The 60,274-nt window shown below is 36.2% G+C and overlaps 1 protein-coding gene across 4 annotated transcripts; it reads left to right on the forward strand.

Annotated features, from left to right (window-relative positions):
- Positions 1-8,660: 8,660 nt before the first annotated feature.
- On the forward strand, positions 8,661-44,086 carry RIPK2 (receptor interacting serine/threonine kinase 2). Of its 4 annotated transcripts, XM_017538049.2 has the most exons (12): positions 9,068-9,152; positions 13,958-14,055; positions 14,224-14,377; positions 16,735-16,890; positions 23,700-23,857; positions 25,673-25,722; positions 26,560-26,721; positions 33,886-33,971; positions 37,854-37,943; positions 40,346-40,439; positions 42,465-42,626; positions 43,185-44,086. In XM_017538049.2, exons 2-12 carry the CDS (start codon positions 14,042-14,044, stop codon positions 43,520-43,522), a joined length of 1,464 nt encoding a protein of 487 aa, XP_017393538.1. In that variant the 5' UTR covers positions 9,068-9,152; positions 13,958-14,041; the 3' UTR covers positions 43,523-44,086. The 4 variants fall into 4 exon arrangements, with proteins under 4 accessions (XP_017393535.1, XP_017393536.1, XP_017393538.1 ...); XM_017538046.2 differs by lacking the exon at positions 13,958-14,055 and having other exon boundaries at positions 8,661-9,152; positions 43,185-44,085; XM_017538047.2 differs by lacking the exons at positions 13,958-14,055; positions 37,854-37,943 and having other exon boundaries at positions 8,661-9,152; positions 43,185-44,085.
- The last annotated feature ends 16,188 nt before the right edge of the window (positions 44,087-60,274 follow it).

Below are 60,274 nucleotides of genomic sequence, written 5' to 3' on the forward strand. Positions count from 1 at the left end.
TTTTTTTTTTGGTCTCTGTTTCATTTAGTTCTACTATAATCTTTCTTATTTTTTTTATTCCACTAATTATGGGTTGGTTTGTTGATATATACATATTCACCTTGAGGTGTGATGGTAGGCTGTTAATTTGAGATCTTCCTCTTTTTTTTTATTATACAGGCATTTAACACTGTAAACTTTACTCCATTTTCATTAACTTCAAAAAAAATTAATTTCCATTTTCATTTCATCATTGACCCAAAGGTTGATCAGGAGCATGTTGTTTAATTTCAATATAGGTCACAAAGTTCCACCTGGTATTGATTTATGGTTTTATTCTGCTGTGATCTGAGAAGATCCTTAATATGATTCCAATTTTTTTTAATTTATTAAGACTTGTATTGTGGCCTAACATACAGTCTATCTTGGACAACGTTCGATGTGCTGATGAGAAGAATGTATATACTGCATTTGTTGAGCAGAATGTTCTGTATGTTTGGTGGGTTCATTTGTTCTAGAGTATAGTTTAAGTCTAATGTTTCTTTGTTGATTTTCTGTCCAGATGATTTGTCTAATGCTGTGAGTGGGGTGTTAAAATCTCCCACTATTACTGCACTGCTGTCACTCAGAACAGCACAACTACATGGAAACTAAACAAGCTGCTCCTGAATGACTACTGGATAAATGATTAAATGAAAGCAGAAATAAAGATGTTCTTCAAAACCAATGAAAATGAAGACACAATGTACCAGAATCTTTGGGACACATTTAAAGCAGTATCCAGAGGAAAATTTATAGCACTAAATGCCCACCAGAGAAGTGAGAAAAGATATAAAATCGACACCCTAATGTTAAGATTAAAAGAACTGGAGAAGCAGCAACAAACAAATTCAAAAGCTAGCAGAAGGCAAGAAATAACTAAGATCAAAGCAGAACTGAAGGAGATAGAGATACAAAAAATCCTTCAAAAAATCAATAAATCCAGGAGCTGCTTTTTGAAAAGATGAACAAAATAGATAGACTGCTAGCCAGCCAAACAAAAAAGAAAAGAGAGAAGATTCAAATAGATGAAATGAAAAATGATAAAGGAGATATCCCCACCGATCCCACAGAAATACAAACTTGCCTCGAGATTACTACAAACACCTCAATACAAATAAACCAGTAAATCTAGAAGAAATGGATAAGTTCCTGGACACTTAAACCCTCCCGAGACTAAACCAGGAAGAAGTTGAATTCCTGAATAGACCAATAACAAGGTCTGAAGTTGAGGCAGCAATTAACAGCCTGCCAACCAAAAAAGTCCAGGACCTGACGGGTTCACTGCCAAATTCTACCAGAGGGACAAAGAGGAGCTGCTACCATTCCTTCTGAAACTGTTTCAAACAATACAGAAAGAGGAAAACCTCCCTAACTCATTTTATGAGACCAACATCTTCCTGATACCAAAACCTAGCAGAGATGCAACTAAAAAAGAAAATTTCAGGTCAATATCCATGATCAACATTGATGCAAAAATCTTCAATAAAATATTGGCAAACCAAATCCAACAGCACATCAAAAAGTTTATCCATAACAATCAAGTCAGCTTCATCCCAGGTATGTAAGGCTGGTTCAACATCTGCAAATCTATAAACATAATCCATCACATAAGCAAAACCAAAGACAAAAACCACATGATTATCTCAATAGATGCAGAGAAGGCCTTCAAAAAAATTCAACAGCACTTTATGCTGGAAACTCTCAATAAACTAGGTATCAATGGATTGTACCTAAAAATAACAAGAGCTATTTATGACAGACCCACAGCCAATATCATACTGAATAGCCAAAACCTGGAAGCATTCCCTTTGAAAACTGGCACAAGACAAGGATGCCCTCTGTCACCACTCCTGTTCAACATAGTATTGAAGTTCTGGCTAGGGCCATCAGGCAAGAGAAAGAAATAAAGGGTATTAGACTAAGAAGAGAGGATGTCAAATTTTCCCTGTTTGCAGATGACATGATTGTATATTTAGAAAGCCCCATCATCTCAGCCCAAAATCTCCTTAAGCTAATAAGCAACTTCAGCAAAGTCTCAGGATACAAAATCAATGTGTAAAAATCACAAGCAATCCTATATACCAATAATAGAGAGCCAAATCATGAGTGAACTCTCACTAACAATTGCTACAAAGAGAATAAAATACCTAGGACTACAACTAATAAGGGATGTGAAGGACCTCTTCAAGGAGAACTACAAACCACTGCTCAAGGAAATATGAGAGGACACAAACAGATGGAAAAACATTCCATGCTCACGGTTAGGAAGTATCAATAACATGAAAATGGCCATACTGCCCAAAGTAATTTATGGATTAAATGCTAACCCCATCAAGCTACCATTGACTTTCTTCAGAAAATTGAAAAAAACCACCTTAAACTTCATATGGAACCAAAAAAAGAGCCCGAATAGCCAAGACAATCCTAAGCAAAAAAAAAAAACAAAAAACAAAAAACAAAGCTAGAAGCATCACATTACCTGACTTCAAACTATATTACAAGGCTACAGTAACCAAAACAGCCTGGTACTGATACCAAACAGAGATACAGACCAATGGAACAGAACAGAGGCCTCAGAAAGAATGCCACACAACTACAACTATCTGATCTTTGACAGACCTGGCAGAAACAAGAAATAGGGAAAGGATTCCCTGTTTAATAAATAATGTTAGGAAAACTGGCTAGCCATATGTAGAAAGCTGAAACTGGATCCCTTCCTTATACCTTATATAAAAATTAGATGGATTAAAGATTTAAACATGAGGCCTAACACTATAAAAAACTCTAGAAGAAAGCCTAGGCAATATCATTCAGGACATAGGCACAGGCAATGACTTCATGACTAAAACACTGAAAGCAATGGCAACAAAAGCCAAAATAGACAAATGGTTTCTAATTAAACTTATGAGCTTCTGTATGGCAAAAGAAGCTATCAATAGAGTCAACCGGCAACCAATAGAATGGGAAAAAAATTTTTGCAACCTACCCATCTGACAAAGGGCTAATATCAAGAATCTACAGAGAACTTAAATTTACAAGAAAAAAAAAAACAAACAACCCCATCAAAAAGTGGGCAAAGGATATGAACAGACACTTTTCAAAAGAAGACATTTATGCAGCCAACAAATATATGAAAAAAAGCTAATCACTGGTCATTAGAGAAATGCACATCAAAACCACACTGAAATATCATCTCACACCAGTTAGAATGGCGATCATTTAAAAATCAGGAGAGGATAGACGCTGAAGAGGATGTGGAGAAGTAGGAACACTTTGACACTGTTGGTGGGAGTGTAAATTAGTTCAACCATTGTGGAAGACAGTGTGGCGATTCCTCAAGGATCTAGAAATAGAAAAAACATTTGACCCAGCAATCCCATTACTGGATCTATACCCAAAGGATTATAAGTCATTCTATTATAAAGACACATACACATGTATGTTTATTGCAGCACTGTTCACAATAGCAAAGACTTGGAACCAACTTAAATACCCATCAAGGATAGACTAGATAAAGAAAATGTGACACAAATACACCATGGAATACTATGCAGCCGTGAAAAGGGATGAGTTCATGTCCTTTGCAGGGACATGGATGAAGCTGCAAAATCATCATTCTCAGCAAATTGACACAAGAACAGAAAAAGAAACACTGCATATTCTCACGCATAAGTGGGTGTTGAAAACACATGGACACAGGGAGGGGAACATCACACATTGGGACCTGGGGGGGGCGGTACGGGAGGAATAGCAGAGAGTGGAGGGATTGGGGAAGAATAACATTAGAAGAAATACCTAATGTAGATGACGGAGTGATGGATGCAGCAAACCACCACCATGGCACGTGTATATCTATGTAACAAACCTGCATGATCTGCACATGCACCCCAGAACTTAAAGTATAATAAATAATTTTTTTAAAAAAAGAAGAAAACAGAGCTCAATAAAGTCAATAACCTTTGTGAAAAAATAAATAAAACATTAGATTGGGAGAGGCAAAATAATTATTTTCAGAATTCTCTTTAGAGCTCTAAAAAGAACTATTGGTAAGAACAATTAATACACATGTCAACATTGTCATCATAAATTGTTACTAAAAGATTTTGTGTCTCCTCTAAATGAACTGTTGCTAAACTCCAAATACAAACTAAAAATATAAGCCAATATAAATATTTTTTTAAAAAAAGGAAGGAAAGTAAGTGTGTGGAAAAACAGCTATTCTCATCATCTACAGGAAAAGAAAACTAGTATAACTTCAATGAAGAACAATTCAATGATATCAACCAAAGTTACAAATGAACATACTCTTTTATCTAGCAATTTGGCTTCTGAAATATGTAGATATATATGTATGTAATAGCATAAGCAAAAATTAACTATTGCAGCATTATCTGTAATACCATACGTGTGAAAACAAAGTATATGCCCGTCAATGGGGGATAAATTGTGGTATATCCAACAGCCTTTTGAAAATAAAAAAGGATGAGGGAGGTTTTTATGCATTTATATGGAAACATATCCAAAATATACCAAGTAAAAAACAAGCAAAGTGAACAGGTATACAGTGTTATAATAATTACATAAAACTGACAGATATTTGATATATTTTATATATATAATTAAATATAAACATGCATATGTAATATATACATATTTATATATCTTTATATATATATTTATGTATACATATTTATATATAAATATATATTTAAATTCATATTTATATATATTTAAATTTATATTTATATATTATATAGAGACATTTATATTTATATATTTATATACATATATTTATATATACATTATTTGTATACATATTTATATACATATATGTATATACATATCATATATTTATATACACATATAAATTTATATATAAATATATATTGATATATAAATAGGTATTTATATATCTATATATATTTATGTATTTATATATACAAATACATATATGTATTGATATATATTTTTATATATATAATTAAATATAAATATGCACATGTAATATATAAATACATATATATAAATATGTATTTATATATATATTTATGTATTTATATATAAATATATGTATATGTACTTATACATTTATAAATACATATTTATACATTTATAAGATACAATATACATAAATATATATGTATTTATATATATTTATTACAAATATGTATTTATATAGAAATATGACAATATAGAAATATGAAAATACAATATATGTAATATATAAATCTATATTTAACATGCATATATAATATATGCATGTTTACACATGTGCATGTTTTTTATATTTAAGCCAATTAACTTTTTATTGAAGGATACTATATATTCAGAAAAATGTTTGTGAGTATAATCTCCAAGAATTTTCATAAACTGAATACACTTATGCAACTTGGACCTAGATCCTAGGTCCTGAATAAAAAAATAGAACATTACCATCATCTCAAATGCCTCATCATTCCCTTCTAATCAATGCTTCTCCCCTACTAGAGAGATTTCTATAAGCACAAGTTAGTTTTATTTTTGTACTTTATACAAATGGGCCCATGCAATATGTACTCTTCTGTATCTGGCTTTTTTTCATCCAACATTATATTTGTACAGTTTAATTTAATTGCCATTTAGCATTATATTGCATAAATGTGCCAAAATTCATTTATCTATTCTACTATTTACCAATGTTTGGGTAATTTCCAGTTTGAGACTATTATAAATAACACTGCTATGAACATTCTAGTAGATGCATATACATGTCCACATACTTAAGCAAGGAATTACTGCATCACAGGGTCTGCATATCTGCAATTTTAATAGATACTGACATACAATTTACAAAATTGATTATACCAGTCAACACTCCCATGAGCAGTGTGTGAGAGTTCCTGTTCCTCCAAATCCTCACTCACACTTGGTATATTCTGTCTTTTTAATTTTATTCATTCTACTATTTGGATAGCAGTGTTGCACTGTAGCTAAAAATCATGGTTCCCTGATAATTAATGATGTTGAGCAGCTTTCACCTCTTTTTCAAGGGATCTAAGTCCTTTACTCGATTTTTCTATTGCATTATGTGTCCTTATTGTTTTAAATTTTAAACCATGTGAATATGGTTTTTAAAAATAAATTTAAAAGTAATGTAATTAACAATACAAATAAATTCCATGCAGTTCTACGTTTCATGCTCTCTCCTTCTTAGAGATGTATTTTAGCATTTCAAAAGCTCTGAAAAGTTCCACATTTTTCACCACCACAAAACAGTTTAGAGAAATGTTGTTTCCCTTCTAAAATAATTTTCATAGAATTAACAATTGCTTCCTTTTTTTCCTTGGATTTTTTTACAGTTCATTCTCCAACTTTATCCTGTATTTCATTGGATCTATCAAACATCTTTCAATATAAAAAATTCTCAAATACTCAAAATTAGATAATCTATCATTTCAATTACTGTAACTACTGTTTTCTCTTGAAGTCTGCCACCTCCCTGTTCAGTGAAAATGGGTTGCTCTCCAATTCTCCCACATTTCTCTCATCCTGGAGTTTCCCTTCTTAATTTCCTGGTCTTGTTTTCTGGATCCCACCTTTCTTTTTCTTGGCCTACTCCCATGTTTTGTTGGAACACATTCTCTAGGAGCTTTTTTTTTTTTTTTTTTTTTTTTTTTTTTTTTTTTTTTTTTTTTTTTTTTTTTTTTTTTTCCTAAAAAGTAAATGGAAAGTATTTCATCCTTGTATATGTGAAAATGTTTTTATTCTGCCCTTATATTTGACAGATAGTTTGACTATAGAATTCTAAGTTGGAAGTTACTGTCCTTTGGAATATTGAAAAAATTACACTTCATTGTACGTTAGGATAACAATGACTTAATAACATTGTTAAGAAATCCAATGGCATTCTAAATCCCATACTCTTTATTTTTGTCCTCTGAAAACGTTTAGAATCTTCCCTTTAGTCTTAGTGTTCTCACCTTTTTAATGAAGTGTTTTAATGTGGGTCTTTTTACTCAGTGGGTCCTTTAAATATGAAGACCCCTGCCCTTCAGTCCCGACAAAATTTTTAAAATTATTATTTGGATCATTTCTTCCCTGTTTATTTTTTGTTGTTGTTCTCTTTTTTAGGACTCAGGTTTTTAATTAACTGACTTGATGAATGAATGAATGAATGAATGAATGAATGAATGAATGAATGAATGGAAAAGTTTTCTGAGTAGTTTTTAAGAAAAAAAGCTTACTGGCTGGGCGCGGTGGCTGACGCCCCTAATCCCAGCACTTTGGGAGGTCGAGGTGGGCGGATCGCTAGGTCAGGAGTTGGAGACCAACTTGGCCAACATGGTGAAACCCGGTCTCTACTAAAAAATACAAAAATTCGCCAGGTATGGTGGTGGGCGTCTGTAATCCCAGCTACTAGGGAGGCTGAGGCAGGAGAATTGCTTGAACCCGGGAGGTGGAGGTTGCAGTAAGCAGAGTGCCACTGCACTCCAGACTGGGTGACAGAGCAAGAATCCATCTCAGGGGAAAACAACAACAACAACAAAAATTATTAAGCAGTAAAGCACAGAGTATCAAACCAATATTTAGTGCTGAACATTTTATTATAAATGATAATTTGAAACACACTGTTGTTTACAACCTCCCACTATTGTAAAACGTAACATTGATACTCTCATTTCAGGTAATGCAAAACTACTACTAAAGCATTAACTCTCTGTAGGCAGAAATCTATTCAAGTCATTCCTTATTACTGAAGCTCTAGAATTCCTTAAACACCTAGCATAGACTTGGTATTGTATATAACATTTGCACTCATACCTTACAAAATAGTCATCTAAGCAGAAAGGTGTTTAAGGCAGAAAGATGGAAAAATGTTTGCAGTCTTTTTTGGCTGGCATGAAACACTGCATTCCTCCCAGGTTTATAAGAAAGAATTATTTGCAGTCTTACCTGGAGTTAGAGGGATAGACTCTTTCAAGGTTATTTTTCAATTTCTGTACATATAAACTTATGGAAGTAAGAAAAGAGGGAGAAAGGCAGATCCCATGTAACAGGTGTTAAACACCTGAACTTGCTCTACTATGACAGGGTTGTCATCCACCTCTCAGTCCTGAAGTGGCTGGAAATAAGAGAAGATTGGAGTCCAGGTAGACAGGTGAGTGTAGAACCTCTCAAGTGTGGAGCCCTCGGAATTCACCACACGCCCCAAATCGCTTCCTGCGCAGGCGCAGAGTCGGGAAAGCCTTGAAGATTAGAATCCCCCGCCCCCTAATAAAGCCCCCACCCGGACGCGGCTACCATCCGGGTTTGGCAACTTCCGGAAGACCTGCGGACCGTAGTAGAATCCTCCCGGGAATGGGGGACTGGGACTGATAACCAATCCGACACCGCCAGCGGGCCGAAGAGAGGGGCTTTCCCAAAAAGAAAACTTTCCCAAACCTGGGGGATGGGAAGAGAAGACAAAAGGAGTGCCTCTGGCTCTCTTTCCCACTTCCCGGCCGCCCGCCCCAGCCCCTCGGCCTCGGCGTCGGCCTCGGCTGCGCCAACGGACGGAGGATCCCGGCAGCAGGCCGAAGCGAGAGCCAGGAGGGAGGGCCGCGAGCGGGCGGCCCCTCTTCCCGCCTCGCTGTCCGCCGCTGACGTCGTCTGCGAAGTTTGGGGAGGGAGGAGCTCGGACTGCCGGACCGAGCGGCGGCGCGCGCCTGGGAAGGCCGGGACTGCGAGAGAGGAAGCTCCTCCGCGGCGCCACGGCTTGTCCCCAGTCTTCAGAAAAGAAGTCCGCTCTGCTTCGGAGAAACAGCGGCTGACGTGGGCCGCCCGGGGAATGGGAGGCCTCGTGACCTAGTGTCGCGGGGCAGTAAGGATCTTGCCGGCTTCGCTTGTGCACAGGCGGATCTGGGCCCCCGAGCGTGGCGGGAGAGCCCTGGAAGCCGCCGAAGCAGGCGGCACACCGGAACCGGCTGAGCGCCCGCAACCATGAACGGGGAGGCCATCTGCAGTGCCCTGCCCACCATACCTTACCACAAGCTCGCCGACCTGCGCTACCTGAGCCGCGGCGCCTCGGGCACTGTGTCGTCCGCCCGTCACGCAGACTGGCGCGTCCAGGTGGCCGTGAAGCACCTGCACATCCACACCCCGCTGCTCGACAGGTAGGCAGCTGCTGAGGTTTCCGGGAACAGCCCCCAACTCTCCTGCACCCCCTCAAGCCCCCGAACAAACGGGTTCTAGAGCCCAAATGGCAGTGACCGCTTGGGGCCGGCCCCACCCGGTCACCTCTAGGCAGCCCTTCAAGCTTGGAAGGTAGGGAGCACTGACCCTTCCAGCTCTGGCACGGTAGGGAGCACCGACTTCTCTGGAGATGCAGCAGTTGCGTTCCTCCAGGCATCTCTCCGTTGCCCTTCCTCTCCTTCCCTCTTGCTCCTAGGCATCCTCTCTCCATACTCCGAAAATCAGCAATCACTGCCTAACTCTAAACGCCGTGTTTATTGAAATTGATGTGTTTATATATAGTGGGTGTGGGTTTTGTTTTGTTTTTTCCTTATTTTCGAAATCGGGCTGTAGAGCTGCACTGTCCAAGAGGTAGCTCTTAGCCACAGGTGGCTGGCTGTTGAGCACTAGAAATGTGCCCATCCGAATTGAAATGTGACCTAAGTGTAAAATGCATACCAGAGTGTGAATGCTTAGTATTTATATAAAAAAAAGAACTTATAATATTTTTATTAATAGTTGTTTGTTGATTATATGGTGAAATAATATTTTTGGTATCTTGTGTTAAATATAAGATGTTGAAATTTATTTCATGTGTTTCTTTTTACTTTATGTGGCCATGAGAAAATTTTAAATTGTATGTGGTGTTCACATTATATGTTTATTGAACAGCGCTGCTTTAGAATCTGGGATGTTTTGCTTTTTATTGTTTTTGTTTTGTTTGTGGTGTATTATGTATATTCAGGAACGTGTAGTCAGGAGCGTTTTATGTCAGACTCAATACTAGCAGTTCAGTTTCTCCTACTCTGAGTTTCTCTAATAGGGAAGATTGTAATAGAGGAAATGCGTGCTATTTTTGCCACAATAAATTGAATCAAAAGACTGTTAAATGGCCAGAAATTGTAGATGGCTTTCACTTATTAGTTTGTCCGGGTTTTAAGGGGCAGTTAACATTAGTTTCTGTTTTCAGAGAAACATTACAGCCGCATGCCATAGACCTGTGACTGTGTATTAATCAATGGTCTGGTCACTAGTCTTGTGTATTTTACTTCCTACAGGGATTTTACTAGGCCCAGAATTCAGCTCTTAGGGAGTTAACATCCGTGATTGCAACATTCTCTTCTCCTCCTATATCTAATGTGAAAATACATCACCACAGATGCCTGATGGGCCAGAAGCTGTGAGTATGCCGTATCAGATAAATTCCTCAGCTTCTGCCTTACCAGTTACTGGATTTTCACCTGCCTGTGGCTTTTCTTCATTGTCTCTCACTGTCAGGCTTGGATGGCCTAAATGGCACAGATTTGGGACACCTCTAGAGCTTGTTCAGATTAAGAGATATACAAGGTGTGGTGTCTGTTTACTCTGGGCCTTACATTCTGTGGAGCAAGTGCTGGGCAAGTGTGTATGTGTGTCTGTAGTCAACTTTTAAAGGTGGTGGTTAGTTAGAGAGGACAGATATATTGTTAGAACCAGTTATGTAAATACTACATGGAAATGTAGCACTGATGAACCCATTAGGTATTGAAAAGCCAACTGATCCTCCCATTTGGGGTGCTGCTTCTCAAGATTTATTTAACTTTGTGTGGTTTGGGGACCAAGAAGTGAAGAGGGAGTTTCCTTCCCATACTCATGAACAATTTTCATAGTCTAAAATTCTTCACTGAATTGGGTAGGAAATTAATTCTGTCTTCTGTCTTCGAGGAAGCCATAAGACAAGTGAAACACTCTGGCATTACTGTATCACATTCTTTTCTCCAATTTGTTACCTCAGATCTTATCATTGCAGTATTTATGTAGTCTGAGTGTTAGACGATACTGTGCAGTTGACTCACTGGTGTCTCTTTCCTCACTTATACAATTGGAATAATAAATGCATGTGTTTCTCGGGCTATGGAGAACAATGTTTGCATTGTTTTTTTGGATGACCTGAAAGAAAAATAAGTTTATGCAGTGTTACATATTCTTATTTTAATGTTTGGTGAATCAGTCTCTATAACCTGACTTCTATCCAATGAGTGGACCTTCCCTAACAATCTTCCCACCCCTTATGAGTAATGAATCCAACTGGTTGTTCAAATACCCTGTACATGACATAACTTTTTTATTGAATTTTTGAGTTAATTTTGGTGATGTGACTATACAATCTGTACTTTACACCTTTGTTTTCAAAATGTAAAAATCAATTTTTAAAATATTTTGGCTTTTAAAAAAATTTCCCACTCACTCAGTCTTGCCAAAAATCTGTCTTCAAGAACTTTCATACTATGATGTTCTTTGATCAAGCAACAGGGTAGAAAAAAATGCAGGCTTTAAGGTCCCATGATTGTAATTCAAATCTGATGCCAACCCTGCCATTTATTAGTGTGACCATCAGAAAAGTATTAATTTTTCTGAGCCTCAGTGCTCTCATTTATAAACTGGAGATAATGAAACTATGTTTAGAGGTTGATTGTAGAATGCTAGTGCATATAAAGTGACTGACATGTAAAAGGATCACAGTGGAAAGAAGAATGCCTCATACTCTTAATGGGAGGAGGAAAGAGTGTGTAAAGTATCACTGAGACTTCTGCAGCATCCACTCTCCATTGTTCTTAGTATCTAGGAATCTTCAGGGTCATCCTCTTTGTCTTGTTGGCCCAAATCTCTTGGGGCAAATACAGACCTATTTCCATTTAGGGAATAGACATTTAATTAAAATGGGCCTCACAAACTGATATAATTGGTTTTCTTTCAGTTGGAGTATTAAGTGATTGAAGGACAGAGAGAATGAGAGAAGCTTTTCACTTTATGCGTTCTTGTTAACTCTTGAATTTTAAGAAATATAAATATATGACCTATTCAAAAAATAAATGACTAAGATTTTTTTTGGATTTTTTTTTGTTTGTTTTTAGAGTAGTCCTCTTAGTCTAGTCCTGAATGTCTATTGCTGTTCATATTTCAACAACCATTCATTCAGAGCTTGGGAGGTGTAAGAATTAATTTATCATCATTACTTACCTAATAGGCGTCTCCTGGAAGCATTTCTATTTCTGTCATTGCTGCAACCCACATCCAGTCATCCAGGGTAAAAAAATAATGACATCTCTAATTCCCTTTCATTTTTTTTTTAATCCCCTATAGTCAGTCACCACAGCACGGGCATTCTATTCACCTAGTGTTTGTCTTTCCATTTTCACGGCTACCTTTGTAGTTTTATGTTTAGGTTTTAGGTTTACATCTTAACTGGTATTAAAATCTCCTAACACCTGAATTTCAAACTCTCCCACTTTCTCCTGATCCTACATCTTGTTGCCAAGTTAATCATCTTAAAATTTTATTCTACTGTCATTCCCTGACTCAAAAGCTTTCAGTCATACCAGGCACAGTGGCACACCCCTGTAGTCCCAGCTACTCAGGAGGCAATGTAGGGAGGGCCAGTCTGGGCAACATAGCAAGACCTGGTGTGTCACAAAAATAAATAAGTTTCCAGTGTGTATTTTGTATGTTAAAAAAACAAAAACAAAAACAAAAAACGCCATTAGTCACAATTTAATGACTACTAAATTAAGTTTTACCCCCCTAACCTGGCTTTAAGACTAAGATATGGCCCTAACCTGTCTTCTTCACCTTTCCTCCTTTCATGTTACATATCCTGATCTGCATTAAACAATTCACAATTTCCCAAACGTAGCCCCCCCTTTAACATCCTTGAATTCATTTGATACCTACCTATTGGACATCTCCTGTATTACTATGTACAGGACACTGTTCCAAGTGGTAGGCATATATAGGTTAAAAAGAAAGACACATCCCCTCCTCAAGGGAGGCTTCATTTGTCTTAGGTACCTTCTCTCCAATGTTTAAATTCTGTCCATTCTTAAGGTATAGCTGGGATCAAAATCCTACTTTTCTGTAAATGACTCCCCTAACCTCAAATGTACTCTCTTTTTTCTGAACTCCTCATAGTTTCCTTTTCTCTTTTAGTGGCACATTTTACATTCTGACTTATATTTTTATTTTACTTAAAAGATTTCTGAGCAACTTGAAGGCAAAGACTGTATCTTTTTAATCTATATATTCTCCATAATGCTGACCATAGTTCTTTATTCATAATAAAAGTTAAATGTGGCCAGGCAAGGTGGCTCACACTTGTAATCCCAGCACTTTGGGAGGCTGAAACTAGAGAATCACTTGAGCCCAGGAGTTTGAGACCAGCCTGAGCAACATCATAGTGAGAACTTGTCTCTACAAAAAAAAAAAAAACTAGGCACGGTAGCATGCCTGTAGGGCTAGCTACTGGGAACGCTAAGGTGGGAGGATTGCTTGAACCCAGAAGTTCCAGGCTGTAATAAGCTGTGATCACACCACTGGACTCTAGCCTAAGTGGCAAAGAAAAGTAGGAAAAAAAAAGTTAAATATGTATTTGTTTTACATGTGAATAAGCAAATGAACCTAGGAGCCAGAGTTACCCCAGCAATTTATTAATATTATTAAGCATTTACCTGTTCTCAGTGTTCTTTTCCTGAGTTCTGGCATATAATTTATAAATATTACTGACTTTTATGCAGCTATTAAATCTATAACATTTAAATATTTTATATATTCAAGATATTTGGAAGATGTTTACATGGTATGCAACCATAAAATTTAATATTCTAATAAAATATGTTCATTTGAATACAACATAATCCTGTAATTCGTTCAAGCACCAGTTATTCTAACATAGACTTTATGAAGTTAATACTGTGTTCTTTCCCTTTCTTAGGAAAAGTACAATAATAATAACCTGTGTATAGCACTTTTACCTATCGGTGGCTTATAGAAGTTATTTTGGTCTCTAAACAGACCTATGAAATATATAGGGTAGGTATTATTTCTCTTTTAAATATGATGAAACTAAGGTGCAGAGAAGTTGCATAATTTACATGAGGTTACATAGCTAATTAATGAAAAAATCCAGGCTTAATCTTACAGGCATGATAATTGTGTATTTTGTATTACTTGAAGTAATTATGCATTTTCTTTTCTTAGTGAAAGAAAGGATGTCTTAAGAGAAGCCGAAATTTTACACAAAGCTAGATTTAGTTATATTCTTCCAATTTTGGGAATTTGCAATGAGCCTGAATTTTTGGGAATAGTTACTGAATACATGCCAAATGGATCATTAAATGAACTCCTACATAGGGTAAGTATTACACATTTTCAGTGGCCATAATTGCCATTTCTATTACTCAAACTATATTTTAATTTGATTTTGTATTTGATTAGATTATTTAGGGATATATAGATGAATCGAAGAAAAATGAAAAACTATTACAGGGATAAAAGTTTACCTTTTGTGACATTTTTGTGTTGATTAAAACACTGTGGATTCAGGCCCTGTACTCTAGATCCTGACATTTATAACAAATTCTAGTATTTATATGCATACTACATGGATAGAAATGGAAAAGATAAACTTTGTACACTGTAAAATCCACTGTTAAGTGATATTTTATTTTATAATAATAGCACTTTCAAATTCAAATTTAATGTTACTAATACCAGTTCATAAAGTTCTGAATTAGCAGGCCAAATATTAATAAATTATCTCTGAATGCCAGATACATTAGCTTTTCTAATAATAGGCAGTGGTATGAGCCATTTACCTTTTTTCCCAAGGTACCATTCACTCTTTCTTTGACTGTGGATTTCATGAGTAAACAAATCCAGGAATCCTCATTCTCAAAATACATGTATTCAATTAAGGGTGTTTGCTTGAGCTTACATTATTAATATTATGAGTCTGTAGTTTCAATAAATCTTTTTAAATCACTTGGTCCATTTTGTGAGGATTAACTTAATTAAAATTGTAATAATCTACAAAATTCAATCAGTGGATACTCCTAAATTATAGTGTAACACAATGTGCTGTAAGTGACCAAGGAAAAGTGGTGCCATTGTCAGTCAGTCATAGAGTACCTTCTCTTTGTTTCAGAATACATCACATTCTACTCATGACTTGTGACCATTTGAAACAAGGATGGAATAAGTAACTGGTGTCAGTCTGTAAGATTTGTGTAACTACCACAGCAACCAATATACAAATATTAATATATCACAATTTCTCTTTTATTTTTGTTGAGAAATGAGTATAAGTAGAAATCTAATATTTTCTTCTCACACTCCAGTAGATACCCTGGCACCCAAATTTGCAGCTCATTGGAAATTCTACAGCCTCCTCTAGGGGGATTGTTAACTCCTGAAAAAAATTATAAAATAAAGGGTGAGCACTTTCCTCCCTTGTCTCCATGATCACAAGCCTCCATATTACACTATGCTGCAGAGAGGCCTGGTTACTGAAAATAAAATAATTTTCAGAAAAAGTTACCTTTTTTACAGATTAAAAGTTTCAGTTTCTCTAGGGGACAGGTCTCTGTGTATACCAGAGAAAGTAATATTCTGCATTAGTCTTTTGTGTTTCTTTTGGTTTCCTATATTGCATTATTTAGGGTGGAATTTATCTTGAAGAACCCTCCCCAGCGTCACAAAATTCATTGAAAAAACTCAAAATGAATCTTAAACTATCTAAAATATTTTGAGCTACTCCCCACCCTGCTAGATTGATCACTGAACTATAAGCTGACGCATTTGCAGAAAAACTTGTCAAGAACGGTTTTGTACTTTCGGTAGAAACAGTCTTTTTCATAGCATTTAGAAAAATGTGGCATGGTGGCTGGTGATTCATTGTCAATCTTCCCAAATCGCCTGATCATCCGGAGTATATTCATTCTCCTGGGAAGCTACATTAACTTTTATGTTCAGAAAACATTTATTTTAAGAAAGCTCAGATGGATATTATTTGAGTACCATGAAAAATAAAACATTACATTTTAAGCGTTTCTGTACTATATAGGTTTAGAAACAAAAATGACTGTCCTTTCCACAAAAACAAAACAAAGGCTTATTTAAGCTGGAATGCAGGTATATTAATTATATAATTAAATGTATGATAAATTAATGCTTAGTCAATATTGTCATAATTTGTTACTTATGCAGTGATTATTATAATAAAGTACGGTTTTATATTAATAGAAAAATTAAAATATAATTTTTTAATGAATGGCTTGGTATTTCCTAAAAACAAATTGTGTGTAATTTTGTATGTATTTGTGTGCACTCAAATTACCTGATTAAGACATAGAATGGGGTGGTGGATGTGGGTGTAAGCATATGACTCTGGCTATGTACAGACACAAAATAATTGAGATCTGTGTTAGCTGAAGAAAGAAGACCCAAAGCCATGTACTGTAGTTGCATGACCAATATAAACTAAAAGTAAGTATTGGTGCTATAAAGTTATTGCGATTTTCTCTATAAAGTGAGGAAAGTAAGACATGAAAATGTTAAACCCTATCAAATTGATGCTGTTTTATAAAAATAAGTGTATGGTTTTACCTTAGTTTATACGGTATTTCCTCATGGAATATTTAACTTTCTAAGTGTGAAACCTAGTGAAATTTGGACTAATTTCATTTTATTTCTTTTCACATATATATGAAGAAAATTGAATATCCTGATGTTGCTTGGCCACTGAGGTTTCGCATCCTGCATGAAATTGCGCTTGGTGTAAATTACCTGCACAATATGACTCCTCCTTTACTTCATCATGACTTGAAAACTCAGAATATCTTATTGGACAGTGAATTTCATGTTAAGGTAATTACTTTTTAAAAAGTTTATCTGTTTCCTTGTCCTTCATAGTTTTAAAAATACTTTTTAGTTATTTCTTCGGCCTAGCTGATTTCATATCTCTCCTTAAAGATAGGGACTGATGAATAATAATTTCCATAGCCCCTAATTTCTATCTTCTATTCTTCTTCCTACTGCAATTAGGAAGTTATTCCTAGACAGAGATAGAATTATGATACGAAATACAAAGCCGTTATGTTTCTTAATTGAATTGTCAAGATTACCTTTTTTTACTTTTTATTTTAAATTATTATATATTTATAGGAAGTTGCAAAGGTAATAAGAGGTTTTATGTCTCCTTCATCTAGTTTCCCACATTGTTATGTCACACATAATAACAGTATAATTTCAAGACCAGGAATTTGACATTAATACACTGTGTGTACATAGTACTATTACTTTATCACATGTATAGATTTGTGTAACCACAACAATCAAGGTACAGCACTACTCATAACATCACCACAAAGATACCACTCATGCTACCTCACCCACTTCCTCCCTACCACAATCTGTACCCCTAACAGGCACTAATGTGCTTTCCATCTCTTTCATTTTGTCATTTTGAAAATGCTATATAAGTGGAATCATAGTATGTGATATTTTGAGATTAGCTTTGTTCACTTCACATAATGTGCTCTTGAGAGCTATCTAAGTTGTTCTTGTATCATAGTTGTTTTTTATTGATAAATAGTATTCCATAGTATAAAAGTGTCACAGTTAACCATTTGAGGAACATTTTGGTTTTTTCCAGTTTGGACTAATTATTATAAAGCTGCTTTGAATAAAGATGTACAGGTTTATGACTGAACATAAGTCTTCATTACTGTGTGATAAATGAGCTCAAGAATGCAAATGCTGGGTCATATGGTAAGGGTGTGTTTAGTTTTTAAAGAAAGTATCCAACTATTTTCCAGAGTGGCTGTACCATTTTACATTCCACCAGCAATGTGTGAGAGATCCAGCTATTCCACATCCTCACCAGTATTTGGTATTGTCACTCTTTTCTGTTTAGCTGTTCTAATAGATGCATAGTGATATTTCTTCTTAATATTAATATGCATTTTCCTAACTGCTAATGATATTGAACACCTTTTTATATGCTAATTTGCCACCCATATATAGTTTTCAGTGAAATGTCTCTTCCTGTCTTAAGCCCATTTTCTAAAGGGATTCTTTGGTTTTCTCACTGTTGAGTTTTGAGAGTTCTGTATTTGTTGTACTAGTACTTCTTCATCAGATATGTAGTTTGCAAATATTCCCTCCCCGTTATAGTTTATCTTTTCATCCATTTAACAAGGACTTTCAGAGAGCAAAAATTTTAGTTATAATGAAGTTAATCTTTTTTATTTTATGGATCATGCTTTTGCTGTCATTTCTAAGCACTTTTCACCAAGTTCTACTTACTGAAGATCTTTTTTGTTATCTTCTAAAAGTTTTATAGTTTCATGTAATACATGTAATCTGTGATGCATCTTCAATTCATTTTTGTTTTAAGATGCAAGACTTAAGTGCTGAAGACACTGGCTATTGTGATTTCACAGCTATTCTACATCTAACTGAAAGTAAATTAAAAGTTTTTGAGTAATTAATACTAAATGTAACACCATATTTTTATATATAATTTTGCTAAACTTCTTATAATAACATAGGTAATCAGAAAATTATGGTAAATATAAACAATTTTCAAATAAATTAGTAATAGAGAATTTGAAACAACAGGAAAATTAAAACCAAAAAATGTGAGAAAAAAGTAAGTAGGAAAAAAATTTTTATTGAAGACACTCCTCTCTCTGCAATAAAATGGTAGGGGAAGGGAGAGAGAAGCAAGCTGCTGCCTCAGTATTACTAAGAAAAAGTGAAACTAATCTATCAATTATAGAACCATCAAGTAGAAGTACCTTCTTGGTCACCTAGTACTCTGAGCCCTCACTACAACAATCCATCTCCAAAGTAGTTATCCTGTAACAGGGAGTCTTAACATCCTTAATTGAATAATTGTGACATTTTCTTAAATGATCAACTAAAACTCCTTCCTGGTTGCTTCCATCCATTGATCCTACTTCAACTTTTTGTGATGAATAAAATAAATTCAATTTAGTTACTTCCATAGGACAGCCCTTTCAATACTTGAATATTGCAATGAGCTGTCTCCCAACCCCTCACATACAGGTGCATTTTGTCCATCTCTCTGATAAATACCCTCAGTTCCTTCAGGTCACTTCTTATTACATGGATTTTAATCCTTGGTGCTATATAGATGCATCTGTTTGTTTAAATCTCTCTTAAATTTTGATCCTCAGAATGGAGCACAGTACTATTTTTGGTGTGCTTTGATGAATGCAGAATTTAGTGAAAGTGTCACTTGAAAGTGTCACTTCCTTGGCCCTAAATACTTAATAGTTCCTTAATAATTCATCTGCTTTCCAGGGGTAGTCATATCACATGGTTCAAATTGGGCTTAGTGTCAACAAAAAACCCTCAGAGGTTCTTTTTCCCACATATTATTGCTTAAGCCACCTCTCCTTATCGTTTACTTTATAGAATATTTTCTAGATATGATCAGATGTTATCTTCTTAGATTGGAGCAATTGCTTCAGTCTCTTAAGACCGTTTGAATGTTATTTCTGTAATCCAAAGGTTTTAAGTTTCTCTTCAAGTTTTGTGTGATCCTCAAATTTAATTAGCTAGTTTTTTGTATCTTTAAGTGATGGTTAAATATGAGCCAGTACAGAGCTTGAATCAGAGCTGTACCACATGGCCCTAAGAACCTTCCTCTGGGTCAATATCAGTTCTTTTGTTAATCCAGGCTTTTGGAGAATACTTACTCAGTTTGTTTGGAATACTCCTAAAAGTGCTTTATATAGCCCATATTTCTTTGTTCTGTCCTTAAAAATTTTATGAAAGTCCTTGCTTAACTCCTCTTAGCGACTTAGTCATCTTCTTCATCCTCATTTTCAGAGTGGCTTTCTCTTACTACCCACCTAGTCCCTCTCTATTCTTCTTACCTTGATTTATGCTTTCTCCGTCATATTTTTCACCATCTGACATAATATATCTTATTAATATATTTATTGACTATCTTCCATAATTAGAATGTATGCTCCATGAAGACAGAAATTTAGTCTACTTCATTACCTGACACATAGCCAGCACATGCCATATAGAAATATTCAATAATTATTTGCTGAACGAACAAATGTGCGATTTCCTGCTCTTCTGTGTACACCAGATAGGCCTACTAACTTAGAAATCTAATATATTTTTATTAAAGTACATTAAAATATTTTATAATATATAAACCATTTATACATTTACTCTTTGACAGTATTATTAGTGTCAAAAAAGGAAATGAAATTGGTCATTACTTAATAAATGTTTATGAAGCAACTACTGTGTGCTAGGCATTGTGGTAGGAACTTGGGATATATCACACAAGGTCAGAAATTGACCACTGTTCCAATAATTTCTTTTTTCAGAATTTTTGCCAGCTTTTTCGTTTTCTACATACTTATAAAATACCCCTTTTTGTAAATGTTTTTAAATTTTTTAAGCCAGCTGCTATGGTTTGAACGTGCCCCCTCCAAAATTCAGGTGTTGTCAATGTGATAGTATAAGAGGTGGGGCCTTTAAGGGGTAATTAGGCCACGAGGGCTTTTCCCTTCCTCCTGAATGAGATTGAGACCCTTAAAAAAAAAGGCTTCATCCAGTTTTCAGGTAGCTTACCCTTCTGCCTTCTACTGCATGAGGAGGCCACAAGCAGGCGCTTACCAGACCAAATGTCAGTGGCTTGATCTTGAATCTTCCAGCCCCCAGAGCTGTGAGAAACAAATTTCTCTTCTTTGAAAATTACCCAGTCTGCAGTATTCTGCTATAGCAGCACAAATGGACTAAGACAGAAATTGGTACCAGAAAAGTAAGGAGTTTCTATAACAACCATCTAAAAATGTGGAAGTAGCTTTAGAACTGCATAATGGCATATAGGCTGAAATAGTTTTTGAAGTGAATGCCAGAGAAAGCCTAGACTGCCATGAAGAGAGCATTAAGGGCAATTCTATGAGGGCTCAGAAGTGAAGAGAGGGTCTGTAGAGAAACCTTCCTTCTTTTAGAGATTACTTGAGTGGTTATGAAGAGAATCTTCCTGGACATATGGATGATAAAGACTATTCTGACGAAAAGTCTCAGATGGAAAGGAATTGGAATGTAAAAATTTGGAAATTTCTCAGACTGACCATGTAAAGAATAAAAAATCCTTTTTCAGAGAGTAAACAAGAGCATGGCCAAGTAACTGTTTGATGAAGAAATTAGCATGGATGGAAGGAAGATAGGCGCTAGTCATCAAGACAGTGGGAGAATGACCCCCAAAGGCATTTCAAAAATATTCAAGGCTGCCATGCTTATTATCACAGGCCCAGCGTGTGTTGCTTGGCAATTCCAATTGTGATTCAAATGGGCCCAGATGTGGCTCATGCCACTGTTCCAGAGAGCAGTAAGCTTTGAATGGCAACCATGTGGTGCTAATTATGCAGGCGTACAAAGGGCAAAAGCTGTGGAGGCATGGCTTTTTCCACCTAAATTTTAAAAAGTGCCTTGGAAAAGCTCGGGGCCCAGGCAGAGATCTGCTTTGGGGTGGATCCTTTACGGCAATGGTTAGTGGATCTGTGGGCGCAGGGCTGTCCCTAGAACCTCAGACCTGTAGAGCCACCAGCATGCAGCACCAGCCTGGGAATACCAAAACATGTGACTTCAATACATAAGAAATGAAGTGTGGGCTATATCCAGCAAAGCCATAGGGGCAGGGCTGCCCAAGGCCTTGGGGTTCAACCCCACCCCAGTGTGTCCAGACGGTAGTACCTGGAGTCAAAGGTTATCCTCAAGCCTTAAGACTTAATGTTGTTTGCTCTGTTCAGTTTTAGACTGACTTAGGACCTGTTACTCCTTTTTTCTTTCCTGTTTCTTCCTTTCGGAATGGGTTATTTTGTAAGCACTTAACTTATTTAATTTCACAGACTCACAACTAGAAAGGAATTTGCCTCAGGATGAATTGTACCTTGAGTCTCACCCATATGATGTTTAGATGAGACTTTGGACTTGGGCTTTAAAGTTGACACTAGAACAAGTTGAGACTATGGGGAGCTATTGGGCAGGAATGAATATATTTTGTATATAAGAAGGATGTGAATTTTAGGAGACCCACAGGCAGAATGCTATGATTTGAATGTGTCCCCTGTAAACTTTAGGTGTTGCCAATGTTATATTATTAAGAAAGATGGGACCTTTAAGAGGTGATTAAACCAGGAGGGCTTCTCCTTTATAAATGAAATTAAGGCCCTTTAAAAAGAGAGACTTGATGCAGTGTGAGAGGACTAAAACACCAGAATTTAAGGGTGGCTCCTACAACTATGTCAGACCTATCCTTAGGTTCCTAGGTTGTGTACTTTAGAATACTCCATATATTTCTATAGATTGCAAATGTTGATTTGCAAAAGGGGATATTTGCAAATTATCTCAATAACTTGAAATATATGATACTTGCATAACTTTCCAACTTCCTTAGACTTTATTTTCTTCATCTCGGACCAGAAACTATTCTTGATAGAGAAAACAAAAGCAGAGTAATAGTTAATGACCTCTTCCTTTTCATGCATCAATAGCATATACTTGGTCCTTTGCTGTGAATTCAGTTTTAAATTTTTTATTTTTATTTTTTCCTTAAATTTACTCTTTTATTATAGCAAATGAATGAAAGATTCATTTATTCTACCCCTCCTTTTTTGGGGTGGAGGTCACATTTTTTTAAATCTCAAATTCATCTAAATGCTAATAAAAATTATGTATTTTGTTAAAACCAGTAAAAAATGTAGGTAGTAAACAATGGAAACAAATGATGTGCTGCATGGAGTGCATTTCACTCTGCTGAATTCTAAAGTATACAGTAAAATATTCTAAGTAATTTAAATGTCTTCAAGGATTTCCCATACTCCCTTGTGTATTAAATATTATTTTGGTTCTTAATATTTTGTCTTACATTTTAAAAAATAAATAAGGAAGCTTTTAAATATTAAGAGTTATAAGATACTGTATAATATCTGCACAAGATTTACAATTGAAATATAACTATAAAGGACATTTCAAAGGCACAGAATATTGTCACTGATAATTCTTTAGGCAACCATTGTATTGGACATAAATATGCATTATGTGCAATTATACTGTTTCCACGAAATACTTCTTTTAGTGATCAGCATAAAATTGTATAATAATTATCTTTAATATTATTGAGATTTTGCTTATTTCATAATTGAGGGATGCTACCTTTAGGGCATTATGAATACAACTGTATAAACCAGAATTGTAAAAAAATGGTCAGTGACAATTGTATGAGATGTAAGTAGACTTAGCAGCTCTTTGAGATGTAGAAAGCCTATGGTATCAAGCTATATATCATGAAAAGTAAGGTGTGCAAGGTACTCATTCATTGAGAATATCAGATAAAAAATGCTTCTCTTTAATTTTCAAAAATTAGTCTCTTTTGAAATTTGTAATGTTATATTAAACTTGAAGTCACTATGTATTGCTTCTAGAGTTATTTGGCTCAGCACTATGGAATTTAATTTTGTAAGAATCTGGCGGAATACATAGAAATAAAATATTAAAATATATAACATTTTCTCAATTGATAACTAAATGCAGTGAATAGACACAAAGATAGTTGACTTTTGGACTTTTTAAAGAGAAAAATTTTTAATTCAATTATTTGTTCTTTTCCCTTACAGATTGCAGATTTTGGTTTATCAAAATGGCGCATGATGTCCCTCTCACAATCACGAAGTAGCAAATCTGCGCCAGAAGGAGGGACAATTATCTATATGCCACCTGAAAACTATGAACCTGGGCAAAAATCAAGGGCCAGTATCAAGCATGATATATACAGGTAAAGTTGCTTTTGCTCAGTTAACCTTGTCTCAGACACAAAATTAGTCCACCAGAATTTTGAAGCTACGTTTGAAACTGATTTTTATTCTTCTCTCATAATTGTGGTGAAAATAAACTGGAAGCCACAGTGATTAATGATTTTGAAACTAAAGAAATTTAATGACTTGCTTTAAGAAATTTTTGCATCCTTTAAAGAAATTTTAAAGCGTGTCTTCTTATTCCTATCACTTTATAATATAGTTAAGGATTTTTGTCATATGTGACTTGGAAAGGCAGAGGGAAATAGTGGTTTCTGACATTTTAGCATTAAGTTTCTCAACCTGTTCAGCCTTTTAGCCTTTCATATCTATACATCTTTTTAGATAAATAGACAACTCTTAATCATACTGGGGATGTTTCTGTTTAAAGAACCCCTAATATTTGTATGTTTGTGAATTTTTTATTCAACAAATTGGTGGGTTTGAGAAGATCGTATTTTCATATTTCAGATGCATATTACTTGTAATCTCATAATGCAGTAATAAGCATAACACATTATTTTTGACGCTGGTTATTTAACCAGAAAAAAAGGAAGATGATTATTTACGTAGTTTTAGGAGATAGGGACATTCACCTCATTTATAAGCTATGCTTAGCTCTTTTAATATACTAATGAATGCCAAAGTAGACTCTAAATTTTCTATTAACATGTTTTATAGTTCTTTAAATGGCTTTTTGCCATCTTTAATAAATAACCTGTTAAAAATGAATCATTTTAGGAACAAATGCTCTATCTCTACCAGAAAACTATAAATTTAATTAAATTGCATATTCCTTTTCTTCAAAAGCATTTTAATTTTTATTTCTTATTAAATCCAAAGTGAGCCAATGCATTTTAGTGGCTGCAATAAAACAATTCATACAGTGTCTTTTACATTCACATTGTATGAATGTAAAAAACTGTCCTTTTATATTTTGTCTCCTGGTTTTTTAAATTCATTTTGAATGATGTACTGAGGGAAGGGAAAATGTATTAATATCTTCCTAAGGCAAAAGTCATGTTCTACCCAACAATTCTTGAAAGCTGGTTTGATTCTATAAAAATAGGCCAATTTAAATCTGTTAGTCATTCATTTTGTGAATTCTGCCTTTATATACAATTTCAGTACTCTCTGTCAGGGAAAAATGAGGAAATATTATTCCTTTATTTGGGTAGGAATTCCCTCTGTACTCCTCACTCTTCCTGTAACACAAGGTGTTGGTAGTAATAAATTCCATATGTCCATTTTGAATGCATGGTTAATGTTGGGGTGTGGCAAAATTCCTATATCCCATTTAACCATTTATTCTAATTATAAACTCTATGCAGCGTAACCCTGTAATTGACAACTGAAGCTAAATTGTAGGTAGATTATTTCCACTACCAAAGAAGAGAGCGCTGAGAGCAGAAAAAAGTCAGTAGAATAGAGCTACACGAGAATTTTTTTCTTGCCCTTTGTTCTGTATGAAAAATATTATCATTTAATTAAAGGGCATAGCTTATATGGGTGTTCATTAATTAATCCCAGTATTAAATCATCCACAAAAAGTTAATCTTGCATGAAACATTAAGCTTTATTACAGTAATTTCCTAATTTTTTAACTTAAAATTGATTTTCTTTCAAAACAAAACTAGATGAGCATTCATCACCTTCATTGTATACAGTAATTCTTTGCTGCCTTATCACTGCAAAAATGGTATCTTCACAGTCAGCTTTTAAAAATTAGTGCTATTTTAGTTTATTATGCAGAGGTCATTTAAAATGCATAACATGTGTGTTCTTATGTTAAACAGCTATGCAGTTATAACATGGGAAGTATTATCCAGAAAACAGCCTTTTGAAGGTAAGTATGTTTTGACTTTTTTATGCTCAATAACATCATGTTAGTAGGTCACTCTTAGAACTATCTAAAAATCATGTTATTTTAAATCTGCTTATTCATTTTGTGGAAAACACACTAAAACAATAATTTATCAATTGTGAATGCATCACATACTACAAAGCATACTGGGTTAAGGATCCATTTGTGAGTCTACTATGTTAGAAAATGTACTGGATTAAAGATCAGAAAAACCCAGACTTGAATTCCCGCTCTGATAGTAATTATCTCTGTGATCAAGTCACACAATCTCTTAAGTCCTCGTTTTTGTCACCTGCATAAGAATTTTAAATTACTATTTCCAAGTTCCATTCTAGCTGTAAAATTATATAAAGACCAGCAAACACTGAAGACTAATCTGTCCTTTTTATTCCTTGAAAATAATGTTTATTTCTTTGAGGTTTGCGTAGTAGGTCAGCTTGTTGCGTAACAAAAAACAACCTCAGAATCTGCCTAGCTTAGAAAAAAAGCATTTATTTCTCATTCACATTAAATATTAGTTGCTGTAGCCTTTCTTGGCTCTGTTAGGTTTTGCTCAGCTCTGCTTTACAAATATTCTGTTGAGCAAATCCAGTCACATGGCCAAGCCCAGAATTAATGAGATGAGGATATAAACTCCTTCCAAAGGAATCAGACAAGTCTGGCAATGGTTTGGGATATATACATTTCTTTTACAGAAAAAAGGGTAGTGAATTATTCCTAAAATTTTAATATTCACTTATTTTCTTTTAGTTTTAGAATGTAAGTAATATGCTGAATCATAATATATTTCTAACAGATGCAGTCCATTTGTTTTGACAGACGTCACCAATCCTTTGCAGATAATGTATAGTGTGTCACAAGGACACAGACCTGTTATTAATGAAGAAAGTTTGCCATATGATACACCTCACCGGGCACATATGATCTCTCTAATAGAAAGTGGATGGGCACAAAATCCAGATGAAAGACCATCTTTCTTAAGTGAGTATATAGTTTTAACCTGGACTCTTTGAATTACATAAGTAGTTAATATACTGTGAATAAAATATTCCTTTAAAAAATTGTGCAAATTAGATGACTAGCTAGAAGTTGTTTAAATTCTTTTCCCTCTTCTATCATAGTATTTATATTGGAGTCACTCCTTCTAGAGCAGAATTGAGAATTTCTAACAAAAAGAACTCATGTGATAGGACTAACACTTTCCTTCATATATTTAACAAATATGTCTTGAACCCCTACTGTATGCTGTGTACATACTGGAGTGAGCCCTGGGAACAGAGTAGTAAACAAGACAAACTTCCTGTAGCTAGCTCACATTCTAGTTGAGAAGGCAGAGTGAAAACACATAAATAAGCAAGATACAGATTGTGACAGTCTTAAAAGGAAATAAGCTAGGTCATAGACTTAATTTAGGGAGGCAAAGAAAGGCCTTTTTTTAGGAGCAAACATTTGAGCTGAGATTTGAAGCTTGAAAAAGAGTCAGTCATTCAAATGCTGAAGAAAAAGTATTCAGGCAAACAAAACAGCAAGCATAAGGGCTCTGAGCCTAGAAGAGGAAAAAGTTTTATATTTTCAAGGAACAGTGAGAAGGCCTGTGTGGCTGGAATATAGTGAGCAAGGAAAGGAATTAGATTATATTGGAGACGTAAGAGAGAGGTGGTTGGCCATCATAAAAAGGTTAGATTTTTATTCCAAGTGCAATGGAAAGCCATTAAAGTATGTTTTGCTGGGAAGTGACATGACCTGATAGAAGTTTAGGTGAAATGTTTACTGCTGTGTGGAAAGTTGATTGGAGGAAGCCAAAGTGGAAGCAAAAAGGCTAGAAAAGAAACTTTCAGGAATTTTTTTTTCTTTTTTCTTTTTTGAGACAGAGTCTCACTCTGTCACCATGTTGGAGTGCAGTGGCACAATCTCCGCTCACTGCAACCTCTACCTCCCAGGTTCAAGCAATTCTCCTGCCTCAGCCTCCTGAGTAGCTGGGATTACAGGTGCCAGCCACCACTCCCAGCTAATTTTTGTATTTTTAGTAGAGATGCGGTTTCACCATCTTGATCAGGCTTGGTCTTGAACTCCTGACCATCTTGGTCAGGCTGGTCTGGAACTGCTGACCTCGTGATCCACCCACCTCAGCCTCCCAAAGTGCTAGGACTATAGGCGTGAGCCACAGCTCCCAGAAGGAATTTTCTAATTAGATGGAAATTCTGGGGATAGTAGAGTTACAGAATTAAGATAATATTTCAGAGGTAGAATGGTTCAGACATCCAAATGTAAATGTAGAAGAAAATCTTCATGACCTAGGATTAGGCAGAATTCTTAAATATGATGTAAACAACAAACAGGATTCATTAAAATATTTATGATTAGACTTTGAAAACATGGGAAACTTTGCACTTCAAAAGGTACTATTAAGAAGAGAAAGCCAGGCATTTAGTGTCCTCAGCTTTAGTCCCAGTTACTTAGGAGACTGAGGCAGGAGGATCACTTGAGCCCAGAAGTTTGAAGACATATAATAGTGCACTGTGATCATGCCTTTGAAAAACTAGTGCACTCCAACCTGGGCAACATTGAAAGACCTCATTTCCGAAAAGATAAGAAAAGCAGAGCCACAGACTGGGAGAACATATTTGCATAACATGTGTCTGCTAAAGGACTTGATTCTGGAATATATGAAAAACCCTGACAACTCAATAATAGAACATAAAGCACAATGTAAAATGAGTAAAAGATTTCAATTTCACCAAGGGAGATACACAGATAGCTAAAAAGCGCATAAAATGATGCTTAATATTATTAGTCATTTGGAAATGCAAATTAGAACTGCAATGAGTTACTACTTCATACCCGCAAACATAGCTATAAATACACAGAAAATAACAAGTGTTGACAGTGATGTAGAAAAACCAAAATGCTTATACATTGTTGGTGGGAATATAAAATTACACTGCCGTTTTGGAAAACAGTTTGGCAGTTTCTTAAAAATAAAAGATAAATTTACCATACAACCAAGCAATCCTATTAACAGGTAACCCAAGAGAAATGAAAACATACGTTAACCCAGAGACTTGTATGTGATTAGTGATAGCAGCATTGTTTATAATAGCCAGCAAGTGGAAATAGTCATAATAACTGCTGCTGCTACTACAACAAGACATGAATCTGTTGTTCCAGGAAGAGGCCAGGATCCTAATATAAAATGGAACATCACCAACATATTGATAGTCTGAACTGGCTCACCTAAGAAGGAAATGTAGATAGCAAAGAGAGGACCCACAGTAGAGCTCGGAGGCATTCTACCACTTAGAAATTGAGAAGGAAGAGGAAAAAAGATTGAGGAAGAGAGGATAGTAGAGAGTATAGTCTTTGTATCTTGGAAGTCAAGACAGGAATAGTCAGACATGTTTAATCTGCCAGGAGGCCAAATAAGATAAATAGGATTATCCAACATTGTCATCACTGGTAACCCAAATAAATGGAGTTTTAGTAAAGATATGAAAACAAAAGACTGATGTACATTTAAAACAATAGATAGAAGTGAAGGCAAGTATGGACAATTCCAGCAAGATGCTTGGCTCTGAATAGAAGCAGAAAAAAATAAGGTGATAGCTAAAGTATAATATGGGGTCAAAATTTATTCCTATGGCCAGGTACAGTGGCCCATGCCTATAATCCCAGCACTTTGAGAGAGCAAGGCAGAGGGATTACTTGAGTTCTGGTGTTTGAGACTGGCCTAGGCAACACAGCAAGACACTGTCTCAACCAAAAAAAATAAATAAATAAAATATTAGCCAGACATAGTACAATGCCTATAATCCTAACTGCTTGGGAGGCTGAGGCAGAAGAACTGCTTTAGCCCAAAAGGTTGAGGCTGCAGTGAGCTATGATTGTGCCACTGCATTTGTACTCCAGCCTGGTGACAAAGCAAGATGCTGTTTCTTAAAAAAAAAAAAAAAAAAATCCTAGAGATAAGAGATAATATTAGAATTTTTGTGCATGATGGTCAATGATCCAGTAGAGAGTCAGAGATTATCTGTGCAAGAGCTGAGAGCGAGTATCAAAAACAGAATGCTGGAGAGGTGGAGGAAATGATATTCAGAGTGCAAGTGATACTGTTTACATTTGTATGAGTATACGGACACTTTTTTCTACTGTAAGAGAAATGAGCTTGGAGAGATGGTTACAAGTACAGGAAGTTTGTAGATCTGGTAGTAGAACCCTGAGGGAATTCCCTCTCGTGGCTTCTGTTTTCTTAGTGTAGTGTGAGAGCAGGTGATCAGCTCAAAGGAAGGATGGAGGATGTGTTGTAAGAGGTCGAAAAGGGGAAGATAAGGTATAATGCCTCTTAACCCTGCCTTCCCTAACTTCAGAATATATTTTTAAAAAGCCAGGGAAGAAAGATAGATGGTGGTCAAAATACCAGTTTCATTACTTATAAAGCTAATTGGAGAATGTACCTTTAGATCTGCAGCCAAATGGGCTTAATATAAGTATTTTACTCCTACAGTTGATAGCTTTACCAGCCCACCACAGGCCCCACCCTGCTTCTTCATAGGGGAGCAGAAAATGTATTTATTCTTTAGGTAAGGTGACTTCTAAAAGAAGGAGAGAACTGCAAGGGGACCAGTTAAGTATGCTGAGTTTTTCTCCAAGATTAACAAATGAGGTGTAAGTGTAAGGAGGAATGACTGAGGGGCAGAAAAAAGCTGGAAGAATTCCTTCTATACTTCTTCTTGAGGATGGAATGGGAAATGTCATCTTCCCTTTGGAAACATGAAGAAAAGGACTTAAGTGTCTCCTCTAACAGTACAAGATGATCATGTAAGACAGCAGTTCTCAAACTTTTAGGTCTCAAGAATCTTCAAAAGTATTGAGGACCTCAAAGAGCTTTTGTATATGTGGGTCATATCTATTAGTATTTATTATATTAGAAATTAAAAACAAGGGATTTTAAAATGTAGGAATATATAAGAACACATTCCATTACCTGTTGAAGCAGTGATCTTTTCACACCTTATTTAGCCTCTGGATAAATCCACTATATACTTGTGTGGAGTTGACAGTAAACAGGGAAAATACTGTCTTAGTATTTGTTATTTTGAATATAGTTTTGACTTCATGAACCCTCAGGAACCACCCCCCACCAGGGTCCCTGGACCATACTTTAAGAACCACTTATCTATGAGAACAGAATAGTAGATATATTTGGGAAACAAAATAGAATTGCTGAGAAGTGGTATTTAGTGTCCAGTTTGGGCCATTAATTTAGAGAAACCAGTGACTCCACTTCTGGACAAGATGGAGTAACAGGGGCCAAGTTACCCTCCTGCCTGAAACAACTGAAAAACCTAGACAAAATATGTGAAACAGTGGTTTTTAAGACACTAAATATCAGGAAACAACAGCAATCTCTGATGGATGGGAAACAAATGGAGTGAGCCTTCCGATTGCCCAACTTCCTGCCTTGACAGTTTCTAGATGCAGCACAGGGAGAGGAAAATGAGATGGAGCTCAGTGGACACTCACGGTTAAGGAGACACAGATGACAGCGTGGGTAGACCAAGGCAGTTAGACTTCACAGACATTGCGCCAGAAAGAAAGGTACACAGAGGGAGAACCCCAGAGATTTGCAGAGGGTTCCTCTCAGGTATTCAGTGGAGCACTGATAGTGCAGGGTGAAGAAATCAGTAAGCCAGAAGCCAAAATCTTCCATGAACATAGGAGAAAAGCAAAAGTTTGTAGAGAAGTAAGTATTGCCTAATGGCATGAACTTTAGAGAGGCTAGAATTTTCACAGAAAGAACAAATTACTATTTGGAAATGGCAAAGAGGACAAAAGAGATATGTACCCTTCCTCATGGCTCTGGAAAAAAAAGAAATAAAATGTGAACCCATTACCTTAGCAGCTTTTGATTTGTAAATGTAATGCTGATGAACAATGGATATAAGTATTCAATGAAAAATACATTGCATTGCTTTTTTTAGTAATAAGAACTCAGATTTTTAAACTATCTCTTTAACTGAAATTGCCTATAAACATATTCAGCTTTGTATCTAATAGTTTGTGTGTGTGTGTGTGTGTGTGTGTGTGTATTTAATTTATCACATTTCTTACAAAGTACTGTTGTCTACCTTAGACATCTTCATTTATAGCCTTTGGGATACTACTGCTTTTGTTGTTATTGTTAGGTTTTGGACTCTGTTTTTAAATGAAAGTACAACTTTTTTTTCCTAGGATGATTGCTTCCTAGTTTCAGTGGGAAGGTACCGTCAGTGATTTATAAACACATTACTGCCTATACAGTCTATCAGTTTTATTTTAAGGCTCTAGTGTGTATTGAAATGGTGAAAAGCAGGTTGTGTGAACCTGAAAGAGAAAGGAAGAACAAAAAAACCAAAAAAAGAGAAAGCTTAAGTGTATTCAATAGAGAAATTCTGTCAATATGGCCAAATGGAAGAATATGAAATTACAAAGGGAACTCGAGCTATCAGAGTAAGCACAAGATGCCTATTTTTGGATAAATCTACTAAAAAAATGAAAAGTTCATAACAAAAGAAATTGTAATAAACAATAAAAGAAGCTTGAAAAACTAAAAGCAAGCAATATTTTTCCTATTTTTTAAAAAAATATAGGTTAACTGAATTAAGGAAAAGAGGACGATCAGTAAACTTTTGTTGAAAAAATGACTAGAGAATATATATTCTGAAAATGGATTTAACTGTTCAACTAATGTACATATTAAGTTGCAAAGTAACACAGTAGTGGAGAGGAATCATAGGTTCTTTTTTGCAAAAGCTTAAAGTATAATTTACTTACCATAAAATTCATTCTAAGTGTACATTCATTAACTTTTTTAGTATTAATAATTTTATAGTCTGCAACCATTACCATAAATATTTCCATCTCACCCCCACCCACACACACACACACACACACACACACACACACACACACAAAATCCCTCAAATCTGTTTAGTCACTGCCTGTTCTCACCACTAACCCTCGGTAACCAGTAATCTAGTCTCTGTCTTTCTAGATTTGCCTTTTCTGGATATTTCATATAAATGGAATGGTAATAATGTGTGGTCCTTTTGCATCTGTTTTTTTTCACTTAGCAAAATGTTTTTCAGGTTCATCCAGGTTTCAGCATGAATCATAGTCCAGTAATTTATTGTTGAATAATATTTCATCATATGGATCACATTTTGTTGATCCACTGGCCAGTTGATGAACATTTTGATTATTTCTACTTGTTGCCTATATGAATAATGCTGCTATGACAGTTCACATACAAGTCTGTGAATATATGTTTTCATTTATCTTGGTTAAATTATCTGTGAGTAGAAATCCTGGGTTATATGATAAATTTATCTTTCATTTTTAAGAAATTGCCACACTGTTTTCCAAAGTAGCTGCATTATTTTATTCCCACCAGCAATGTATGAGGGTTTTATTTTCTCCACATCACTGTCAACACTTCTTACTTTGTCTTTTTAATTATATTTTAGTGAGTATGGCATTTTAAACTCATTCCGTTTTAAAGTCCATTTTCTTATGATGTTAAGCATCTTTTCACGTGCTTCTTGAAGCCATTTGTGTCTCCCCTTTAGTGAAATTCAAATCTTTTGTTTTTTAATTTTGCTAATTTTCCTATTATTGTCATGAGTCTATATATATTGTAGATACAAACCCTTTAGCAGATACATGACATGGAAATATATTGTGCAGGTCTAAAGCTTATCTTTTTATTTTTTCTTAATACTATCTTGAAGTGCAAAAGTGTTCAAATTTTTTGAAGTCCAATTTTCAGTTTTTTTAATGGATTTCATTTTGATGTCATATCTAAGAACTCTGCCTAACCCCAGGTCATGAAGATTTTCCACTATGTTTACATTTAGGTGTATGGTCTATTTCAAGTTAGTTGTTGTGTGTAGTGTGAGGTATGGATCTAAATTTATCTGTTTCCAAATGGATATCCAACTGTTTTAGCATCATTTATTGAAAAGGCTATCGTATTCTTTCCCCACTGAATTGGCTTAGCACGTTTGTTGAAAAACAGGTGACTGTAATTATGAGGGATTATTTTTTAGATTTCACTTTAATAATTAGAAGCAATCTGAACTCAAACTGTATTTTTTTTCTCTTATGTAGAATGTTTAATAGAACTTGAACCAGTTTTGAGAACATTTGAAGAGATAACTTTTCTTGAAGCTGTTATTCAGCTAAAGAAAACAAAGGTAAATTGCCAAATGAAATACTGGAAATTAGAAATTTAAACAACTATATATTACTCATGGAGATTTTTAGTTAAGCGTAGTTTTTAATTATAAACTTTTCACAGACGTAAGCTACAGTTTTGGAGTGAGAAAATTTACCAGAGACTGTGAATGCTACTTTTCCTTTTTCACCAAAAGCTTTTCTGTTTCATTCAAATGGCCACCTTCAGATTTTAAAGACATTTCCAGGACCAGGTGTGGTGACTCACACCTGTAATCCCAGCAGTTTGGAAGGCCAAGGTGGGCAAATCACTTGAGCACAGGATTTTGAGACCAGCTGGGCCATATTGCAGGACCCTACCTTTATTTAAAATATTTTTAAAAAGACATTTCCAGAACCTATATATATCAGACGTAAATTTGAAAATCTGTAATCCAAGCCAGCTGTGTACATTGAATGCACTGATCCATTAGAGGCATTTGTTTATTTTTTAATGTACGTTCATTTTCCAAAAGTTGTAATGCCTACAGAATAATAGATGTCTGGGTTCTTGTACTTCTCTTTTTATGTAATATACTTTTTTTCTGAGATTCCTTGCTAAGTTTAGCTGTAGAATTTTTTTTATAATTGAGACCAAAGTATGTTTGTTGTTTGTTTTATTTTTCCTCTCAAACACTTCATGTTTTTAGACCAAAGGAGCAGTAACAGTTGATATGAATTACCTAGGAGAGTTGTGTTATTTACTCAGTCTGACTCTTATGGGTCAGAACAATTGAAGGGACGTATTACTGTGGGGTTGTTGTTGTTTTAATACCATCCTAAATTGTTTAAAAAGCAACCACAGCATTAGGGCAAGTCCTAAACTATGCTTACTTTGCCCTAACAAACTGTGGTTGGTTAGGGGATGTGGGTTTCATTAAATTGTACTTAATATACAATATAAAAACCAGCAGTCAGCCAAACTCTTGGGGTGTGAACAAGCAAAATCTACAATTTTTATCACTAAATGACATTGCTTTCCCCTTGTGGCTTGCTGGATCTAGTGGCATCACCCTTGGTTTCAAAGGGAAATGTATAAAGGAAGGAACTAAAGAGGAACTGTGTTTTTGTTCTTTTAATAACTTTTCACTGGCTCCCCCACTTCTGAGTAGGTAGTATTTTTCAGAGTATACCAATTTCTCTACTCCTTAATAGATTCAAACTTTTTTTTTAATTTTTAAAGATGGAGTCTCCCTCTGTTGCCCAGGCTGGAGTGTGTGACAGGATCATAGCTCATTGCAACCTCGAAGTGCTGGGCTCAAGCAGTCCTTCCCACCTCAGTGTCTCCAATAGCTTGAGACCACAGGCATGCACTACCACACTCAGCTACTTTTTTTAAGTTGCCATATTCTTTCCACTTAGGGTTGTTTTTAAAAAAAAAAAAAAAATTTGTATTAATTCTGTGATACTTATAGGGCAAGAATACCATCTGATTTTTATAGATGAGATAACTAAGATACAATAGTCTTCCCTTATCCATGGGAGATACATTCTAAGACGCCAGATGTCTCAAACCATGGATAGTACAGAACCCTATACACACACACACACACACACACACACACACACACACATACATATACTGTGCATACATATCTATAATATATACATACTTTTTCTATACACATATACCTATGATAAGGTTTAATTTATAAGATAGGCAGAGTAATACATTAACAATAAGCAATAATAAAGTAGAACAATTCTAACAATGTTCTAGCATCACTATTCTTGCACTTTGGGCCTAAGAGTTGACTTAAATGGTAATAAGAGTTACTTGACCAGCCTAGGCAATGTGGCAAAACCCCTTCTCTATAAAAAATACAAAAAAAAAAGTAGCTGGGTGTGATGGCACATGCCTGTAGTCCTAGCTACTCAGGACTAAGGGCAGGGGTATCACTTGAGCCCAGGAGGTAGAGGCTACAGTGAGCTGGCACTCTAGCCAGGGTGACAGAGTGAGACCCTGTCTCAGAAAAAAGTTACTTGAGTACAAGCACTGTGATCCTGACAGTCGACCTGATACTAACAGGGTGGTAGCTTATACAGCGTGGATATGCTGGTCAAAGGGATGATTCACATCCTGGGTGGAACGGAGCTGTAGGGTGCAAGATTTCATCATACCACTTAGAATTGCATCTGATTTAAAACTTAGAAATTGTTTATTTCTAGAATTTTACATGTAATATTTTCAAACCACAGTTGACCAAGGGTAACGGAAACTGTGGAAAGTGAAACCAGGATGAGAGGGGGACTACTGTATAAGGAAGTTAGTCACTATGTACACCTCATGCAGTAAGCTAATGTCAGGGACAACAGTAGTATACAAATTAAATAGGATTTTTCATAAAGAAATGTCTGAGCTAGGTGTGATAGTGTATGCTGATAGTCCCAGTTACTCTAGATGCTGAAGCAGGAGGATCGCTTGAGCCCAGGAGTTCCAGTCCAGCCTGGGCAACATAGCAAGACCCTGTCTCTTAAGAAAAAAAAAATATATGAAAATAAAGATTACTAGGAAAATTTGTTTTGAGTTTCCTACATTTTTTCAACTCTTGGAATCAGCTCCCATAATTTGTTTTCCTAGGTAATTAGTTTCTACATCTTGAATAATAAACACTGAACAAAATTAGTTTTTCTTTAAATTTTCATTTCTTCTTAGGGACAAATTCACTAGAACAAGTAATTTGAATTATCATAACTGATAAGTTACAAAAAACAGTGTTACTAATTCAAGGATATTGCATTATCAGAAATGCTTTGGAAAATTTTATAAGCACAGAAAAACCTTACATAACAGAAAAAACTAAAATTTCATTTTAAAGGTTCATATAACTATATATTTATATATGTTTATCGAACTGCTGTGTATAAAGCCCTGTGCTAGGTACATTATATACACAGATGAATAGGAGTAATTTCCTCCTGAAGTTCCTTAGACGTGTAAATGGAGCAGGCAGTAGTAAGTGTGAATAATGGATGGCTGGATGAGAATTCACCAGTTTCCAAATTCTGAAGAGCAGTGGGCATTATGATGGTCTGGGGAAGAAAATGATTGACAGGTTTGTTTTTAAATCACTGAGTGGTGATGGAAACTAATCCAAGTCTGGCTTATTTAGCCAGGAATAAATCACTTAACAATTTTAATACAAAAGAATAGTATTTAATGATATCATCTACTCAGCAGCTACCATTTATTGAATGCTTACAAGTAATGTTAGGGCATTTTTGCATACATTACTTTTCACTTTCCTTACAGTAATCCTTCAAAATAGACATTTTTATCTCCAGTATACAGATAAGTAAACTGAGATTAAATCTAATGTCCCACATGAAACAGATGTGGGAATCTAAATCACATCTGATTGGCTCCATGGCCCCACCATTCCTTTACTTAGGCCAAGCCTCAATTTCTTAATTATAAAATGAAAATAATAATAGTACTTACAGGCCAGTGCCTAAAATATGGCCAATACTTAATAATTTTAGATAGACATATAATCACACTCCCCCAAATTTATTAAGTACCTAATTTGTACCAGACACTTCATATTTATTAGCTCAGTCTCTAGAACGATCCAGCATGTAGGTATTAGATTTTAAGGATGAAGCCCCAAGACATTGAGAGATCAATAATTTGCTAAATGTAACCAATTAATATGAGGCAGGATTTAAAGTCTGTGTTTCTGAATTTGTTTCCCTTGTTCTAGTCTGCCTTCAGCTACATGTTATATTCTCAACTCTTTATATTTTCTTTCCATGTATGTTTGCATAAACACATAAAATGTGTTAAGTAGATTGTATTTTATTTCTATAATTTCCTTATCACCTCCAATTAAAATATATGTATATTTGTGTATTCATTCCAGTTACAGAGTGTTTCAAGTGCCATTCACCTATGTGACAAGAAGAAAATGGAATTATCTCTGAACATACCTGTAAATCATGGTCCACAGGAGGTAAAAAAAAAAAAAAAAAAATCTTATATTAAACTCAAAATGTGAGAAGAATTTGAAAAACCATTTGGTCTAATGAAAAACCATTTGGTCTAAGCCCTTCTTTTATAGAAGGAAAACTAAAGCCCAGGAAGCTTTTGGGATTTGTTCAGTAGCTCATGGCAGTCTCCAACTTGAAACCCAGTTCTACTGATTCTCAGTTCATTATTCGTCCCATCTAATCACAATTATTGCTTTTTGTTTGGCATTGAGTTCTGTCCCTGTCATTGTTTTGTACAATAAATGATGTCCCAGGGCAGTATATAGGCAAATCATGATTACAATTTTAACACTGTATTTATACTTTGTTCTTACGTCTTATACTAATTATTGAGAGGAAAACATTGCTCCCCAAGAAAAAAGATTTCTTTAGTAGCATTCATTCAGACTTATTTCATATTAGTAATTTCCTTTAAGAATGTATATGTATCTTCATTTTACAGAATAAGAAAAGTAACATAGATTGAGCATCCCTAATCCGAAATCCAAAACTCTGAGCACCAACGTGATGTCACAAGTCGAATATTCCACACTGCTGTTAGTCTGTTTAATGCTGCTATAACAGAATATCTGAGACTAGGTAATTTATAAAGAAAAGAGGATTATTTGGCTAATAATTCTGGTAGCCAAAGAGTCCAGGATTGGGCATCTGCATCTGATGAGGGCCTTAGGCCGCTTGCCCTCATGGTGGAAAGTGGAAAGGGAGGAAGCTACGCAGAGAAATCACATGGTGAGACAGGATGCAGAAGAGTAAAAATGAGGGTCAGGTTTTTAACAGCCTGCTCTCTCAGGAATCCATTCACCACTTCTAGAATGGCACCAAGCTATTCATGAGGGATCTTCCCTGTGACCCAAATGCCTCCCATTAAGCCCCACCTCCCAACACCACCACACTGGAGATCAAATTTCAACATGAGATTTAGTAGAGACAAACAAACCGTATTAAATCATAGCAACATCTGACCTCATATGATGAGTCGCAGTCAAAACATTGTTTTAGGGCTGGGCGCAGTGGCACAAGTCTATAGTCCTAAAACTTTGGGAGGCCAAGGTGGGTGGATCGCTTGAGGTTAGAAGTTTAACACCAGCCTGGCCAACATGACAAAACCCCATCTCTACTAAACATACAAAAATTAGCTGGGCATGTGGCACATGCCTGTGATCCCAGCTACTTGGGAGGCTGGCAGGAGAATTGCTTGAACAAGCCAAGATCGCACCACTGCAGTCCACCCTGGGTGACAGAGTAAGACTCCATCTCAAAAAAAAAAAAAAAAAAAAAAAAAACTTTGTTTCAGGCACAAAATTATTTTAAAATAGTGAATTAAGTTACTTTCAGGCTATGTGTATAAGGTGTTTATGAAACATAAATGAATTTTCTATTTTGACTTGGGTCCCATCCCCAAGATATCTCATCATATATATGCAAATATTCCAAATCTGAAAAAAAAATCCAAAATTCAAAACACATCTGGTTCCAAGCATTTCAGATAAGGGATACTCAACCTGTAATACCTTTATAACAAACCTTAGTACATCGCTTTTTTAATCACTTGACATACAGTATTTAATTTGATCCTTGAGCCCATTTGTGCATATTTTTTGATAGATACTGTAGATAATACAGCCAAAAACCTGAGAACCAGAGAGTTTTGTTGAAAGTTAACTGGTAATTCCATGACAGAGTTAGGAGTAAAGTTCTCCATTACTTTTCCCATGGTTTCCCATGCTTCCATATAGAAGGAACCTGAGGTGCTGAGAACAAGCATTTCTAAATCTGTAGGAGACCAGACTTGAAGATATCAAATTTCTCATTCACTATTCTAGTTACTGGCTGGAGCCTCCAAGATCATGTAAAAAATACTAAAAAAAAAAAATGTTTCATTATTGCCCTGTTTCCCCCATTTGTGTTAATTAAGAAAATAAGTTTATCTTTGTTGCGTATTTTATAGATGTATGTATTTCTTGAATTTTGTAAGGTTTAATTTTTAGTAGTTTTGTAAGCTGGGCACAGTGGCTTACACCAATAATCCCAGCACTTTGTGTGGCCAAGGCGCATGGATCACTTGAACACAGGAGTTCAAGACTAGCAACACCCCATTTCTACAAAAAATACAAAATTTAGCATGGTGTGGTGGTGTGCACCTATAATCTCAGCTATTCAGGAGGCTGAAGGGGGAAGATCACCAGAGTTCAGGAGGACAGGGCTGCAGTGAGCACTCCAGACTGGGCAACAGAGTGAGACCCTATCTCAAAAAAAAAAATTAGTTTTGATCTTCATTTGTAATAAGCCACAACCAAGAACTATTTATAAATTAAAGCTCTATAATTTGTATTAACCTAAACCCTTTATTTTCTATTTCCTTTAGGAATCATGTGGATCCTCTCAGCCCCATAAAGATAGTGGTTCCCCTGGAACTTCAAGGTCCCTGTCAGCTCCTCAAGACAATGATTTTTTATCTAGTATGTACATTTTCCAGTCATTATTAACTTGCAAATTTTCCATTTCCTTTCAAGATCATATTTTTGGCAAGCAGTCATGATTTCTATGGAACTTTAATTTGCATTTATAACTCATTTTTCAAAGTGACAGAGTCTAAAGATATGAAAACAGTAGTGCGATAGTCAACAAATACATTTGAGTTTTAAGGCATTATATTTGGCCAGGCGTGGTGGCTCACACCTATAATCCCAGCATGTTAGGTGGCCGAGGTAGGTGGATCACCTGAGGTCAGGAGTTCAAGACCAGACTGGCCAACATGGTGAAACCCCATCTCTACTAAAAATACAAAAATTAGCCAGGCATGGTGGTGGGAGCCTGTAGTCCCAACTACTTCAGAGGCAGAGGTGGGAAGATGGCTGAATCCCAGGAGGGAGACTGCAGTGAGCTGACATCGCACCACTGCACTCCAGCCTGGGCAACAGGGTGAGACTCCGTGTCAAAAAATAAATTTTAAAAGGCATTATGTTAGACACTCCCATAAAATGCCCGCAAAAAAATCTCTTAAAGAGGAGAAATGTTTCTAAATAACTATTATATGAGCTAGAAAGCGATATAAGAGAGATGTGGATCTAGAGCTATGGTAGCACAGTGGAAGAGGAACACTGTACAAAGTACTTTCACAACAACCTAGAAATGTCCTCATTTTACAGATTAAGGATACTGGATCACATAGCTCGTAGCTAGCATATCTAAGATTTTTGATAAATATTATCATGTCACTCTACTATACCATATTGTCATCATGAAACGATTTCTGGCTGAAGGCTGGATCTGTAGTTACAAAGAGTAGGCATTCCAGGCAAATGGAACCGCATACAGGCACAAAAGCAAGAAAATACAGAGAACAGTGAGTAATTTGGTTTAGCTAGTAAAGAGGATGAATGAAAGAAGGTAAGAGCTGAGTAGGTTGGAGTCATATCAGGAATTCTAACATTCAGCTAAACTATTTGGACTTTTTTACTTGAGTAGGAAGCAGCTATTGCAATTTTTTCAGCAAGGGAGTCACATAAAACTTTTTACTTTAGGAAAATTCATTCTGGCTGGAATATGTAGGGTATTTTGAAAGGAAAATGAAACTTGTGATGGGAAGATTAGTTAGGAGACTATTACCGTAGTACCAGAGAGAGATTATAAGAACTGATCCAGAGTGAAAGAAAGGAGAGGTGGTATATGAGATGCTATAGACAACTAGATGATAGGACTTTGTAACTTTTCACTGGAAGGAGCAAAGAGAGAAAAAAGAGGTAAAGCCAAATAAATTGTTAAGCTGGGGCACTGGGAGAACATTGGTGCCATTAAAAGAAATAAAAGTTAAGACAGGCTACAATCAGTGGCTAACATCTGTAATCCCAGCACTTTGGGAAGCCCAGGTCGGTGAGTCACTTGAGGTCAGGAATTCAAGTCCAGCCTGGCTGACATGGCGAAACCCTGTCTCTACTAAAAATGCAAAAAAATTAGCCAGGCATGATGGCACACACCTGTAATTCCATCTCCTCAGGAGGTTGAAACACAAGAATCACTTGAACCCGGGAGGCAGGGGTTGCAGTGAGCTGAGATAGCGCTACTTCACTCCATCCTGGGCAACAGAGCAACAGTCTGTCTCAATTTAAAATAAGTTAAAACAAGTTTTAGAGTGAAGATGAATAATTACACTTCTAACGTGTTTTTTTTTTTTTTTAATTTGAGGTACTAGCAGCACACAAAGGGGTGATGCCCAGAGGTCTTTTGAAAATATAAGACTAAGGTTCATGGCTGGGCATGGTGGCCTGTAATTCCAGAACTTTGGGAGGCTGAGACAGGCAGATCACATGAGGTCAGGAGTTCAAGACCAGACTGGTCAACATGGTGAAATCTTGTCTCTACTAAAAATGCAAAAATTAGCTGGTCGTGGTAGCCTACCTTCTGTCTGCTCAGATGTTGACATTTTAGCCAATAGGAATATCTAAGGAGTATTCTACCTCTAATGAAGATGTTGTGTTTTGTAGGAAAAACTCAAGACTTTTCTTTTATGAGGCTGCATGACTGTCCAGTAAATCACAGTTGGGATAGTACCATTTCTGCATCTCAAAGGGCCACCTTCTGTGATCACAAGACCATTCCATGTTCTTCAGCAATAATAAATCCACTCTCAACTAGAGGAAACTCAGGTAAATATTTACTGTGAAACACCTTATAAGTGATGCCATTTACCTCACATATCTATGTACAGTTTATTTACCATACAGTGTGGTTTGCCTTTATTTCTTCCAATATGATAAATACATAACTTCTTAAGTAGGAAAACAAATCCCAGAAGATGGAATGATGACAAAACCCAAATGGTATTCTGTGAACATCTAAATAGGGAGGCAGTGCTAAGAGGAGGTATTAACGTATTACTAACAGTAAAGTTATTTTTGTTTGTTTAACAAATTTTCAGTTATCTTTTATATTTGAAACAAAATGGACTTTAAGTAAAAACTGAAAAATAAAGTGGCTTTTGCCCTATGATTTGTGCTATATAAAAAGGCAATGCCTTTTCTGGGGATTGAGGGAGAGATAATCCAAATCTTTTAAAGTTTCCTGAAAAATAACAGCATTCCCCTAAATGCTGGTGTTCCATATTGGAAAATTAGGTTTTATGCCTTTTATTTTTCATGGAATTTTACTCATTGCTATGTATCTGTCCTCACCTTTTTAATTATTCATTCCTTATTCTTCTTCAGAACATCTGCAGCCTGGTATAGCCCAGCAGTGGATCCAGAGCAAAAGGGAAGACATTGTGAACCAAATGACGGAAGCCTGTCTTAATCAATCACTAGATGCCCTTCTGTCCAGGGACTTGATCATGAAAGAGGACTATGAACTTGTTAGTACCAAGCCTACAAGGACCTCAAAAGTCAGGCAATTACTAGACACTACTGACATCCAAGGAGAAGAATTTGCCAAAGTTGTAGTACAAAAGTTGAAAGATAACAAACAGATGGGTCTTCAGCCTTACCCGGAAATACTAGTGGTTTCTAGGTCACCAGCTTTAAATTTACTTCAAAATAAAAGCATATAAATGAGTGTTTTTCAAGAAAAAACGTCGTTTTATAAAAGGGTATTTATATCTCTGTTGCTTTGAAATTTTTTTTATATAAAATCCATGAATATTAAAGCTTTATTAAAGATTCTTCTTTAGGTAAATATTAGTCTCCCTCCATGACAACGCAGTATTTTTTTTTAAATTAATACAAGTAAAAAGTTTGAATTTTGTTAATAGTTCAATTTTTATGTCTCTTTTGTTAATAGAAACTACTTTTAAAGGATAATAATTATTCTTGTCCATAACAGTGCCTTAAGGTATGATGTATTGCTGATGGATGCCATTTTCACATTCAGGTTCTTTGCGGCTTATTTGTTACTTGTCTAAGATGCAATTTGATTTTATGAAGCATATAGCCTTTACCCACCAGAGACAGTACAAAATCCCTGCCCTAAAATCCCAGGCTTAATTGCTCTACAAAGGGTTATTAATTTAAAACTCCAGATTACATTTTAAAGTTTTATTTATGAATTCCCTTTATAAAGATATTTCAAAGGTAATACAATATAAAGAAAAATAAATAAATATTTTAATAGTGGCTGTCTGTCCCCATTTTTAACCTCAATGTTTCCTACTGTCAACCAACAACCAAGCTAACAAAAGTTAACAGCCTGATGTGTATTCTGCTCCTTTCTTCCTGCTTATATTTAGAGTATGAAAGGATCTTTCCTGTATATTATCAGAATAACACATCATATTGCAACCTGCTTTTTGCATTTAGTAGTACAGCCCTCCAGATCAGATATGGCTCTAACCTACTGTTTTTAGTTGCTGCCTAATGCCTGCACTTTTCTTTCTTAACTTGCGCATATCAAATTTAGTCCAAACAATAAAAGTACAGTGTGAACACTTCTTTGGTTAATGGGTTATATTACTATATGGGAACTAACAAGGAATAATAGCCCTTTTCGGGAATTGCATAGCAAAGTCAGCAAAAAGTGAGATACATTGAAAATAGGAAGCACCAAACCCACCACCTGAAAAAAATTTGAATGAAAGAAATTAGATGGCATCAAGGCAGTTAAATATTTAATAGAAATATAAGTGTTTTAATCTCCATTTTAGAGCTTGACATTAACCTATAGTACCTCTTACTGTGCCTTTCAGAAATACAGAAATTAATAGGGAAAAATGAAAACTAATTTAACACGAGTTACCTGTTAAATTATAAAAAACATTAAGATAAATTTTATTTGTGAGATAATAGATATAGAAAAACTTCCTTTTGGAAGCTTTCCCTTTTCTCGCTACATAGTCTACAAAGAAGTTCTTTTGAATATCAATGGCCCAAGTTGACTTTTATATTGATGTGATGAGGTATATCTGGATTGACAAAATGAACTTTGCCCTGTTACTTTTTTATTCACTGGGAAGAACTAAAAACTCACAGTCCTACAAACCACTGCTCAAAGAAATAAGATAGGACACAAACAAATGGAAAAGCATTCCATGCTCAAGGTTAGGCAGACTCAATATCATGAAAATGGCCATACTGTCCAAGGTAATTTATAGATTCAATGTTATCTCCATCAAGCTACCATTGATTGTCATCACAGAACAGGAAAAAAACCACCTTAAACTTCATATGGAAGCACAAAAAAGCCCACATAGCCAAGACAATCCTAAGCAACAAGAACAAAGCTGGAAGCATCACGCTACCTGAGCCCAAATAGCCAAGGTCATTCTAAGCAAAAAGAACAAAGCTGGAGGCATCATGGTACCTGACTTCAAACTATAATATAGGGCTACAGTAATCAAAACAGCATGGTACTGGTACCAAAACAGAGATACAGACCAATGGAACAGAACAGAGTCCTCGCTAGTAACCCCACACACCTGCAACCATCTGATCTTTGACAAACCTGACAAAAGCAATGGGGAAAGGATTTCCTATTTAATACACGGTGTTGGGAAAACTGGTTAACCATGTGCAGAAAGCTGAAACTGGACCCATTCCTTGCACTATATACAAAAATGAACTCCAGATAGATTAAATATTTAAACATAAAACCTAACACCATAAAAACTCTGGAAGAAAACCTAGGCAATACCATTGAGGACATAGGCATAGGAAAGGACTTTATGACTAAAACACCAAAAGCAATGGCAACAAAAGCCAAAATAGACAAATGGGATCTAATTAAACTTAAGAGCTACAGCACAGCAAAAGAAACTATCATTAGAATGAACCAGCAACCAACAGAATGGGAAAAAATTTTTTCAATCTACCCATCTGACAAAGGGCTAATATTGAGAATCTACAAGGAACTAAAACAAATTTACAAGAAAAAACCCCATCAAGAAGTGGGCAAAGGATATGAACAGGCACTTTTCAAAAGAAGACATTTATGCGGCCAAGAAACATGAAAAAATACTCATCATCACTGATTATTAGAGAAACGCAAATCAAAACCACATTGAGATACCACCTCACACCAGTTAGAATGGCAATCATTAAAAAATCTGGAGACAACAGATGCTGGAGAGGATGTGGAGAAATAGGAATGCTATTTACACTGCTGGTGGGAGTATAAATTAGTTCAACCATTGTGGAAGACAGTGTGGTGATTCCTCAAGGATCTAGAAATAGAAATATCATTTGACCCAGCAATCTCATTACTGGGTATATACCCAAAGGATTACAAATCATTCTATTATAAAGACACATGCACACATATGTTAATTGTGGCACTGTTTATAATAGCAAAGACTTGGAACCAACCCAAATGCCCATCAAGGATAGACTGGATAAAGTATACACCATGGAGTACTATGCAGCCATAAAAAAAGGATGAGTTTATGTCCTTTGTGGGGACATGGATGAATCTGGAAACCATCATTCTCAGCAAACTGACACAAGAACAGAAAACCAAATACTGCATGTTCTCACTCATAAGTGGGTGCTGAACAATGAGAATACATGGACAGAGGGAGGGGAACATCACACACTGGAGTCTTGTTGTGGGGGGTGCTAGGGGAGCAATAGTGAGGGATGGGGAGGTTGGGGAGGGATAACATCAGGAAGAATACCTAATGTAGGTGAAAGGGGGATGGAGTCAGCAAACCACCATGGCATGTGTATACCTATGTAACACTCCTGCAAGATCTGCATGTGTACCCCAGAACTTAAACTATAATTAAAAAAAAAAAAAACCTCATAGTCTATGTGCTTTATGGCTATGTGCTTACAGCCACTTTCTCTCAAAATTTACTGTATGGAAGACACACATGTAGTCATCCATCATCACAGCTCTGCAAACTTTTTCTGCATAAATAATAACATTGATAAGAAGATGCTGTCAGGGATCAAGATGAATCTGCAATGAGCTCTCATCCTCTCTTCATGTGACTGTTAAAATCTTAGCAGTTGGTTTTCATTATAACCCATATTTAGTAACTGCTGCTTAGGAGAAGACGAGACAGAGTATGCTGAATATGACTAGTTAGTATGCAATAGGGCCTGGCATAGAGTAGGCACTTCCTGAATAACTCTTGAATGAATAGTGTACTGGAATGAAAAATAGAGAAGGGGAGATGTTTCCTTTAAATCACATTTCCCAAAATGTAGTGCAAGCACAGCTAGTAGCAAGAGGAATTATTTTAGGTCCTATGTAGGCTCAGCACTAAATGGCATTTGTGTCACATAGTAAAGGACATTCTTCTCAGTTCTTTTTTGAGTCTTAAATAAAGGAGAATATCTCAATTTGTGTGCTAACATCTTATCCCTCTTGTTAACAAGATGAGAATAGGCTTTAGACTCAGAACTTCAGAAACAATATTTAGCAAGAATTTTATGTTTTTTTTTTAAGTACATCCTATTTGAAAATTATACTTCTACATAGGACAAGTAGTTTTCTGTTTATACTAAAGTTTTATTTCATAATATTTAAATAAAAAGACAATTTAAATACTACTAAGTAAATTATAATATAGGTAGGACATGAATGTGCCAGCAATCATGGAAGTAGTGAGAAAATGACAGATTAAAATGCAGTCACTCCAGGAAGGGGCCTAGTAATTTATTTTTTAACTAGCTAGTATTAGATAATGCTAAAGATGTCATTTCTTGCAGTTCATTTTAAGGCCATGCTACCCAGAAGTATAGTCCACAGATGAGCTACATTTAGCATCCCCTGTAGCATGTTAGAAATCCATGGCGCCTCTGCAGATGCACTGAATCAATCTTGGGGGATGAGGTCTAGGAATCTGTTGTAATAAATTTTCCAAGTGATTTTTACTCCTGGTAAAGTTCAAGACCCTTTAAGAAACTACACTATAGATTTGTGCATAAAATAATTTCTCTTTAGGTTCACAGATGTGTTTTCCTGAAGTCTGATTGCCACACACCTTCAGAATGTACAGTTTCTGAGCTGATGTTTGATTGCACAGTTTTACTTTTGTTTTGCATCCAATTTGAATTCTCAAAACAATTGTAATCATGCTTTGAATTTGGGAAAGATAGCTTCACTTAAACATGAAAATCAGATCATTAGATTAGAATCTACAACTCAGTTCTTTAGGGAAGAACTTCAGAAAGAAACAAAGCTTGAATTATGTCAGCAGTAGAGCTGAGCCAATTGATATAAGAATCAATACAAGAAGCAAGACTAAATTGCGCTGAAAGTTACACTAAAGAAATTTGCATAACTATGAAAGATTGGGATGTCACCACGGTTGTGTCAAGCAGTAAGGGCTGTTTTTTATTTCTCTCTACCATTAATCTGCCTACCCTCAGCCCCTTCAAATACTCAGTTTCTGAAGAAAAAAATATGGCCAAATGGGAGAGAAAGAAAATCAATACACGTTCATGATTAGCCATTCTCACAAACATCAGTTTCATTAATGTGTTTCTTCAAAACTGTACCTCTCATCTCCCACACAGCCTAGTTCCCAGACTGTCTCTTGCTTTTTCTCTCTCTCTACTGGATCATTTCTTTTCAAGCACCCAGATTTCCTTTAAAGACAAAATTTCTTTTTTTAGACAGAGTCTCACTCTGTCATTTGGGCTGGAGTGCAATGGTACGATCTCAGCTCACTGCAACCTCTGCCTCCTGGGTTCCAGCAATTCTCCTGCCTCAGCCTCCCAAATAGCTGGGACTACAGGCACGCACCACCATGCCCAGCTAATTTTTGTATTTTTTATTAGAGACAGGATTTCACCATATTTGCCAGACTGGTCTTGAACTCCTTACCTCGTGAACCACCCACCTAGGCCTCCTAAAGTGCTGGGATTACAGGCGTAAGCCACTGCGCCCAGCCTAAAAAGAAAATTTCTTTATTTAACCTATCTATCCCTTTTCATCCTTTTCAGGGAATTTATTCTACACGACCTCTATTTTGTTACCTCTTTCTTTCTTGTTTAAAATTTAATGTCATATAATTAATGAATGGGTTGGAAGGAACAAATGTGCATCTGATGCTTCAAAATCCTCTACCAGAAAGATGTTAACAGACATTTATCTCACAAGCAAATACTTCCATTGTTTAAGGGGGAGCTTATTATCTTGTGAGGCAATTTATTACATCTCCCGACAGTACTATCTGTATACTTTCGTACGCTGATTTAAAAATAGATTTCCCTGTAGTATATATCTGCTTGTCCTGATTCCAAACCTTGGCATACTTTATAGGGTAAATTTAATCCCTCTTCTATGACAGTATCTTATATATTTCCAAGGAGCTCTTTTATTTCTGATGATCTTTATTTATTTATTTATTTATTTAGCTTCAGAATAATTTCAACTTTCTTCAGTGGTTATTTAAAAGGCATGGTCTATATTCCTCTCAAAGTATGGTAGCCACAACTAAACACTATGCTCCTACTCAGTTTTTCGAAGCACAGTTGAGATATCTGCTCCCTTATACTTAAATAAAATACTAAAGGACCATTTTATAGCAGTCACATGTCATTGTTGAACTGATATTTAACTCCCAGCTAACAAATCCTTTGTCCGTACATCTGTATTGTTTTGCCTTATTTCTCCACTTTTCAAAGAAGTAAATTGGATTGTTAGGCCTATATATAACAATTTGCCTTCATCTCTATTTTTTAAAAATTCATCCCTAGTTCCAGGTATTTAATATATTTTTTATTCCTAAATCTGGAATCTCTCCAGTTTCTCATCCACAAATTTGACACACTTGCCTTTTATAGTTTCTTCCAAGTTACTAACTAAAATGTTGATTGTGCTGAGCCATTCAGGCATGAAGTCTGCAAAATGCCACAAGCCTTCTTCCCTTTAACTTGACAAAGCCCATTACTATTTAGGCACATTCATTTATCTAATTACTAATGAATATAATTGAAATATTTTAAAGTGTTTCCTTTTTTAACATAAAAAATATGGAATTTACAAATTTAGCCTATATGGTTTTTATTTCTGGGCAGTTTTTTAAAGCATTGGCTTGTGTTTTCATTAAAAATGTGTGTTTCAATATAAATCTACTTTTTTGCCACAAGTACATTCAATTTAAATGGGGCATGCCTCTTCTCTTAAAATATTAAATGGATATTGCTCAGGCTCTGCTTATAAAATCTGGTGCAATACACTCTGCCCACCAAAATCCCATTATTTAAGGGTGCCAACCACATAAAGAACCTCCAAATTCAACATCTAAAAAGAAAACTAAGAAAATTAAAGACTAAACAGAAGATAATTTTAAAGTACTTATAAATAATACCCTTAGAGAGACTTAAGAAGGTTATCTTCAAAACCAGAAGAAATTGTTAAAAAAACAGAAACTAATGATCCAGAAACATTTAAACTATAATTCTCGTAATAATAACCCAGAACCTGTCCATTCTTGAAAACTGTCCTTTTTCTCACCAGGACTCCAAACCTTGGAGTTTGTTAGGTTAGATAACCAGTCCAAGGCTCCAGCTTCCATATCTTTGGTTGATTCCTTTCTGGACATATTTGGCAACCCTGGGCAAACAGTGAAGCTACCAACAAAGTAGCTGCAAGTACTTTTCATTGCTAGTTTGAAGCCTCTTCCTATCACTAAGCATATGTTGCTGAGCTTTTGCCTTCTAACTTCTTCCTCCCCACGGGGACTGCACTCCTCATCATACTAAGAGACACTCCACGGCTGGCTGGGTGACCATCAACTTTGTTTCCACTGGTGCCCCTTAGTGCACCAGACCAAAGGGGCAAAACAAAAATTTCTTGAAAAATTAACTCTTCAGTGTTTTGGGCATAGCCTGACCGCAAACACATGAGATATAGTTCATGTAGGCCTCCCAACAAAGTTAAAAGGACTCAGAATTCTGAATTAATTTCAACCCCAGGAGAGAGTTAATGGTTTTAGAATTTTAAGTTCATTTTGGACAATCTAGCTGAATTCATTCTAAGGTAGGAATATGGAAGCTAGTACTGGCAGCCTGGGCCCAAGAAAATGTTTTAATTATTTTAAAATTAGAAGAAACAAATGAATATATAACAATAAATGCAATTTAGATTACATATATCTTCATAATAATGCAATTGTAAAATAAAATTTTTAATATATTTTATAGAGGAAAGAGCCCACAAAAGCATAAGTGCCCATGTCAGAGGTGTTTGAACCAGAGCAACTCCATTTTGAATAGGGGCTAAGTAAAATAAGGCTGAAACCTACTGGGCTACATCCCAGGAGGTTAGGCATTCTCAGTCAGAGTGAGACAGGAGGTTGGCATAAGATACAGGTCATAAAAACTCAGCTGATAAAACAGGATGTGGTAAAGAAGCCAGCCAAAACCAAGATGGCTACAAAAGTGACCTCCAGTCATCTTCGCTGCTCATTATATGCTAATTATAATATAATTATAATGTATTAGCATGCTAAGAGATACTCCCACCAGTGCCATGACAGTTTACAAATGCTATGGGAACCTAGGGAAGTTAACTCATATGGTCTAAAAGGGAGAGGACTCTTCAGTTCTTGGAATTGCCCACCCCTTTCCCAGAAGACTCATGAATAATCCCCCTCTTATTTAGCATATAATCAAGAAATAACTATAAGTATACTCAGTTGAGCAGCCCATGCCACTGCTCTGTCTATGCAGTAGCCATTTTTTATTCCTTCACCTTTTTAATAAAATTGCTTTCACTTTATAGACTCACCCTGAATTTTTCCTTGCACAAAGTCCAAGAACCTCTCTTGGGGTCTGGATAAGGACATCTTTCTGGTAACACCTAGGGCCCATGAATGTCCTAATGCTGCTCTGATTGTGAAGTGGCTTACCTAATAGTAGTCCGAAAAGTTTGCTTGAGACTGTACCCACTGTGAAAGTTAATTAATCTCTGGAGATGGAGTCATGAAGCATCTTTGCAATTCTGCCTCTTAGATTATAGATTAACTCTCTTCCTCATTGTTCTTGTTCTCTAGATGACTAGAAGAGACCAGCTATCAGACCTTTCTCTACTTACACTTTCTGATCTTTGTTATAGATTAACAGCCTCCTTTATTGTTCAATACCTAACTCAGACCAGACGGTGCAAAAGATCCCGTAACTATTAGATTCTCAGTGTGAAATATTAAATATACCTCTGAAAATAGGTAATTGGAAATCTAAGGTGTTGTAACTCTAAATTACTTTGAACCTTAAAGAAATGCGAGGTTATAGGGCCTGAGTCACCTGACAGGCAGCTGTAACCTTTCTTGCTCTGATTATAGATTCGCCTTCCTCACCTACATTGTTTTCTAAAATGTTACATGACTAAAGGGCACCAGGGAAGACCCCTCCCCTCTTCACTGTTGATCTTTATTACATATTAACTTTCTTTTATCTTTCTCACAAAAAGGCTTTATGGCTATCACATTGTCTTCAGATGGAATATTAAATATACTCTTTTAAATTGGAAAGGAAATGAAACGAGCCATACGGAAAAGAAAATGAACTAATTAAATGTTTATAACTCATAAACCAGCCTATTTAGAAAATGTTATATATACTCCTGCTCTATTTTTTGCCTATATAAGCAAGAACTTATAACTTCAGAGCACTAACCCCATTTCTCTGGAGTCTGCCTCTTTTAAATAGGCATTCCCGGCTTTTCACTTTAATAAACTCTTTAAAACTGGATTCTGATCCTTTCCATTGTTTCAGCTTGACATGCCTTTCCTGAAAGAAAAAGACCACCTCAACTAATCAGATCATTGTAACTCTACATTAAACCTAACATAGAAAGATGCTGAAATTCTGCTAAACTTCCCTAAACTTTGTGAATATAAGTAATAACTTCTATACTTTGAAACACTGACTTCCATTCTTTGGAATCTGTGCTTCCCAAGAAGCCTGGCTTCAAACTTTGCACTTGAATCAACTCTGTTTAAACCAGATTCTAAGTCAGGCATGGTGGCTCATGCCTATAGTCCCAACACTTTGGAGAAGGCTGAGGTGAAAGGATCACTTGCGATCAGGAGTTTGAGACCAACCTGACCAACATGGTAAACCCTGTCTCTACTGAAAATACAAAAAAAAAGAGAAAAAAAATCAGGCAATCCCAGCTACTTGGGTGGCTGAGGCAGGAGAATTGCTTGAACTTGGGAGGCAGAGGTTGTAGTGAGCCCAGATTACACCATCACACTCCAGCCTGGGCAACAGAGCAAAACTCACCTAATGTCTTTTTTTCTGCTCCAAGATCCCATTCGGGATGCTAACGAGGTGCGGAAAATGACTTCCCGGCCTATGGGGCTTGAGCATGCTGAGTGCTTTTGAAAATTGAAAGGCCTCAGCAACAATTAATGTTGTTTTGTTTCCCCAACCCACTTCCCCTCCCAGGACAGGAAGGGACTCTCTCTGGAGTCTGCTCATCTGATCAAAAAAGCATCTTACAAACAAACAAAAACACCCACAATTGCCTTCTATCTGCTTCCTAAAATCTCACTATCTATTGCAGAAAAAAAGACAAGAATGAAACCACACCTAGAAATACTTTTTTTAACAAGGTAATATCTGCCTCTGGAGCTCAGAGAAAATTCCAAAGAAAATCCTTTAGAAGTTAATTTCTGTCTCCCTAGCCCATTCATTCTCTCCAATAGTCATGTATTGTTCCTCAAAGAATTGTCTACATTCCCCATCGCCTCCCTCCTCTATGAAAAGGAGTACATAAACTGTACCCCATTGGAAGACTGGGGTAACCACTTTGTGATTCCGCCACATTAACAGATTTTTATGTATCTTCTCCTATTAATCTGCCTTTCATCAATTGATTTTCAGCAAACCTTTAGAGGGCAAAGGGCAAAGTTTTCCCCTGGCCTCTATGATACCACATGGCATTTGGTTGCCCTGTCTCCTTCAACCTTTGCATACTTTTTGACCCATCAATGAAAACATCTTTGCAAATATTGTGACAGTGAGAGAAGTCTAGCATGACTCACTCCATCTTGCTTCTAGTCTCACAGCCTGGCTGTCCTTACTCATTCCTGGGCATAGACCAAGCTATCCATGGGAAAATTTTAGTTTGTAGTTTAATTTTGAAACAAGGATCATAATAGTCCTTCCCTGAAACTGATTTCTGCCTTGCTCAGAGACCAAAGCTGCCTTTGTAAAACTAATAAAAGTTTATGACATTAGGATTGTGGGAGGGATCTGAATTCTACTAAAACATAGGCATAGTTTATATATTCCCTTACTGCTCAGGAGTCATGTGGCCAGAGGTTACAAGATTTGTGACTTCCCCACTTGCTACTGTAGATAGCATCACTGTTGTAGAATGTGAGATTGGTTTTTCGAGATGTTTTTCAGACTTGCATTCTGGCAACTGACTGATCCCACCCAGACCCATGACTCATGACTCAACCAGTCCTGCGGCCCTCACTCAGAGAAGACACAGCACACAAGGACCATTTTCCACACCCCTACGATTTCATTCCCACCCAATCAGCAGCATCCATTCCCTATCCCCCTGCCCATCAAATTATCCATAAAAGCCCTAGCTTCTGAGTTCTTGGTGAGACTGATTTGAATAATATCTCCAGCCCTTTCATTTGGCTAGCTCCAAGTTAATTAAACCCTTTCTCACTGCAATACTGCAGTCTCAGGGAACTGGTTTTGTCTGTGCAACAGGCAGGAAGAACCCAACAGGTGATTACACGAATTTAATATCCAAGAATTTACTCTAAGGAAATACTCACAGGTATGTGTAAAGATTAAGCCATGATGATGTTCACTGACGCATTGCTTAAAAACTACTGAGAAGCCAGAAGAGTTTTTGCTTTTGTGGGTTATATTAATCCTTATTTGCCACTAGAAATTAAAACTGAGAAGTCAATAATATATTAATTTATTTAAAAGCAATAATATACCCAATTACATGTTAATACATCTTTATAAAGTTTCATAAAGATGAAAGTTTTATGAAACTTCATAAAGATGTATTTTTCATTTTTCATTCAAAATGAAAAAAAGTTGAGAAGAGCCACATTATTTTACATTTTTGCATATCTCTATGAATGTGTAAAAAAGTAAGTTAATAGAAGAGAACTGGGTTGTCATATCTGCATTCAATCTGTTGCAAAATCACACGTCATGCAGCCTCTGGAAAACTCCACTGTTCACCTGTGAGAGCATGAGAGTAATAAATGCAATAACAGCTCAGAATTATTACGGAAATAAGTTTGACCTAGCAGGCCTCCTGAAAGATCACAGAGTCTGAGTGATTCTTTGAGAAATGCTGGCTTTATACAACAAAAAGTTTGAAACAATGTAAATATTTCAAATAATTAAAGATATTATTAAATGACCCTCAATACCATTAAATGAGAATAAACACAATTCTTATTAACTAAATCATATTTTTGTCTTTTTATCCTCTTATGCTGGCAGAATTACCCCTTCTCCTGCTAAGAATAATCCCTTGTTTCTGCATTTCTCCTCCAGCTTGTTAGATGATTTTCCCTCTCACTCCACTCCAACCATTCCCTTAGTTTCCTTCTGAAAAACAAAATCAGCCCTTTCTGTGTACTTCTCTCTTTCTCTTTCCTCTTTCTATAACAGTGAGATTTTTTTCTCCTTTTACCTCCCTGCTTTCTAAATTCACAGTACAGTGATTAGATTTTCAGATTTTGTTTGTCTGTAAATTAATTACATATTTTGTTCTGGAATTTGCTTCTTAAATATTTATATGTCATTACATGTAAATTATATATCTATTTTAAACTATTATATGGTGCTTCATTATGTAGATGTACCAATATTTAATCTATTTCCTCTTGATGAACATTTTAATTTTCCTAATTTTCTGCTATTAGAAACAGTATGAATAGGTATGGTGTATACATGATTATATTATTCATCTATATGTAAATGAATTTATGTAAAATATAATTTTAAATTAATTTATACAAATTTTTTAAATTTTACTTTACTCAGATACATGTGTAGAATGTGCAGGTGTGTTACATGGCTATACATGTGTCACGGTGCTTCGCTGCACCTATCAACCCACCATCTAGATTTTAAGCCCCACGTGCATTAGGTATTTGTCTGACAGACCCTGGTGTGTGATGTTCCCCTACTTGTGTCTGACTTCAAACTATTACTACAAGGCTACAGTAATCCTGGCACTGGTACCAAAACAGATATATAGACCAATGGAACAGAACAGAGATAACACCACACATCTACCACCATCTGATATTTGACATAACACCTCAGAAATATCTCAGAAATAACACCACACATCTACAAGCATCTGATCTTTGACAAACCTGACAAAAACAAGCAATGGGGAAAGGATTCCCTATTTAATAAATGGTGCTGGGAAAATGGCTAGCCATAGCAGAAAACAGAAACTGGACCTCTTCCTTATACCTTATACAAAAATTAACTGGAGACGGATTAAAGACTTAAATGTAAAACACAACCTACAAAAACCCTAGAAGAAAGCCTAGGCAATACCAGTCAGGACATAGGTATAAATTTTATATATGTGCAAACTTTTTTTTTTTTTTTGAGACAGAATTTCACTCTTGTTGCCCAGGCTGGAGTGCAGTGGCACGATCCCAGCTCACTGCAACCTCCACCTCCCGGTTCAAGTGATTCTCCTGTCTCAGCCTCCTTAGTAGCTGGGATTACAGGCACACACCACCACGCCCTGCTAATTATTTGTATTTTTAGTAGAGACGGAGTTTCACCATGTTGGTCAGGCTAATCTCAAACTCCTGACCTCAGATGATCTGCCTGCCTTGGCCTTCCAAAGTGCTGGGATTACAGGCGTGAACTTCCAGAGATCTTCATTCTCTTTATGCTCAAACCCCCTACCATCCATATTTAGTTAATCACAAGTACTACTGATTCTACCTCCAAAACGTTTTTGTTTTCAGTATAGCAATGTCAGAGTCATGTGAACCAAAGCAACTGTATCTTGAATAGGAGCTGGGTAAAATGCGTCTGTGACCTACTGGGCTGCATTCCCAGACAGTTAAGGCATTCTAAGTCACCGGATGAGACAGGAGGTTGGCACAAAACACAGGTCATAAAGACCTTGCTGATAAATCAGTTTGCAGCAAAGAAGCCAGCAAACAAGATGGCGATGAGGGTGATCTCTGGTTGCCCTCATAGCCACATCCCCACCAGCACCATGACGGTTTACAGATGCCATGGCAACAACAGGAAGTTACCCTATATGGTCTAAAAGGGGGAGTCATGAATAATCCACCCCTTGTTTAGCATATAATAAATAACCACAAAAATGGGCAAACAGCAGCCCTTAGGGTGGCACTGTCTATTGAGTAGCCATTCTCTTATTCCTTTACTTTCTTAATAAACTTGCTTTCACTTTACTCTGTGGAGCCTTTCTGAATTCTGTTTTGCGTAAGATACAAGAACCCTCTCTTGGAGTCTGGATCTGGACAACTTTCCTGTAACAACTTTTTCCATCCCCTCTGCACTACCATACTTCTGATGAACAGCATCTTTACCAGATAACTGCATCCACTTAAATATTCATCTAGTATTAAAAGCAAATCCCTGTAATCCCAGCACTTTGGGAGGCCAAGGTGGGTGGATCACAAGGTCAGGAGATTGAGGCCATTCTGGCCAACATGTTGAAACCCCATCTCTTAAAAAAAAAAAAAAAAAAAAAAAAAAAAAGCAAATCCACCCAAGTCACCCCGTGCACCCACCCGGCTTACTATACTTGAGTGACTTTTCACTATGCTTAGATGAAAAACCTGCAGGAATCTACTGATCTCTCTAATCTCATGTCACTCCACCCTCCTCGCTGGCTCCTCTGGGGCTCACTAGCATCCTTGCTGCTCTTCCTTTCAAAAATGGGATTTCTTGACAGGGATCTTCTCCTAGCTTCTTCAAATCCCAGTTCAAACCTAATTTTTTCAGATGACCTTACCTGAGGACCGTATCTAAAGTAGGTCCCCTGTCATTCTCCCTAACATCACCAAGGTACTCCTTTTTTTTTTTTAACCATATCTCAAAGTAAAAATTTGACTATTTCTATCAGTTACCAATCACAGTAGCATAACTCTTTGTTTGAATGGAGAGGAAAGTATAAAGGGTACTTTTCTTTGGGGAATTTCTAATAGCTGTTCTTAAAAACTCAACTGGCATATGTAATATATTTGCTCTGTGAAGCTTTCAGTAATCTTTCAAATGCATAGCTCTTACTGTTTTATGATGTAGTTAGAGAGTAAGGATGTGGCTTAAATGATCAGGTGTTCTGATTGTTCAGAAAGGATATAAATAGATGGATGTGTCATAGATTCATTTTCCCGCACTTTACTAATCAGAAATACATTCCATTCTGTTGACCTTGTATTTTTGCATGATTGATTGATTGATTTTCAGACAGAGTGTTGTTCTGCCGCCCACGCTGGAGTGCAGTGGCATGATCTGGGCTCGCTGCAACCTCTGCCTCCTGGGTTCAAGTGATTCTCCTGCCTCAGCCTCCCAAGTAGCTGGAATTGCAGGCTAATTTTTTGTATTTTTTTAGTAGAGAAGGGGTTTCACAATGTTGGCAGGCTGGTCTCGAATTCTTGACCTCAAGTGACCCACCATCCTCAGCCTCCCAAATTGCTGAGATTACAGGTGTGACCCACCGTCCCCATTGATTGTTTTAAATCTAGCTTATCAAACACTTGAAACAAATATGATTCCAAGGGCCATTAGGTGTTGAAGTAAATTTGAATAGGACCATAAACTCAAAGAGCATTCATGAATACCTAATATATAATATATACACACATTAATAATATATATAATAAAGGCCAGATGCAGTGACTCACATGTGTGATCCCAGCACTTTGGGAGGCTGAGGTGAGCACATCACTTGAGGTCAGGAGTTCAAGACCAATCTTGCCAAAATGATGAAAACCCATCTTGACTAAAAATGCAAAAATCAGCCAGACATGGTGGTGCACTCCTGTAATACCAGCTACGCAGAAGGCTGAGGCACAAGAATCGCTTGAACCTGGAAGGTGAAGGTAGCAGTGAGACGAGACTGCACCACCACACTCCAGCCTGGGGAACAGAGCAAGACTCCATCTCAAAATAATAACATAAACTATATTAATATATAATTGACACAATATATACACATTAGTAAGTATATACACATTAATAAATATTATATATATATATATATATACACACACACACATGCCTTTTCAGGTTCCACTCCTAATACCACTCTGTGTCCTAAACTTCAGCTGCACCAGATTACTAGGTCTTTCTTATGTCGTTGTCTTACACATGCTGTAAACTTTACCTGCAATGCCACGTTTTCCTCCTCTTTCATGCACCTGAGGAACTCTGGGTCATCATTCCAAACCCAAAAGACACTCCCATAATCCCAGAGACAAGTTACCTGCTGCTTCCTCCAGTAGCTCACTGCAACTCAACTGATCTTTTACACTGCATTCTAATTTTTCTCAATAGGTTAAGATCCCTGGGGCAAGGATTATGTTTTATTTGCATTCCTAGAACCTATGTCCCTTGATTCCTTAATTGCTTGTTGAAATGGATAAATGAATGAGTAAATCATGCTAAAAATAAAGTTAGTCATTGTATTCATTTGGTGACAGCATATTAGAACCTTCTAGAGAATTATTTTACCACTCTTCGCATTGACTATTGGTTTGAGAGTTGCCAAGAAATGTTTCAGCCACTTCTTGTGCAGGGGTACAAATAGCATTTTCTTTCTTCTCCCAACCCACAGGTGTGATTTCAACTCTCTAATGCTGTGGTGAATGTGCCACACCCAGTGATGGAGAACCAGCAGAAGACAAGCAAGATGAAAACCAAGAAGAAAAGGTCCAAGTGAAGGAGAACACTGCTTTACTGAATGGTATCTAACTCAACGTGGGACATACAGTTGGCTCAGGTGTATTTGTGTCTCCCAAGGAAGTTCTGATGTATAGACTCTGTTAGGGGCTTTCCCTATTATTTGGGCCATTGGATTTTTTTACATTGTTTGGGGCTTTATGTTATCCAGAACCAGGAACCTCAGTCCAAAATCAGGAGCTAGCTGTATATATCCTGGAAGCTTTCAGTGGATTAACTGTCTTCATCTAACCTTGGTCATCTTTATTCCTCATTCAGCCAACAGGACATGACATAGAGGCAATCAATCAAATTTATAAAATATGTCATCATACTACTTTGACCAAACTGTGAGTCCCCATACGGGGCAGTGAATTGGATCTTGGCCACCTGCCTATGTGAATGTAGTACTTTTGCCTTCAGACTCTAATCAAGGAGATTCCACAGACTTTTTTTTTTTTTTTTTT

Source organism: Cebus imitator, unplaced genomic scaffold (genome assembly GCF_001604975.1).
Source record: "Cebus imitator isolate Cc_AM_T3 unplaced genomic scaffold, Cebus_imitator-1.0 Scaffold109, whole genome shotgun sequence".
Lineage (NCBI taxonomy): Eukaryota > Metazoa > Chordata > Mammalia > Primates > Cebidae > Cebus > Cebus imitator.

Coding starts and splice junctions, on each gene's coding strand:
- RIPK2 (XM_017538046.2), top strand. CDS start 8,980: ATGAACGGGGAGGCCATCTGCAGTGCCCTGCCCACCATACCTTACCAC. Junction 25,723..26,559: donor CAGAAAACAGCCTTTTGAAG/GTAAGTATGTTT, acceptor TTGTTTTGACAG/ACGTCACCAATCCTTTGCAG. Junction 42,627..43,184: donor CTCAACTAGAGGAAACTCAG/GTAAATATTTAC, acceptor ATTCTTCTTCAG/AACATCTGCAGCCTGGTATA.